The sequence below is a fragment of the Halichoeres trimaculatus genome, unplaced genomic scaffold (genome assembly GCF_033239565.1).
Source record: "Halichoeres trimaculatus isolate MK-OKI-2021-1 unplaced genomic scaffold, fHalTri1.1 fHalTri1_scaffold_20, whole genome shotgun sequence".
In the NCBI taxonomy this organism is placed as follows: Eukaryota; Metazoa; Chordata; class Actinopteri; order Labriformes; family Labridae; genus Halichoeres; species Halichoeres trimaculatus.
The window spans coordinates 10,363,790-10,426,393 of NW_027437198.1; the positions used below are offsets into that span (position 1 = coordinate 10,363,790).

A 62,604-nucleotide genomic window follows, 5' to 3' on the forward strand; every position below is an offset into this window, starting at 1 on the left:
GGTTAATATTTGGCATCTGCAGGTGATGTCCAGGCTCAGTCTACCTCACACACATGCAAACAGGCAGATCACATCAAACAAAGTGTCTGATCTGCAGTCAGTAAGAACAGGTGTGAGCAGTTAAATAAAACCATCCCACCTTTTGAGCCTCCTGGTTTGATCTGTCATTATTCTGAGGGATGATCTGAAACAGTCCAGGATCACAGCAAACCCTAAAAAGCCTCTCATCACTGACACCCCCGACTCGCTCTGACATGACGCCTGAGTGGGATGAAGTTGCTTCGTGTCACCGCCTCTTCCTCGGCTTCAGCACAAATCATTACTGAAGACGCTAAGGCCCCGAAGAGCAGAATAAAAGACATGAAGTATTTATTTATAACAAAACAGATCCCTGATGAGAAGGGAAGAGGAGAATAATGTGTGTCCAACAGAGCACAAAGAAAAAACACCCTCCCTCTTTCCCATCCATCACTCTCTGAAAAAAAAAAAATAATAATATCAACGGTGGTGTCACATCCATCACATCATTCCACCACATGGAAATTTGGTCATCATCACCCAACCCTAAACACAGCACCCTGTTAAATCCCGCCAGGAGTCACCAGAGCTGCCACAGCCTCCATCGACTGGATGCTAATCACAGCTCACACATTCCACAAACACCCCCGACCTGAGGTCAGGAAACCGCCTCGGTCCTGCACACAAATACACTCCAAACAAAGCCCACTGAGCTGGCTGGCCTTCCTCACAGACTGTGGGAGGGCTGAGGGAGGAAAGGAAGAGAGAGAGGAGGTTGGTTCCAACCAGGAAAGGAGACAGAATGAAGGCTCCAAAAGTTGTTCTAGGTGCTAACTCATCTTTTCAGTTTGGTTACTGTCACAACTCTTCTTTAGCTACAGAAATATGATATGTTTTCAGTGTATCTGAATTTGTGATGCGACTTTAGAGCTCCTGGAGCTTCTCTAAAGGAATGATGCAAACAGGAGATTAAGGACGGGTACCCAATTAGGTACTTTTATGGGTATTGGCCCTAATTCAGTCAAAAGTACTGGGTACTGATTAACGTAAAATCAAAAGGTACCATGTTTAGGTACCGAAATGCATCCTTGTGACTGAGACAGACTGGAAGAGAAGGTGATTTTCTATGCTGGACATGAACACAGCGTTGCAAGGTTATATATCAAAGACTAAATATGTTAAATTGGAAATTTTTGAGAATTTATTATGAAAAAAAAAGTATATTTTTTTACCACATAAACACAAAAAAGTATCATAAGTTTGTACCATTGGGTACCGTTACCGATTGCCAACTAACAGGCATAGGTACCGTATCATTTCAAATGTAAAAGGTACCCATCCCTACCCAGAGCGGCTGAACACTTCCCTTCAGGCTCCGCTCAGTCTGGCTAACCTCAGGTAAAGGTAAACTGTATGTAGCCTTGAGGAAAACACACCTGCTTCCAATCCACGTACAGTTCTCGCAGAAGACACAGTCATATCTTCACACTTTACATGCAAATATCAAGTATACATGAAACAGGACCGACCAGCTGACACTATGAGCTACGTCAGTAGACAGAGCCATAACCAGCGGCACCAAACAGCTCACTGATAGTCCACTGTGACGCTGTACAGTACCTTCATTCCTACAAAGCGATCCTCAGAGGTAAACTGGACTGCCGCGATGCTGGATAAGACAAACAAAAGCCCCGCGCAGTGGGAGAAACACGTCCTATTGTGTCTCTTGTTGTACTTGGCTGCTGGCGTGTGTGTGAAAAGAAGCAACAGATTGTGTGACAGACACCTGGATCACAGAAACATGTGATCAGAAAGGCTGGCACTAATCCTCAGGAGCTGCTCGCTAAGATCTACATTGTCCTCCAGCGGCAGGATGACTGACATTCAAGTTTTCTAAGACCATGCTGGTAGCTCAGGGTTTTTTTCATCAAACTAATTAAAAACAGTTTCTGACTGTCACAAACAGTAGTGAATACAAAAATCAGCCCAATTCAGGGCTGTGCATTGTTTTTGTTCACTCCACCCCCTCCTTTCAACAAACACAACAGAATCTAATTCACACAACGCACACATACAAACATCTCCCGTCCTTCCCATGGTGCATCCAGGCCCGGAGAAACTCGGCCCCCTGGGGACGGGCAGATTAACACATGACAGAGCTTGTTAACCCTGGACAAAGAGAGATGCTAATCTTGTACAGTCGGCCTTGACCGTCCTCAAACAGTAAACAGACACAGACACAGAGAGAAGCCCAAGAAAGACGAGAATGACCGATGGAGGGATTCGCAGCCGAAAACAAGGCGTCAGTTTGTCCCAGAAACTAGACAATACTGCAGGGAGGCACGGGCGAGAGGGTCCATCAGCCCTAAAACAATAAGAGCAGAGACAGCGCCCGACTGCAAACAAGGCCTCAACGCAAACACCCCGCTGCAGCCTGGCACAGTCCCTCTGCCTGTAGGGATGACCAGCAGAGCAGCGCAGAGCTCAACGGTGTGAATATTGATCATGCAGGAGGAAGTGGTGGAGACGACCTGCAGCTCCACAGATGGGAAGGACAGCCATGGACAGAGGAAGTGCATTAGTGAAAACCAGGTCCTCTGATGCTGTTAGTTCTCTCTCCTGAGAGATAAGACTGACAGAAGCGACAAGGTTTCAGAGCAGGACAATAAAAAGAAGAGGAGGCAGAAACAGGCAGACAAGAGCCGAGGCAGACCCAACAGAGTGGCTACACAGAAATTAAGGCTAATTTGTAACTGAAGAGCTGCTGGAACATCTCCATAATGGGCCGTCAGCCCACAAACAAGCTCCTCTGTGGGGGTAAATGAGATCAGGCCAGCCCGGGACCAGCTGGTGGCTCGGATCAATGACACCAGATAGGGCTCCTGCAGAGGCCGAGGAGGAAGGCAGAAACAAGGCATCTGGACTGGAGAAACACGCCCAGGAGGCTCCAGCATTCTCTCTCTTGAGCTGGAAGCAACGTACACATACAAAGTACAAGAGGAACGATTGTGACCGTTTGTAAGAGGATTATGTCGCCGCGTTTGAAGTGGAACGAGGCACGTTCCAGATGGAATCTGAGGCCTCACAGGACAGACAGGCGACAGGATGGATGGTTTTCCAGATCAGCAGCTTTCTGCAAACAAAACCACACAAAGTGACCGACAAACGTCACAACATCTGCCCACAAAGTGCAAGGACCGCATCCTCTGTGACCAGAAAAACACAGTCACCCAGAGTGTAAAACCTCCAGAGCCTCTTTGTGTCAGATTTAAACAAGAGGAAACTGATATTTGGCGACCACAGCTGCCTATAGTGAGGAGTATATCATTCTGTCAGCGCTGGGTTCAACACAAATTCCAGTCATTCCCCATGAGACGGTGGTGAGGGCTGCCTCTGACATCATCAACCTGAAGCCAGAGGAGCGAATGTCAATGCAAGGTGCAGAGATTTATAGCCAACTATGATCACATCACTTTTCAGAGCATTGAATATTTTGATCATTCTTCAGTTTGAAGAAAATCCTCAAACTGGAAGAAGCCCAGAGGAACCACAACAGCACATTGGTTTAAATGTAACCTTTAAAACCTCCAAAATGATGTTTTTTTGCATCTTTTGATATTCATTGGAGATGATTAAAAACCTGTGAAAATCAAAGCAGAGCAATTTTAGGTATAAAATCCTGCCCTCAGATGCTTCAGGCACATAAAGAGGAGCTTTTAGCTGAGCTGTTAGTAACATCAGCACAGCTTGTCTGGGGTAAGAAGTCATCCAATGATCATCTCATCGGAGCAGTTTCTCTGTTTTTGGACCGTTTTCTTCCATCTCCAAGGCTGCATCACACCAAACAGCCAGGCCACTCTTACACACTGTGCCACAGAGAAATTTGGTGTTGAAGCCTAGCAACACAGCTGTGAACCATATCCATTATCCATCCTCCCACCAAAGGAATTCAGAGCGTCCAAACACAGCAAATTACCGCAGCTGCTGGCAAATAGAGCCTCAAAACCACGCCGCCAGCTGCCAACTCCGTGCCCTGACAACTGTGACTGGGCGCACAGACGACAGCACAGTTTATCTCCGCTTTATCTTCTCTGTGGAGTCGAGGGCAGTTTCTTCAAGCCTCAATCACCCAGACAACAGAGGGACATAAAGTGACTGCTGTTGTTTCTGATAATCTGTAAACAAGAAGCCATTGTGTTGCTGTTGCTCAGGATTAGAACAAGGCTTGTGATGATGGTGGTAATTTTTTAAATAGCATCAAGACGTAGAAGGGTCAAAAGGTTTTAAGAGAAAAGAGCCGGAGGAGCAGAGTCACAGGCCTGCCCTTGTCACAACTGAGAAGCTCAAAGATGGAGGGGGTTTCATTCTGAGTCACACACACACCCAACACCAGTCCTAAGGCTGAGCACAGGCTGACACACAGGTCTATTAAAGCCACAATCAGCTCCTCTCTTCTGAGCGAGGCGGTCCACGGGCCAGCTGGAGGCAAAACAGGTTATGATGGATTAAATTCCCCTGAAACACAGGCTCATAGCAGACACTCTGAAATGTTCTTTAAAAATTCAATCATGGTTTCTTGAAGCAGAAAACACACACTATCATGACGAGAGTGCAGCTCCAATTAAACAAAGAACCCTTATCATCATTTTCAGATAATTGCATTTGGTGCTGACTCACTCTCATAGTCATCATCTACTCATCTGACAATCAATTAATGAATTCATCTCTGAGTCCATGAATGTCACAGAGTAATGAAGAGTGGTTCCAAGAATCCAGGCAGCCTCACTTAAAGAGAGTGATTGGGTGAAAACCTAAAGATATTCTATTTTCTTTGGTGGGAACAGAAAGGAAGGCTGAAAAACTCAGATTTTATAAGCTACAGACTAGGGATGCACAATATTGGATTTTTGCCGATATCCGATATGCCGATATAACAAAACCCCTTTTGGCTGATACCGATACCGATAATCACAAGTTTGTTTGTTTTTTTCACTGTAAAGAAAGCTAAGTCTATCCTGTACTGGAATTTATATGTTACTCTTATTGTGACTTTCTTATTTGTTTAAGAAACGCACATAAAACAAGACAAAAAACATTTGATTTTACCATAAATAAGAAATGTATTATTTTTTCAAACTCAAGACATTCAGTATTGAAATACAGAAAAATAATTTCTCAAGATCACATGAACTTTAAATGTACAATGCATTTTTAAACATAACCAAGTTGCATTTGATTATTTTAGAAGCTACTGTAACAACCTGGTGACAGACACAGAGCTCTGCAGTGCAAATTTTAGTGCTACATTTTATTAAGGAGCTTATTTTTCAGATGGAAAATGATGATAATCCTAACTGAATAGCACCGTATCGGCTGTGCATATCTGCAGAAATGTTCATATCTGCTGATACCGATAAACGTGTTTTTAAGCTTTTATCAGCCGATACCGATATTGTGCCGATAATATCGTGCATCTCTACTACAGACCTAAAAGTGATACTCAGGGATAGAACAAGTTGGGTCCTATCACAAGGTTTAGGGCAGAAATTACCCCTACAGCAGTCTTTTTGTGCAGCAGAAGCCCAGGGCACACGCACCAAACACCCCCTCTCTGCTCCTCTGCACTCAGACGGGGCCATATTTTATTTGACCAAAAACACAAATAAATGACTCCAACCAAAAAATTCTGATATCGGTCTGCATTCACGCTTTATTTAGAGAATTTTCAGTGCGTTACTTTCACACAAAAACTTCGCTAAATAAGGCTCTAGTTCCCATCGTGTCTCTTCGTCCTGGCAGACTACCTGTGTCTGTTTATAACTGGCACGCCGCGCGCAGACTGATACAGTAAGCGGCCAGCTGTGGCTCTGCAGCGGAGGTAGCGCCATTTTACGACACGATGGGAACCAGAGCCTTATTTAGCAGTGTTTTTGTGTGAAAGTAACACGCTGACAAATTCTCTAAATAAAGCGTGAATGCAGACCGATATCAGATATTTTTGGTGGGAGTCCATTTATTTGTGTTCTTGGTCAAGTAAAATATGGCCCCATCTGAGTGCAGAGGAAACTGGCAGAGGAGCAGGGAGGGGGTCTTTGCTGTGTGCACCCTGGGCTTCTGCTGCGCAAAAACACTGCTGTAGGGGTAATTTCTGCCCTAAACCTTGTGATAGGACCCAACTTGTTACATCCTGGAGTATCACTTTAAAGAGAGTGATTGGGTGAAAACCTAAAGATAATCTATTTTCTTTTGTGGGAAAAAAAAGTATGGCTGCAAAAACTGAGATGTTATGAGCCACAGACCTTAATATTTGGAATTAAAAGATTGCAACAACAATCCAGTTACGCCAAAACAAATTTTGCTGAATTCAACACGCGGTATCTTTAAATGAAAATGTACATGTTTCTATTTCTGGTCCTTTGGCTGAGTTATAAATATGTCAGACTCTAAGCATCATTATAAAAACGATACACTAATAAACAGATTACTGATCATTATGTCATCGTTTTTTCAGCTGCTCACTGCAGCATTAAAAGCTACATTTTTATGTGAATCAGCACCAGGAGAGTGGTATCAGACGCCGACACAGTGCTTTGTGTCACTCTAATGTGGCACACATTGTGCTAACTCACATCCTTGACTCTGGCTCACCCACCAGATCTGCTAGTTACAAGAGACATGGTGATCCACCCTTTTCAAAAGCCCACTAACAGAAACAAAGACTTAATGTATATCTGCAGTCCAGGCCTGGAGAGAAAGGACATGATCTGACCCAGTTTTTACACATCATTTTTCTCAATTAAAATAATCTGCTTCATTATTCAAGCGTGGTTCCTGACAAATCCCCTCCACACTCAAACTCCCCCCAGGCGGTAATCCACATCATCCAACCAATAATCTTTTTAGGGCCATCTTAAATAAGTTAATGAAAACAGATCTTGCTTTTTAATGGTAGCCAAATTTAATTTCATTTGATTGCATTAGACCGCCTCCATTTTCCTGCCTCATCCACCAACACTGTGAGTCAGCCATTCTCTCATCCATGCACACAGAGGAGGCGGACTGGCTGATGGCTGAGCCCACCTCTGACTTAAGGGTCCAGGAGAGTCTCAAAAGCCTCAAAAAGGCTCATATTGGTCACCCGGGGATGCCATTTTCTCAGAATAAAATCAATACCTCATGGTCGATGGTCACACATTATTGAGCGACACATGCCTGCTGTGGCCACAAAGACTGACATTTGTGCCACTATCTGAGACACCTCGGGGGAGGAGAAAGGAGAAGCAGTTGCCTTAGGATAAAGATTTTCAATGCTTGCATGTTTGCAGTTTATTAAATGCTCTTGGGCAGGCTTTGGGAGCTGGCAGTATTTCTCCTCTCCATTGTTCTACAGAGGGGAGTGTAATCTTTCTTGTTGCACTCACTCACCCACCAAACAGAGTCAGTGGAGGAGCAGCTACAGGCGCCTCTCACACCACAAAAGCTGGTCACTTTTGGGGGTAACATTAATCACCTCTGATTATATGCCAGCTTGTGCACAATCACCCCGAGAGATTTTTTCAGCTTCTTGCACAAGGATGCGGAGAAATTATAGCTTCAACATGCCACAAATGGCCCTCAGTTATTCACCATAGATGACGTGAAATCAGACTGGGCATCTGCACAATTATCAAGGCTTAATTTGCCGGTTCTTCCCCCCCTGAGGGGAGTGAAACATTTCTCAGCACTTGGCCCACTACAGAACAATGGAGGATGGAGAAGGAGGGGAGATAAGGAGGAAAAAAAGTTGAGGGAGGGAAAAAGGAGACACAAAATGCTCACACAAAGAGGTATCATGTTCTAGAAATGGAAAAAAGCAAAGATTTAAAGCAATTTGTGTAGTTTGTGAGAGCCTAACAGGTCTGTGGAGCACTTGAAGCTACCATGCTGCCTGCCACCGCCCCATCAGCCCCTTTTAACTGAGCCTGAAAAAGAGCCGTTTATGGACAAAAGCTTCAACAAAAACATTTTTAGCACTACAAACACACTCAATTACACAAAAAAAAAACATTGTATATTTTTTGTGTTACCAATAGGTAGCGTTAGTGTCAATGTAAGTACAACAGAGACCTAAAACCGTCTATAACGGTTATAACGTTTACTTTAAAAAGACGTTAATTAGCCTTACACACTGACGTTAGCATGCAAGCTAAAGCTAAAACAGTCTCACCCTTAGCAGTCAGTGCAGCGAGCAGAATCCTCTCCAGCTACGCCCTGTGTTAGCAGAACACTCCGACTGAATCCTCGAGTCAGGAGAAAGAAAGTGGAGTTAAAAATGAAGCCGGTAGAAAAAACGGGAAGAGGCGTGAGAGGGAGTACTGAGCGTTGCAAACCGAGCCGAGCCAACGGACAGGAAAGTTCTGAGTCCGGAGAGCCGTATTTCTCAAGTGATGCGCGTTCACTGAAAGGAAGAAAGGAGGAGAATGACGCTTCAGTCCACTCTCACACACACACTCACACACACATACACACACACGCACACGATAGTAGACCGGTGAACGGGATGGATGGACAGGCGGAGGAGAGGACAGGGCTGCTGCCTTCAGGTGCTGCTCAGAATGTCGGAACAATCAAAAGTGTAACAGTTTTGAAGACCAAATGGGTTCCCGTATTACGGTAGCCCTAAAAGGCAACTGCACAAACATTTCAAGAGGTTAATTAACGTTTACCAAACACCCCGGAAAATCTATCAAAAATGTACTAGGAAATACTAAATATTTAACGAGTAGCAAAGACAAACAAAATACAAACTTGTAAGTCAAAAAACATTTGAACATTTTCTTTTATTAGGATGTTAAGAGTATAAATGAAACAAAAACATTTTACAAAGTGTGAAAAAAATTCCAGTTATAAAACCATTTAATAATAAATCCATCACATTTCAAGAAACTAACAAAAAGTCCAGGAAAATGAAAGAATTGTAAATGTATAAAAAATTCCCAAACTTACATTTTGTCATTATATCTGGAAAAATTTCACAAAAGTTACACTAATATCTAAAATATGCATGTACACAAAATGTGTTAATAATACAGATATGACGCTGCTAAAAATGTTAGCTTATCTAAGTGAGATAATTAGCCAAAGTTCAAGTAGCTGGCAAAACAATGAAATGTTTGTGTCACAGATTCAAGCAAATAATTGATTTTCAGTAAGGTTACCAGCAGTTGAATACCTGATAAAAAATAAAATAACACAAAAAAAGTATCTTTTTTGGTTTGTAATAAATCAAAATATAAATATTTAATATTGTTAAGATCGTTCCATGATTATTACCGACCACAATGTGATTGTATACCTGTGCTTGATTCTGTTACCTCATCTACTGCCCTCACAAGCTACTTCACCTTAAAGTGACTTTTTTTTAAAAAAAGGAATATATCCTATAACATATCCAATAAAATAGTTTTCTTTTTTTGGATCTCAGAAGCATGAAAAGGATCTAAAGGTTGTTTTATTTAAATTAATAAAGAGGTAATTAAGCTCATAATGATAATAGATCATTGGGAATCCATCACAGAATGTTTCCAGCCATGCCTTGAGGTGCTGGCATCCAAATGAGATGCCAAAATGGTTAAACGAAATGATTAGTCACACCTGTTCAACAAGTTATGAGAGATGCTGCACCAGGGTATCCGCCCTGCATAGCTGTTCATGGGTGTAACAGCTTAATTAAATCAAAATAATCATCAACTATGGGATTAATGAAAGCAAAGCAAATTGTGTCAGTCCAGTGAAATGGACAAACACTTGCATCATTTGCATGTTGTTCATTAAGGTGGTGTCCCGCTGCCTTTCTCGACACCAGCAGCCTGTTGACTGGAGAGCAAACAAATGGAGGGTGAGACAGTTGTTTAGTGTGTGTGTGGTGTGGAAAAACCTGGCACATCTTCACACCACAAACAAGAAACTACTTGAAAAGAACACCGCGGCTTTGTCAAGTCATCAAAGTGATCTGTGTTTGTATTCGGCAAGGGATATTTAGGGTGTAGCTGTCCTCAATAACACTTTATTCTCCTTCCAGATCTTAACACACAGCCAGGCATAGAGTATCTCAGCCTGGTTTAAATGACATCATAGATTTACTAAATTTCTTGATCATTACATTCATTTACAGAAACAGGAAGTTACTGTGAGTCCCTGAAGGCAGCATTCCCCACCAGCGCGCCATGCTGAAATTGAAAGGGATGAACAGCGAATAGCAGGGGAACTCCGCTTTCTCTGAACGCAGCCAATCCCCTCCCAGGCTGGGGGATTATTCAAATCAAGGATGATGTCACCTCATGCAAGTCACCCTTCTCCCCTCGCCCAAGTTCCTCCCGGCTGTCTGTTGCCCTCCCTTTAGGCCCCTGCACCCCCTTTTCTCTCCTCTTCAAGCCCTTTTCTTCCTTTCTCCATGCCTCAATGCACACACTGACACTCTCTCTCATACACACACACACACACACACACACACACACACACACACACACACACACACACACAGACTTTAACGGTGCATTACTGCTGTCCCACATGCATCAAGTTGCCGGCATTGTCTGCCTCCAGTGTGACTGTTGCATCCAGAATTTCAAATCTCTAAACTCATTTCAGACCTGTTGATCGCAAAAATAATGTTATTGGTGTCAGTTGTAATGGGAACCCATTTATATCCCAAATTCAGAATAAATGCAACAATAATATTAGCATGGAACTGAAGGCCTTGCATATTCTGGATGTTTCTTTGTCTTAACACTCTAATACCCAGCCAACAGAAGACTGGAAAGATACGGTGGAGGGGGCTTATCATGTGCACCTGTCTGCAGGTTCCTTCTGTCACAGCCTGAGGGAATAGATCTGAATTTGGGAAGTTGACGTGGGTTTATTTGCCTCAAAACGATGAGAAGCAGCAGGTACAGTGTGCCTCCTCCTGTGCACTAAGTTGTGTGTTTTCTCTCAGTCTCAATCAGACATTGAGGGCGTTGTTTCTTTGCTCTCCAGCTTTTGTTTCTGTGTGTCGCTCCTCACCAGAACTCGGCTTTTCATCAGAGACAGTCTGGGTGGGCATGCCGCCTGTCTGTGTGTCTGTCTGTCTGCAGCCGCCTGCCCCTGTCTGCATGAGCCAGGCTTTTGTGTGCTGCTCAGTTGTGGACAGGCTTCTTTCATGTCCAACTCGTGGTTCGCCCCACTCTTCCCAAATGCTGCAGAGATGTGGAACATGAACAGATGGATAGTACGTATCGTATGTTTTTTGTGGTCTGTGGAGGTGATTGTGGATGTTTTTCTGGATAATGGTTGATGGATGTGCCCCTATCGTTTTGGCTTTACAAGAGTTCTTTGGAGAAAACTCAATGTTAGCAGCTCTTCAGATCATAATATATGTCCCCACATCATACCATGTTGTTTGGTATCTTATCCATCATATCAAACTGATTGTATTGTATGTAATTCCATCTTGTCTTATTGTACTATATTGTATTGTACTGTCCTGTATGGGGATGAGTACCTTTTACATTAGAAATGGTATGTTACTGATGCCCGGTACCTTGCAATTGGTACCGTTGCTCAATGGTCCCAATTGTCAGTATTCAAGTGATAGAAACTATCAATTTGTTTAGTAATAAAATATAAAGAATTTCCAATTTAACATAATTTTTCTTTATTATATAACCTTGCAATGCTGTGTTCATGTCCAGCTCTTCCACTTGGTCACAGTCACAAGGATGCATTTCGGTACCTAAACATGGTAACCTTTGATTTTACGTCAATTGGTCCCGGTACTTTTGACAGAATTTTGTCAGTACCCTTAAAAGTACCTGATTGGGTACCCATTCCTAGTGCTGTATTGTATGGTAACCTATAATAACATTTTAAAATGTAAAGTATCAAGTTGTCTCGCAATGTTTGACATGGTATTGTATCATATCAAGTCAAATTGTATCAAATTGCATCAAATCAAATCATATTGAATCATGTTGTAGGGAACTGGATCATGTCTTAACGAATCACAAATCGCACTGAATCATGTTGTATTGAATCGAGTCGTAGCAAATCATATCATTTAAAATTGTTTTATAGCAAATCAAATTGTGTCAATTTGTGTTGTATCAAATCAAATCATATTGAATCAAGTCGTAGCAAATTGATTTGTGTTGTATCGAATCATCATAGTGAATCAAACTGCATCGAATCTTTTTGAATCATGTCAAATTGAATTGAATCGCCTCGAATCATGTCCCAGCAAATCAAATGGTGTCGCATCAAATTGAATCTAACCCTGTCTTGTCAAATGGATTCGAACCATATCAAATCACGTCAAATTGAGTCGCAGCAAATCGAATCATATTGAATTATGTCAATTCAATTTGTGTCAGATTGGACTGAAGTGTATTGAATCATGTCCTTGCAAACCAAACTGTAGTGAATCAAATAGTAGTGAATCAAATCGTGTTGTAGCGAATCATATCTTATGGTGCCCCATTGGATCTTTTGGTAGCGTTTACTCTGTATGTGGTTTTTTCATATTATACATTATATTATGCCATATTAAGTTGTATTTCTGTTTACAAGGCAACCAGAAAAGTCTGAATAATTAAAGAAATACGCACAGACATAAGTGGATTATTTTAGATGTTTAACACACAGAGTATAAGGTATGAAGAAGTGATACCTTTCTGACCTTTATCTGAGGAATTCATCATGAGAGCGAGCAGGCTGCCTGCAGGTGTGTGCAAGTATGTGAAAGACATGGAGAGAGACCAGGAAGAGGGTGGGGACTGTTGTGGGGTCTGATGCCTGTTGGCTTGGTTGGGTTGGCATGGTCAGCCAGGCACAACAAAGAGAGGAAGGTGGTGTTTTTTTTTTTTCCTCACACAGGCGGTGCTGTGCGGCAGTGGAGACAGGAAGGGGCAGGGCTGTGTACCCTGTTCAACAGTTCCCTGTTATTTATCTCATTGTTTCCCCCGCTGGCCCTCAAGTCCAGCTGGAACACACACCACGAAAAAGGAATCAACAGTCTGCTACCTCTGACTGAGTCTTACACAACATTAATGTGGCAGTCATCAGCAGATACAGGCGTGTTCTGGCTGTTTCATGTATCCCACGCCTTCACATCCTTTTATTTTCCCAAATCAAACCCAGAACACATGAGAGGTGTATCACTCTGCACTCTCATAACACCAACATGATCATCTCTGAATGGGTGTGTGTGAGTGATAGCAGGCAGACACAGGTTAGACACGCTGCTGCACGGCGTGTATAATGTGCCAGAGCATAATATCATTAACACGCAGGATGCTAACTCCCCTAAAGGCAACATGTGAGGAAGTATGGCAGCAACATAAAGGAGTCCATAGAGTGAAGCCATTAGTGGATGTTGTCATATTTCATGTATGTCCCTCTGCAGGGAGCTACAGTATGCATGCACAGATCTTTACTATGATTTAAGTGCACTTGCAGACATGAAATTCTGAATCTGTTGAGTTTATTCTATCCTTTGAATCCTTCTTTTTGTAAATGTAGATAACCAAAGCTCTTTGTTCCTTTCTCCATGTGACTGTTTAATCAGCTTTAACCCTGAAACCTGAGGATGTCCAGAGCAAGCAGACTGATTGCAAGTGCTTCATCTTGGTCCTGCTAGCATCTCTGAGTAAATAATGCATGCATGTACTGAGGATATTGGACAGCTATACTGCCCCCCCCTGCTTTAAGAGGGGTGAGTTTGCACATGTCTGCCTTGATCTGTGTCTCTCCTTCGCTCTCATTTCTGTCCATTTGCATCCTCAGAGCTTCTTCTTTGGCTGACCCTGGCTCTAAGTCCACTTACCTTGTGCTCAGGAGTAGTTTGGGATAATGGCAGACTTGAAGGTTAAGTAGTTTACCTTCTCTCTCAGCGTTTTTGTATCTTTAATGAAGCCAACAAACCTTTTCCTGCGCTCAGTGTTTCACCCTGTCATCCTTAAAGTACCCGCGTTAAAGCGCTGTCATTAATTCTTTATGGGTCTAGGGTTGTATTGATTTCCTACAGCTGGTAAGTTTATGGCTGCAGATGGAGCCTGCTCTCTCCCCCTGCTGGCGTCAGACTGGCACAGCGGTCCTCAGCATCATGAGAAGTAAACCTTAAACAGGCCATTTGCATTAAAGACTGTAGAAATACAAATAGAGCACAAACAATAAACTCAGAATCCTTTTAGTTTTACTGCTTTCCTTACCTCAGCATTTATAAACTCTGTATTTACTGAGATCAAAAATGGTTGTTATTATTTAGGTATTTTGATGGAACAATTTGAGCTAACATTTTCCCTTATAAGGACATTTATCAACTAGTGATGTCACAGAATGAGCACATCTCATTGAATTCTTAGTGACATTTAGTTGGACATCCTTCAGTCTTTTAATCTTGTTCACATCCATCCATTTGCATCCACTTAGCCAAGATCTGGTTGCTTGTGGCCTGGAGGATCTGAGAGTAGCTACAAACATCGACAGTTTTAAACATAAACTTAAGACTTATCTCTTCAGTCTGGCTCTTATGTAGAGTTTTATAATTTCATAACTTTTATATGTTATTCAGTCTTTTATTGTCTCTTTTCTTTTATTTATTTTATTATCTTCACCAACCAGTGTTTTTGGTGCTTTCATACACTCACCGGCCACTTTATTAGGCACACCTGTTCAACTGCTCTTTAATGCAAATTTCTGATCAGTCAATCAAATGGCAGCAACTCAATGCATTTATTCATGTAGACATGGTCAAGACGATCTGCTGTAGTTCAACCCGAGCATCAGAATGGGGAAGAAAGATGATTTAAGAGACTTTGAACGTGGCATGGTTGTTGGTCCCAGACGGGCTGGTCTGAGTATTTCAGAAACTGCTGATCTACTGGGATTTTAACCCACAACCATCTCTAGGGTTTACAGAGAATGGTCCCAAAAAGAGAAAATATCCAGTGAGCAGCAGTTCTGTGGGCCAAAATGTCTTGTTGATGCCAGAGGTCAGAGGAGAATGGACAGACTGGTTGGAGCTGATAGAAAGACAACAGTAACTCAAATAACCACTGGTTACAACCGAGGTCTGCAGAAGAGCATCTCTGAACACACAACACGTCCAACCTTGAGGCAGATGGGCTACAGCAGCAGAAGACCACACCGGGTGACCCTCCTGTCAGCTAAGAACAGGAAACTGAGGCTACAATTCACACAGCAACACCAAAACTGGACAATAGAAGATTGGAGAAACGTTGCCTGGTCTGATCAGTCTGGATTTCTGCTCCACATTCAGATGGTAGGGTCAGAATTTGGCGTCAACAACATGAAAGCATGGATCCATCCTGCCTTGTATCAACGGTTCAGGCTGCTGCTGGTGGTGTAATGGTGTGGGATATTTTCTTGGCACACTTTGGGCCCCTTAGTACCAACTGAGCCAGGTTTAAAGTCCACAGCCTACCTGAGTATTATTGCTGACCATGTCCATCCCTTTATGAGCACAGTGTACCCATCTTCTGATGGCTACTTCCAGCAGGATAACGCTCCATGTCATAAAGCTGGAATCATCTCAGACTGGTTTCTTCAACATGACAATGAGTTCACTGTACTCAAATGGCCTCCACAGTCCCCCCCCAAGGTCAACCTAATTAAGTGGCTGGTGAGTGTATATTTCTTACAGGACCAGATTGATTTATTATACGACAAAGTCTCCACAACTGGCTGATGAAGTTTGGTGGTAAGAAGACAGCTCTGTGTTTTTTTCCGCTGAAAGTAATTTGTTGGATTTCTTTTTGCATTGATGGACACTAGAGCTTGATTGTACTCTTAAACCTTTTTCAAAGCATGTTTTTGCTATTCTATTTAAAGTTTTAAATGTATTTTAGGATTTTTCTTTCCTATTACTGTGAAGCACTTAATGCTCCATCCAAGAAAAAAAGAAAAAATATTGCCCCTTATTTAATTATTTTTATGTTGTTGGTGCACTGAGACGCCACAAAATTTCAAGCAGTGGAGACGACCCAACCAGGTAAATCAGGTAAATAACAGTTGATTGATTGGTGGTCACTAAAGCAGTGTAAAATTCAGTGATTAACACAATGTTCAGGAAGACAAATTACTTTCAGTCCCTTTTGTTTATTTTGCTGACATGAAGTTTCATTCAGAAAACAGCGACTTCAGGAAAAGAGTCTGTACAATTAAAGTTAAAAAAAAACAAAAAAAAACGTCAAATGCTTCATATACAGAAACTGTACCCTTACACCTCCCCCCTCCTAGAATGAGGTAAATAAAACAGATTATGAGTAAACACATGTAGTGAACCATACGTCTGTTAGCGTTAAATCAACAAGGCGTTAAAGAAGTCTCAGACACGTCAGGAGAACACACACACGAGTGTTTCAGTTACAGTACAGTGCTCTTTGTGCTCTACGGCTCCCTCGTGACCTTTCTTGTTCAAGTGAGGCTGTAAATCAGTCTCCAGAGTGCAAATAAGAATAAATAAACATTCAGTAAATACAACACGTTGTTAGAATATTTTGTAAACAATATCAGAAAGAAAGCTTGAATTTCAAAAATGCTATAAATCTGTACCCTTTAGCCCTGGAACATGAATTTGTGCAGTGAATTATTACTCTGGGTTGACCTTCAGTGAGTTTCTATAATGACGTCTTATAAAGAGTAAAATGGAACAGCTGGAGTGGAGAGATACCCGAGAATGATCAGATAAGAAAAAGTGATTTCCCTTTTGTTCCACCCATGTCAGCCCACTGAGTGTGTGCCAGTCTGACACATTAAAATACACACTGCCCTACAAAGACAAAAAACACTAACTACTCCATACCATAGATTATTATACACTTAATACAGAATGTGTGTGTTTTCTGAGATGAGAAAGCAGCATGTACAATTCTGAAAACAAGAGACCAGAAGTAAAATGAGTTTTACGTGGGATGTAAGAGCTTTGGCAATGAGTTTTAACCCTCTTCCCTTTGTAAAGTCTGGCTCACTACGCACGTCTTAAAACTGTGTTTGAATCTTTTTTTTTTTTCCTCAGAGTTCAGAGGTGCATTAGCCTGCACGGCTGCACGGTCACCTGGTTCCTTCCTGCAGGAACAGTTCATACATATTGATGACCGACTGGTTGGCTGCAGGGTTTCCTCAAGCAGCCGTCATCTTGCCTCAGAGGGCAAGAACAAAGAGAGGAGAGGAGCAAAGAATAAAAACGAGACGATAAAAAAAGAAGCTAATGCATACAGAAGCAGTTAATGACCGCTCTGATTTCAGCTCGCATGGCTGCGTTTGTCTGTTTTACCTCAGAGAACATTCATATATTTACATAATCAGGAGGTGCAAGCCGTGTGGACGAGAAAATGTGGATAAAAACCCTCTACATGGTGGATTGTTCAAGTAAAAATTTGCTTCAGTTTCCTTCAAGAAATGAGATGTTTACTGGCTTTACGAGCCGAGTCATCAAACAAGGAAGTGACGGTTTTTAAAGAGACACTGAATTATTCACACAGTGAAGCCAGAGCAGGTAATTGGGCTTATAACTGTGGAGAATTTCCTTCCTTCCTTCCTTCCTTCCATCCATCCATCCTTCCTTCCGCTCCAGCAGACATTTAAATGCAAAAAAAAGTCAAACACAAGGACAGAGCAGTCCGAGGGCGTTCAGTTCACTCTCGAGGCATTTAACGTCCCAGCGGGGATCCAGAGAAAAGGGAAGAAATTGCGCTGGCTGACACTGGAGTGGAAATAAAGTGGTTGCAAGGAAAAAACTCAATTTTCCTCCACACACACACTCAAACATTACTTTCTCCCTTTGTGCTTCCTCTTCTTCCTCTTTATCCTCCTCTTCCTCACCACTCACAGCAGCAGAGGAAGGAGCACGATGAGCCTTCAGGCCCTCTGAACTTGCCGGAGCTGGGTGTGTCCGTGCACTCTGCGATGAATGTGTGCAGATCACTGACACGCACCTGTTCCTGCGTGTGCGCCTGCAGAAAGACAACGTAAGGCAGATTTTCACACACGTGTTGTTGTACGAAGTTTGAACTAAAGGACTATTAAGAAATCAAGGAATGGAAACGTACCATGATGGTGTCGTAGGCCCCTGTGATGAGCGCGATGAAGAGCGACAGCACCATGTAGATGAAGAGGGAGATGAAGGTGTAAAGGTAGACCTGGCTGAAGATCCAAACCAGCGTGCCGCTCCGCTCCATCTCAGCAAACGTCACAAACATGTCGTCTCCGTTTATCAGAGAGAAAAGGCATTCGGACACCATGGAGAGGGAGCGGAACTGGAGGGAGAGGAGAGAGGAGAGGAAGGTGAAGGTGTCAGTTTTTTTCACTTACTTTTTAACACAGTTATTCAAGCCTGTTACTAAGCCAGCTGATACTATCTTGAAATAGAAAAGAGAATACTACACTGCTATGCCTCTTGATGTTAACATCTTTACAAGATAAAAGTTTCACATTTTATTGGGTGTATAAAATAAAAAAATATACAAAAATAAGATTTTGACAATGGCAAAATAAAACACTGGTAACAACACTCAAATGATCGTGCTCTGTGGCAGGGTAGAGCATCAAAAGCTGGTGATTTGGCTATCCAATGTCCTCTTTTATTGATATTGCATTTCCAAATTTTTCTTATATTCTTCATGATTGACAATGTTTTACACGTGTTTGGTAACCTACGAGGTAAAACAACCTTGATGTTCTGCCGCACTCATTTATTGAGCTGAACTGGAGAAAGCTACAATCCAATACACTAAACTTTCTGAGTTTTAGTCACATGACCACATGAAACAGGCATTAAAGGCATAAAATAAATCTGCAAATATTCTACAATATCTCTAAAACCAAAATAAATGTATTTCTCTTTGTACTTAAGCAAATAATGTACTTAAAAGTTTTCATGGTCAAATGTCACCGTCAGTGACCAGGGTTCAATTCCAGTCACTGCCCACTTGCATGTCACTCCCCACTCTCACCCTGTTTCCTACTCTATCCATTGTCCTCTATCTAATTAAAAGCATAAAACGCCCCCAAAATTAACTTAAAAATAATAATTATAAAAAAACAATGCCACTGTAGGTGACGTACAGTTGATCTTCCATGGTTCAACACAATTTGAATGTTATAAAGACTTCAATGCACCATTTATTAATTATTAACCGTCTTACACATATGGAATAACTTTTTTTTTATCTCAAATGTGCTCAGTAACTATGGTGATCAATACATTAATCTAGATCAGGGGTCTGTAACCTTAACTTTCATAAGAGGGGTTTTGCCTCAGCTCACCTGGACTGAAGTCATTCTAGAGCCACATAATACACTTTATCTTCATAGTAAAGACAAAAAAATATAAATAATTCTGTACATAGTAAAAATCTAGGTAACAAATGACCTAAGCAAGAAGTTTTTTTGTGTTTAGAAAATCAGACATGTTATGTCTTAGCTTTTTATTTTAAAAAATCATTTATTTTACAATTTGCAAAATTAAAAAAAAAAGAAATTAAAGAAAATGTGCCAAAAATTTGCAATATGTAAAAAAAAGAAATGAAGCAATTTGCAAAAATTTTGCAATTTAAAAAAAAAAGATATATTAAAAAATGTGCATTGTTTTTGAAAATTAAAAAAAAAAGGCCAGAATGTCATTAATTTGCAAAAAAAAGTGAATAAAAAAGCTAAATATTCAACTAATTTGAATAATTTGCGACTTTTTTTTTTTTTTAAATTTAATAATGTAAAAAAAATTCTAAACTTGCAAAAATTGAAAAGATTTGCAAAATCGTATTTTTTAAAGCTACATTGAGCTACTGCAAAGGAGTCAAAGAGCCGCATGAAGCTCCAGAGCCGCAGGTTTCAGACCCTGGATCTAGATACTAAAGGCTAATTGCTGTTAAGTTAATAAATTACTGTTGGTTGTTTACAGAAACAGTCCAGATGAAATAGATGTGTCATGTTGAGATAACTGTTAATCGCAATTATGGTAAAACAGTTTAAAAAAATATTTATTCTTAAAAAAAAAAGGAAAAAAAAATAAGATTTAAGTGGTTCTTAAACAATTTAAGCATTCATCAGTTGTTTTGTGCAACAAGTTTGGCTATTTTCAGATTCGAGTCAGATGTAGCTAAATCAAACACTTTGCAAACACAAAACTGCTCACCAAAGAATGTTTAATGTTTTATTTCATCCGTGTTTAACTTCCTCTTTCGGGGCACACACATTACCAGCATAAACAAAATATCCTGTCATAATTCATATTTAATGAATGTCAATTTTCTTCACTCATCCATAATTCATGGCTACAAAGATGATTCGCTGCAGGGCAGTTTATGATAATCAGGCTGATCTGACATGCACTCCAGGTCAGAGTGACTCAGGCCTGCACAGAGACCCTGCAGAGCGTGTGTGTGTGTGTGTGTGTGTGTGTGTGTGTGTGTGTGTGTGTGTGTGTGTGTGTGTGTGTGTACCTTGGTATGATAAGGCCCGAGCACAATCCATCCACAGAAGCAATATCCCAGATAAATAGCAGCTGCACACAAACAGAAGCGGATAACGTTCGGGAAAGCAGCTCTGAGGGTCACAATTAAGATCTGAGGGAGAAAAACAAAGACCAAAATCACTTTAAATGCAACTAAAAAAACAATCAAATCTCTTCAAAGACAAGGTTTCTGTGTTTTTCTCCTACGTTGTATTTCTGGAAGAAGCTGAGGTAGCGGATGACTCCCACCCACACCAGCAGGGTGGAGGTTCCCAGCAGGATGCCACAGATGTCGTACGATGATATGTTCTGAAACAGGAAAAATAAACATTCATCACCAGGAAGTGAAAAGAGCTCCACGTCATCCACAGGTGATTTTATTTCTTCTTACCTTGGACTCGATTCCGATCTTGATGAAACTCCCGATGATGGTGAACATGTCGCTGATGATGAGCAGGATGTACCAGCCGTTGATGAACTCCATCCGCTCGCCCCAGCTCACGCTGCGGCACAGTCTGTGTTTGAAAAACTGAACGTACTCCTGGGGAAAGAAGAGATGTTTCTACACGTTAGTTTAGTGCTTAACACATTATGCATAACCACCACTTCATTTTACTTAATTCTTTACTTAAAACATGCCAGGGTGCGCCCAAAAGCAAACCTGAGTGATGCCTGGGTGGGGACTAAAGCGTCCTTTTTTCCATCTATGAGCCACAGACCTCCAGAAAACATCATGAGTCACACACTTTGCTGGCTGACATGTTCCTGAGTCACCACATTAATAAGGTGTGGGCTTGTTTCCGTATTGTGCTCAAATATAAATCATGTTATTCTTTTTCTCCAGCACTGGAAAAGTGAAGTAACTCCTGGTGCATTTTTTTTAATTTTCCAGTTAAAGTGTCAGTGTGAAGTCACTCATCAGAAATATTATTTTTCTCTGATACTTCTCTACATGATTTACAAAATAATCCTTAAACAATTTCAGGCTGTTGTATTTAAAACTCTTAAACCTCAAATTGACAAAGTTTTAGGCAGAACTGCTGGAATCTGCCATTCATTTCAATGGGCAAAAAAAAAAGTTTAATATTGTAAAAAGTTTAATTGTAAGTATGAGTAATAGTGTAATTGATATGATAAGTATAAGTAAGATTTTTAGTTAGATGTGAATGTTTTGTTGAGCTGTCTCACCTGCTGCAGCAGGACGCCTCTGAGGATGGAGCGACCACACAGCAGCAGAGACAGCAGACACACGGTCGCCACCAGAACATCGAAGAACTCCCGCAAATAATTCTCCGCTGTTTGGGCAAAAGACACAAACAAAGAGGAAGACAAGTTGATATTTCTGAACATAAAGATGGATCACTCTTTCATTTTTCTTCTCATTATCAAACATCGCCTCACCGTGTCCTTTCACGTTGGGGTCTCGACATTCTTGAATGGACGCCTGGTTTTGCAGGCTGATCTTCACTTTCCCGCTGTGTGCTCTGTTGTCCATCAAGATCTGAGAGAAACAACAAACAGATAAACAAACATCCTGCTTATCTCTTATCCTCTCACATTGCTGATCTTTCATGGCCTGACAGGATTAACACAGATGTCTAACTGATCTGTAACGTGTCATGACACAGGATGTTCATTCTAATAGAAACAAGAGAGGAGACATCTCACTGTGATAGCAAAGGTGTAGCAGTCAGGAATCTCATTGTTTATTATGGTCTGGATGTTGATGGCTTTCAGCTGGAATTCAATTGTTACGTTGATCAACCTGTTAACAGAAAGATGGTTCAACAGAGTTAACTGATGCTGCAGAGAAACATCACTTTTATTCTGATTCTGATAGGATTACAAAAGTATCAGCTGACTTGTAAAACTTGAGAGTGAAGTTCTTGTAGTCACCGTTTCCTCCCGAGAAGCTGTAGTTCAGCGGATTCAGCCCACAACAATCTGGACACATCAGAAAACAGTGTTAGGGGAAGTAAGAAATAATCACATGAGAGCATTTTAAATGGGCACAAAAGCTTTTTCCACATCATGTGAAGCTCAAACCACACTCCCACTGCACACTTCCTCAAAACATTACAAGTAAAACTGCCCTTATGGTGATTTTACTGTCTCCCTTGGTTTTCATGCTTTGTAAAAAGTAATCTCGGCTAATTCAGGGTTACTTTGTTTGGATTTAATCCCTCAAAGCCTCAGAGGATATTTTACTTCAGCTGCTGAAAATAAAAGTTGAAAGCTGTCTGGAGAAAACACAGGAGTGCTAAAGCTGGTAACAAGAGGAGGAAGACTGTCTCACCAGTGATGACATGGGGGTCGATGTCGAAGGTGTCGTTGACGGGGTCGATGGTTCCCTTCCTGTAGTACCTCTGGCAGAGGGAGAGGGCGCTGTTGTTTGCACCCACACCCAACACGTAGGCGTAGCGACCCAGTGAGATTTGAGGCAGAGCCAAGTACTGATAGGAGGACAAAACAATTGAGTTTGTCAGATATTAATTATAAGTGGTTGAGAAAAGATGCACACAGCAAACCAACCTCTAAAAAAAACATACAAATCTACAGTCTACAGTTTCATTTAGCAGGCTGTTTGTCCAAAGTGATGTACAATAAAAGCAAGAATTTAGACAGAAGGAAAACCATTTTAGTGCGACAAAGTGCTACAGTTGCTGCCATTAAGTGCAGGATAAATTTTTACTTCTTTTTCTTTCAGTAATTAGTGCTGAAAATTCACTAAGCACTGGGTCTGAGACCTTCTGACTCATTCTACCCCTGAGGACAAAGAGGAAAAGGCTCAGATAAAGTGCCTAAGTGTTCCCTGAATAGATGAGTCTTCAGACATCTCTTAAAAGTAGAAAAAGACTCTGGGTAATTCATTCCACCATCTGGGAACAACAGAGGAGAAGAGTCTGGCTAGAGATTTGGAGCCGCACTCTAAATCTGAAGAAATACAGATAAGGTTATCATGAAGCTACCTGCTCGATGGCAAAGTAAATGTGGTTGTAGAGCTCCTCCTGCGTGTGGACAGCCTGAGGAATGTTGTCCTGGAAACCTTTCAGGAAAAGGTGTTTGAAAGCAGCCGTGTTTTCCTCTTTAAATGTCACCACCATCTGGTTACTGAGTCCAAACAACACCAGCTAAAGGACAGACACACAGGGACAAAACAGAGAGCGATCAGAGTCAGTATTAAACCTAATACAGTGAAAATACACACAGTATGAATCTGTTCCCACCTGCACAGTCACGATAATGATTTTGAGCAGCTGCAGGCCCAGTTTGAAAGGCTTGCGTCCCTTGGCGTGATATTTGTCACACGGACTCATGAAGAAATACTTAAGCTTTCTTCTCAGAGCCTCCTCTTCCTCTTCTTCCTCATGCTTGTAGGGCGGCTCGACCAGAACAGTTGGATGAGAGCTGCCATCTCCGAGGAGATCCTGGGACCCGTAGCTGCGCTCTGCAGAGAGGAGACGCTCCTTCTCTGGAAAGCAGAAAACTGTAGTTTTAAACAAGTAATAATCATAACGGCAATGATATCATGGCACAAGACAGCAAGTGAAACAAAAACATTGATGGCACTGAAACACTTATCATTACAGATCCCACCCCAAAAAGTTTCCTGAAACAGTGGCATGTACGGACTTTCTGAAGGGCAGGGGTTAAAAGGAAAAAGGCACACACAGACAGTTTTAACCACTGGAGAGGGCACTAAGCTTTGCAAGTTTAACATGTGTTTTTTAACGATTGAGCCAACAATGGTCCCCCTTCCCTTGTACACACCACTGCCCTGAAATATATGAAGGACTACTACTTTAACAGGGACTTTAAGAGGAGGAGATTAATTAACCAGGAACTAAAACTAGAGCTTCCTGCAGTCAAAAAGCACATTTATATAGTTATGATACAATTTCAAGGTTATTTACAGTTATACAGAAATACATCATATTGAAGTTAGTCAAGAATAGAAAAAGTTTGGTAAAGTTAAAGTGCAGAATAAATGACATTAGCGCCACCATGAGGAGAGAAGTGGTGATGTTGTACATGGTAAGTCAGATTGGAAGGGAAATCACAGAGTAATGTTAAAAGTACAGTTAAAAGACAGTAGGATTTATTTCAACTGGTAAAAATTTGTCTCACAAAAGCACAGGGCAAAATATGCAGACATGTAGGATATCAATTTGTCAACACACTGAAGTTCCTCAAAGAAACTTTAAAAACTGGTGAAAACTTGTCTACTTGAAGTATAACAATTAAAAGAATGCAGTATCTTTGTGAAAGAAAACAAATATATGTTATTTTTCCTCATCTGAGAGGAAGTGCTCAGTGCAAACTGTGTGGACTGTCCCTTTAAGCTGTGATTTACCTGTGCGTGCAGTTCTGTAATTGTATAAACTGTTAATAATAAGATTAGGTAATGCTCTAATGCTATCAATAGAAACATATCTATGAGCAAAACTGGACCCAGGATACAAAATCTCTGTAACGCTCGTTACATTTTTACAAGGTCTCGAAGGCTGAAAATCTAATCCCGGAAATTATCTTGAACGCGCCTTATTGCAAACATAAACACAAGTGTAGACGTGGATTAATTTAAAACGTGGTCAGAAAGCGAAACAAAGACAAACAGACGAAATGGAGCCATGCAGAGACAGAGAAACGTTGTTTTCATTCACAAACCTGTGGCGGTGTCCTGAATGTACCCTGAAGACGCCATGGTGAGGCGTTCACGTTCAAGCAGACTTGATAGAGAAGGACATTATATATGCCGACACCGAGCAGCGAATGAAGTCATCCTCCTGGTCTTGTTTTTATCACATTTAAAGGATGCTGGGTGTCGGTCTGTTTTGGATGACACCGAGGTAAACAGACTGCAGCTTCCTGGTGATCACATGACATCATCACGTGACTCTAGTGTCTTTGTTAGAGATGATCAAAAAAGATGTTCGGGTTGATTGGCGAGATTAAATCTGTATTAGCATATTAACAGAGCCATAAAGATGTTTGACTTTTTCAGCTTTTTATTGTAGATTAACAAACATACAGGAGCACAATGGTTTTTTATTTTTTTATGCTCTTTTATTCCAGATAGACAGACGAACGGCGCCATCAATACTCACATCACATAAAGTCAGAGCTGCAGGAAACCTGGGCCCAGGTGTTCACAGTTGGGTCAAATCTTAGAAAAAAAAAAGAGTCGATAAAGAAAGAAATGATTCTCAAATCAGATGAATAAAATGATCCTGATTTAGCTTTTAACCTTCAAGAGACAACAGTATCTAAGAGATCTGTTTTTACTTGATTTTGATATTAGTTATGACACAATCCTAAAAATCGGGGTGGATTCAGGAAGTGTAACACTCTTACTGACCAATCAACACAAAAATGAAATCATATAGAGTAGATTTTCTTATTTTTTACAGATTAAGTGTAAACACTTTAAATATCATGACATTAAATTTATGATAGGCCTTTGAACAAGGTTTTGTCGCCATTATTTAATCCACCTTAATGCTGACAACATCAAATAAAATGTGTTTGACTCTACAGATTGAAATAATTTTGTGTAAGATAATGTCCAACCACCTTTTCAACTCATTTCTTTACATAACTATCATTGTGTTTTAAGATATGTGATCTCATTAAGAACACTTTGGACTGATGGTGTAAGAACAACGATAGTATCAATAGTTTTTCTCACCATCAGGTGATCAAAGTCAATGCCACTCTGAAAAAATAACAGAGTCAAAATCACACAGATTCAACAAATAAACATCTATTTTCTGACATCCCTGCACTGAAACTTATACTTTCTAAATCTGTCTTGTGTTTCAGTTTTCTCATTGTGCTCTTTTTATTTTCTTTGTTTTTTTAATGTTTGAGTCATCCTGTTTCTTTGATGAGAATGTTTTGACACAAAATGCTAAACAAAGCAGATTTGAGAGCATTCTTCCCAGCTTTCCTCATTCAATAAGGTCACTAATTATAACAGAACATTATTTGACACCAGCTTCCCAAAAACATTTGTGTTTCACAAAAGTAAGCACCGTCAGGTAATAAATAAAAAGAACAATGTGGATCGATTTCATGATGTTAGCATAAGCTAGTAAAATGTCTGCAGTCAGTTGTTCTACATCATCATGGATATTTTTTAATAACATCAGTATCATAACAACAGTTAATCCTGATAACCAGGTTTTAGAAAAGAAAAAAAAAAGCTTCTGGTGATGTGTGTCAGATTTGAAATCACAGGTTTTTTACTTATTCCTTCAAACTCAATCATGAAGCACAATGACAGCACAATACATAAACTATCAGAGTTACACATCTTTTTACAGAGTGAACAAAGCAGCTGTGGATGGAGTGGAATGAAGAACCTCATGAGTCTGGATCTCCCTCTGTAAATGTAACACTCTGTAAAGTTCAGAGAAGCTCTGCGACTCTGTAAGTGTGGTCTAGGATGGTGCAGTCATCCCCCAAACATTGAGTCCTTCTGTGAGATCAGGAACAACACGCTCTCTCCTGCACCTTGAAAAGGTTTCCTCGTTCTGTACAGTTCAACAACCAACAGCAGCTCCATCAAGTCTCCCTTATCTTCCATCCAGAGCTTTGTCCCTGCTTATGACCGACTCGTTGAACTTGATCATCAGCGTGGTGCCTTTGTGCCAGTGAGCTGTCACTTTGGCAGGGAAGCCACTGTGCGTGAGGATGGCCTCTACTATGCCAGCGGTGAATGCAGCACAGTTCAGGCTGCTGTTCTCTTTGGGCACAGAGATGTACGCGTTGATGAGCGGCTCCTTCTCGATGATGTAATAGGTTTTGTCGTCGTCGTTGGCTTGCTCCAGTTTATCGGCCTCCTTCCCGAACAAAGACTTCCAGACATTTACCTGTAGGAAGGAAAAGTGTCGAGTTAAAATCTTTTAAACAGATAACTCTTTTCACAGAAGATGAAAATGTCCCGAAAGTGGCAGTATAAGCTGCATGTTTGAACACGAATGGACAATTTTTCACCACAACTTTCATCCAGAAGTTTTACTGCCAGTGAAACTTCTGCAAGAGTGTGAACTAATGTGAGAAACATCAGGAAATTTATGACTGAATAATATTAGCTAATACCGATGCATCTGAGCCGAGTGACTTCTGCAACATCTAAAGGATGTGAAATCACAAACTGGGACACCAATATTACACCACTGCAGGGTTCAGTGTCTGAGTACAACGATGTGGTGATGATGGAACTTTGCATAAGAAGTTTTCCAAAGCAGCATGACATCCAGGTAATTCTGGCATACTTCGATCTAGAAATCAACATCCTTGAAGCCTCCTTTGCAGCTGCCATTTGCATTTTCAAGGAAGTTTCCTAGCTGGTGATGTTACAATTTGAGCAAATCTTGAGTCAATCTCCCTTAATTTCAGAGAGACAAGTCGCTGAGAGCAGCCTTGAATCTCACTCAATCGTGTTTGCGTCACAGTTTACAAATTTTCTCATGTTTTGCTAATTGTAGTATTGCCTTTGTGTAATAGTACCTTGATGAAGAGGAGCATGTTGAGCACTTTGGTCTCCCTCTTCCCATTCTTCTCTCTCAAGACCAGCACATCCAGCATGCTGGCTCCGACACTCTGACCCATGTCCGCCAGGCGGGTTTGAAGCTCTGACACAGAGTACACCCGGCTCTGACAGTACTGCACCATTTCTGAGAACAGGAGAGCGAAGGCGCTGATGCTGACCTCTGTCTTTGGTCGGGTCAAAGGTCGCTCCAGGATGTTGGATTTCCCCCGTGTAAAACGTGTGTCCATTTTCTGTTAGAGTGAACACAAATCACAACTTCTGATGAACAGGCTGATCACTTGTAAGTTATTGAATACTTGTTAAATAGAAGCAGAGGATTTAGCACACGTCTTAAAAGCGGATATTTTCTTTTTTGTTGTTAAACATCCTTGACTGAAATTATTATGACTGTACACTAACAAGTATTACAAGTCAAGGACAAGTAACTAATTCAACCATTATTAGGGTTCAAGATAAGGGTGGCGGGCCTAATCAGTTACAGTCTAAAATAATGAAATGACACAAAAAATACAGATTAACTTAAATAATGAAGGTTTAAAAAATCTGAAACTATACTTTAGATAGTTCAAAGACTCTTAAGAATTATTTAGATGAGATTTGAGGATTTTAGGAACTGGGGTGTGGATCAAAAGTAGACAAAGTTGGTCTAGGAGTGAGAAAACGTTGTGAAATTGCCCTTACTTGAATTAACATAAACAGATTAACGGTTTCTCTGTTCTGACAGTGCACTTCAAAGAGTCATAAGCTTCTCTTAGATAATCTAGTCTAGATCTGAGAAATGTAGTGGATTTGGATGAGGAGCTGAAAAAACATGCTTACTTGACTGTATTTGACAATAACTGATCTAAACAACAACCATTTTTTACTCAGTTGGTTTGATTGTTTTGCCGACATTTATTGAGGAGATTTTTCTGAGATACCACAACAGAAATCCTCTTCGTTTTTACACAATGAGACAAACACAGAGTGTATGCTCAAACCACTAGTCAACTAATCAGCTGATTATCATTATTAGCTATTAGCTACTAGCCGCTAATGCTAGCTTGTAATTTCCGTTAGACCCGTAGACGAGCATAGTCATAGAGACACAAACGATATGAATGAAACAACATTTTATAAACATGACAAACATATTTCTATTAATAGATAATTCTTTAAAAGATTGTCGAACCTTATTTGAGATGAGCGACACTCCCTGTTTAGCTTCAACTGCTTCTTCATTCGCAGCTTGAAACCAGAGCTAAGCGCACAGCGCCACCTACTGCACCGGAGTACATCTCCAATATTACATTAGTGTTAACGTATATGTTCCCCCATTTTTATAATCTAAAACGAGCACATTCTTCTCATAACCATTTTCAACAACTTTTTATACACCTAATTTCTTTCTGTCTTCTTCCACATGAACACATGGACCCTGGGAAGTGGTTTTGGAGCATTAGGATCCAGGACTTTCTAGCAATGTCTCCTCTTTCTCTCAGACGGCTGAGCTCACGAGACGGCTTGTCGAACGTAACACATACTCCAATTCACTCCATGTTTTAAGCCACCTTTTGACAACAGTGTAACTGTTACTCTGTATTTTATATGGCAATAAATAAAGTTCAGAACATGCAAATAATGTTTTACCTCAGCTATTTATATTCTATTGTCGTATTTATTTGAATATAGCATTCATCAATAGGCTGGTGTACTGTTTTGTTTTGCACTACACTCTGAGCCTAGCATTTTCCAATCTGTAGGCTATGTATCTGTATCAGGAAAAATTGTAGAGCATATTATGAAGTTGTTTAGTTTAGTTATTTCTTGAGAAATAAAACACTGGAGGTGTTCAAACTGCTTTTACATTAAAATAATGAAGACAATGTTTTTCCACAATGCATGAATTCTTGTTACAAATCTGAAATGTGGAATTTAGATACGGCTATGGCTGCTCAGGAGGTCAACCATAATTCTTCAAACCTCCTCAAAATAACGAAAAGCTTAATGTAAACTTCAAGTCTAAATGCATCCAGACAGTATTTTAGTTTCAAGTAACTTAATGTTCAGATTCACCGTCTTTTCCATCATTCATGTCAACCACAATTTTGCCTATATTTGGTATATTTCCACTGCTGAACCCGCCTTGCATCTGAAGACCATATTTTTTTCAGTTACAGTAAGACCACACTGATATTTCTGACCTTTGTTATTTACATCTCTAACCCATCTGCTATGTACTTTCCACTTCAACCATCAACTTCCTGTTCTCACTGCTGCTGCAAACATTAAAGCTGTGAATATAAATCTCCACTGCATGTGGTACGTCCTCTCTGCTGCACTTTTATCAGTTGCAAATAAAACGAAAAGCGATAATACTATATAAAGCGAATGTGTCAACAGGGAGATGGTTTTCTTTCCGTGCACAGGACACATGTGATTCATGGTTGTGGAATTTCCTCAGTGTTGCACCCTGGATTTGTGTTCTCTGCACTTTAACGCCAACATGCTTATTGCCACACAGAGGAATGCCGATGATGTGAACAGCAGATTTTTATTCCTGCTTACACAAACCACATCAAGGACATGCATGATATGACCGAGATTTATTGCAGAACTTGAAAATTTCTCCCAAACTGCCCGATGATCTGTGTATTTATTACAAGAAGACCTTGAGCATTAGGACGAATAAGTCCAATATCACAGGTGTAAGTTTCCCACCAGCAGAGTGAAGCGAGGCGTGTCTACAGTATGTCCACAATGATTACACAACAAGAGAGTTCCTCTGCATGTGAACGTCTATAAAAGAGGGCGAGGAATCAAGGTGACACAGAGAGTCTGGAGCTGAAGGTTCAGGATGGAGAGAAACTGCTGGAAACAGATCCTGGTGCTGGTGCTGGTCTTCATCTGCACACATGCAGAAGGTAAAACAACATATTTTTAAGATTTGTAACACGCTTCAGAAGTAACTTATGCATTCCGAGTAACAGAAAGTGTTATGTAAGTTTACAATCAGGACTCAGTTATTGACAAATCTGGATCTATTCAAGACCATCAGACTAAATTTGATCCCTTGAAAACCTTTAATTTAATTTGTTAACAATATTTTAGAAGAATTTGGTTAACTTTGGTCCAAAAAACAGGTTTATCCTGATCCCAGCAGTGGACTGGATAAATGTGGGTCAAACAAAACCTAATTTTAATAGAAATGTTGCTGATTTTGACTTTTATTTGCGTATTTTGTTCCCGAATGTTGAACTATTTTGTCACGGTGAATTAGTAGTCTAAGAAGCTGTTATATGTATTAAACCTTAACTACTCAGTTAAGGCAGCTTTTGAGACCTTTCAGTCTGTGTGGTTTTTGTTGCTCCCAGTGGACAAAACTTGTACAAAGACGTCTCGTTTAGGGAACTGGTGTTTTGATTTCGTAATCTTTGATCAAACCCTTTAAAACACTGAAACAAAACTGAGCTGGAACGCTGAAAGTGGATTAATATTCTGATCGTTTTGACTCAGATTAAGCTGTGGTCAAATAATTCACCTACATATTTTGTCCTGTGTGATAAAGTCTGATTGTTTGACTTTAAGCATCATGTTTTCTCTCCTCATCTGCAGCTTCCTTTTCCCGCCACATGGAGGATTTCATCCGAGCGGTGAAGCAGCTGGAGGACGAGGGCTCTGAGCCGGTTTCTGTGTTGAGGACTTTGCGAAGGGCTTCTGGCCTTAATGATGCTTTCATTCAGCACTACCTGGGTGATGCAGATTCTGGTGGTCCTGAAATTACCCCTGACCTCTCAGTGTACATCAGCCGGGCTGTGCGTCACTCAGTCACCACAGGAGCTGCAGAGGAAGGCGTGGTCCTGACTCCTGACGGCACCACTGTGGCTCTCACACCGCTCCTCCTGGGGATAGAAGCTGGTTTACTGTCCAGGTCTAAAGGGTCTGTGCGGGGTCTGTACCAGCTCACCCTGGCTAAAGACCTGGACTTGTCTTCCATGCATGGGTCTCCTGAAAACCAGCTCCTGGGCCCTGACGGCTGCTGGGACAACATCACCCACCCTCAGGTCTTCACTCTCTCGGACACCCCAGCTCTGCTCACCACAGCGCAGATAAACGGAGGCATGGATGGAGCGGTTCTGGGGATGGAGGTCTCTGACACATCCAGACGTCCCATGAAGCTCAGCGACCTGCTGATGGAGTACTACTGCCGCCATCTGGAAGCAGGAGGATTGGACGTGGCCTCGCGCCTCATCAGCCGGCGCCGCAGGGACAACTTCAGAGAGCTGGTGGGGGCTCTTGTGCTGAGCAGGCAGGTGGTGAGAGCGGTGGAGCTGCAGAGGAGGCTGAAGGGCCTCTCAAAGATGGAGGGCAACAAGAAGAGGCAGCTGTGGGCAGTGGTGAGAGAAGGAGTGAAGGAGTTTTTCCACAAGTACATGGGTGAGCATGAAAAGAGAGGATTTACAAACACCAACTGTCCTTCACTTCATGAAAACTAACCCCAAGTTATTTATCTGTTTTAGCCTGCCCTCCCATCATCCCTCGCTGCATGTGGCAAGCAAAGCCATACAAAGGAACCCCCACCAACCTCTCCCTGCCTCTCTCCTACTTATTCATCCACCACACCTTCATACCTGGACAGCCCTGTCTCACCTTCGAGCAGTGCTCTGAGGACATGCGCTCCATGCAGCGCTTTCACCAGGACGACAGAGGCTGGGACGACATCGGCTACAGGTAAAAACAACCAAATGAACCAAATCACAGCAAAGATGAAGGAGGATGGATGAAGGTGGAGAAACAGGACAAGGGATGCTGGTGAACTTAAGTCTCTCTGTGCTTCTTTAGCTTCGTTGCAGGCTCTGATGGTTACATCTACGAGGGCCGAGGTTGGCACTGGCAGGGAGCCCACACCCTTGGGCACAACTCGATTGGTTACGGCATATCCTTCATTGGAGACTACACCTCCAGTCTGCCTTCCCAGCACTCCATGGGGCTTGTGAGAGATCAGCTGGCATCCTGTGCAGTCAGTGGGGGGCGACTGAAAACCGATTTCACCCTGCAGGGACACAGACAGGTGGTGAGCACATCCTGTCCTGGAGACGCTCTCTACAGTGAGATCAGGAGCTGGGAGCACTACCGGGAATGTAAGCAGGATTGTTGACACATGATGCTCAGATCTGTCACTTTTTATTTACATAAATGATTTAAATACTTTAGCCAAGACTTCAGGAGTGTTTTTCTTATTTCTCACTTGATTTTCTTCCAGGAGGTGAAGACGCTACAATCATCTGCCTGTCAAGAGGAAGAGCGCTGGATGACCCGAAACTCAATAAATGTTTTTTTTTTTTGCTCTAATGTCCTGACTGCTGCTGTTTTCTCCTATCTTGAGTGATTAGTTTGAAATTAGTGCAAAGAAAAGGTTAAGTTTGGTAAAGTGCATTTAAATTTAACTGTGTAAACTTTTTAAATCTGAAGTATTTTTGAATTTAGCAGTACGGTATCTCGAAAGTATGGAAGGAGGCTAGTGAAAGTTACATTGATAAGTTCATATATGATGAATAAATAAATTATTTTATGAAAATAAAATAAAACATAATGAATATTTATATTTTTTAAGTTAAAAATCTTCAAACTTTCCTGAAGTTTCCAATCAAATTCTGCGATCTTAACATGAAATCCCCCAATTTTTTAACCAGACACTCAGTATACCTCTGCCTGCTTAAGAAAATTAAATGTTGAATATCCAATAATCATTTTCAAGTTAATCACCAAGACTGCACTCTATGTGAAATTATTCAAATTAAAATGAAACAGGTGTTTGCATTTTGATTTCCAGGAAACGGTTCGCTAACTACTAATCAAATGAAATTGCAGACGTGAACAATGAAAAAGCAATAAAGAAATTACATTTTAATTTCAAGAATAAAGGCACAATATTTGAGTCAAAGTAAAAATTAAATGTAAAATATACAATTATTATTTTTATTTTCATCTTTAAGACACCGCTTTATGTGTTTGCATTTTGATTTCCACAAATGGTCCTTGGCCTGAATACGCTTCCATACTAACTTACCTTACAAGTTAAATGAGTAAATCAAGCCCCTTTCTCTTTTTCTTTTTCTTTCAGCATGGCATCTACTGATGTATTTATTCAGATTGACAGAAAAAATATCTTGTTGTCTTGTGAAACTACAGCTTTGTTTTCTAGAGATGATGACAAAAATGTTATGAGAAAAAACTGAATGAATGTATTACCTCAAGGCTAGGAGCCACTAAAATTGTAGCTCATGTTTTATTGTTCGGAGTTGCTAATATGATCTTGCTCAAGGCTTGACATTAACACCGGCCAACCGGCCAAATGTCAGTGGATTTAGGCAGTGGCTGGTCACACCGCCGCTCCCACTGGCCTCTTTGGCGGGTTGAATTTTATCTCAAACATGGAGCAGAGAGACAAGCAAAAAGATGACTGATGATGAAAGCTCTGAGGAAATTTAATTTACCTCTCTTCTTTGTCATTCTCATGAATAAAGAAATGATTTTCTGATCACAAACATTAATAAATATTTAAGCAGACAGTGTCTCTTGCTGAGTTTTTATCAGTTCAATTAATCCCCTTTACCATTTTATTATAAGCAATGACAAACTACTATTTTAATTACTATGTCTTAATAGACTGAATATTTTCATATGAAAGGAGCACAATGTTACACACAACTTTATCAGAGCTGAATACCTGATTAAGGACCTGTGGATTTTAACATTGATGTAGTCTTGTTTTGAGTGTGCATAGGGGTCATTTACATTTAAAGAGGTTGTAAATCTAGTTTAAGTAAACTTTAGCATGTCATCATCCACCTTAATCATATTGAACATAATTATCCAACAACAAATTGTGGCCAGTGAAAATTCTGAGTGGCTAGTAACTCAGGGATACCACTAGCCACAGTGGCTGGTGAGTAAAAAAGTTAATGTCAAGCCCTGATCTTGCTTATTCAGGACATAGATGAATTGGGGGAACATCGTTAATTGATGAATAGTTGATCTCATAAAATGGGCAGAGATATGAAGGCAACAGTCACCTTTTCTTTGGAGTAGATTATAAAAGGGTGAGCTGAGTTGACATTTTCTTGTGGACTGCTGCTTTCGTCAGATCACTGTTTAATATACAAAAATATATATTTTTTACGTTACCATCAGCTAGTCATCAGTTTACTACCATTTTTTACATCAAAAATAAAACTTTTTAAAAAAAATGTTAGTGATTTTTTTTTTTTACTAGGCCCAACCCCAGCCTCTCAGCTTCTAAGTAAAATGCATTAGATCGAAACCTCTTAGGGCTTCTGTAGATAATCCTAAAAATGCCATTGTTTTCCTCGAACTTGTGGTATTTAACTAAAAATTATGACTCTTAATTACTTTATAAAATTAATTTTAACCTGCACAACCCATAAAGTAACTGTTTTCTTTAGCTATTATCTTGTTTTGTTTAGAACTTTCAACAGAGGAGTATCTGTAACACACACCTTCACCGTCCGCCGGTAGATGGCGCCAAATGAGCAGGTAACAGTGTTTACAGAGGTCCAGCTATCAGGGATTCTTTTTCTCCTCAATATCGATTAATTAGCACAGCTGTCCTTCATTAATACTGTAAATTAATAGAGTCGACACATTTTGAAGCTAAAAACGTTTTAACCTTTTTGTAATTAACGCGTCAGCCTGAAAAATAAGGTTGGGTGAAAGTAAATAGTCTCATATTATATTTAATACTTATTGTCAACAATTAAAAAAATGGGTTTTGAATTATGAGTTAGCATTCTGACATGCTAACACCATTTAGTCTCGTATTTATCACACAGAGAAGTGTTTCCATTATTAAACAGCGTATGGAGACGTAGACTTTGACGTAATTCTGCGTAACCTGAGGGTAACACAAATGAAATCAAAGCAGTCTTAAAAGTTGAACTTATCCAACTTGTCCGCGGTGTTTTACTCCAAACTCTTCTCCTCGCCCTCCCCGCTGACGTTACGTACGCAGCCGTGGCGTGCCTGCAAGCCAAATAACATGGAGTCCTCTGCCTGGCATCTTCCAGGGATCCATGCAGAAATCCCGAGCAGCGATTAAAAAGAGCAACTTTGTCCACAGGAGCGGTCAAAGCCTCCGGAGGGCATCGTGTCGGGGCGTAGAAGCTTCAGCTCCGTCCCCAAACTATGACGAACGGTGCTTGAACAGCCTGCTTCCTCTGCGAGCCGCAAACCAGGCCGATTTCTGTGAGTATTTGCACTTAAAAAGCTGCAGTTTATGGGCGGTGTGGGTTTAAAATGCACCGTGCGTGGATGCATTGTTCTAACAGTCACCTGACACAGACCGGATCGATAGGAGACTTGTCCACGGGAGACAGAGACGCAGACCCGGGGGATACCTTGACGTGCCCGGGTATTTGCTGCTTTTTAGAGGGGCAGCAGGAGAGGACATGGGCCTGAATATAAAGGCCACTTATTTATGTAACCATTTGAGCGCACAGTTTCATTCTTTAAGACCAGACATCAGGAGAAAATAGGTCAGGCAGTCCGACAACTACAGCTGGAAAAGATACTGAGGACATTCAGATTCTGCAGATTTGGCACTTTAATACTGCTGATATGCTTTAAGATTCCTCTTCCTACAATCTGCTGCCTGCTCAAAATATTTTTCATGAAGGGGAGCGCAGTGGGAAGCAGCTTTGTTGAGTATTTTAAACTTTTCAGGTGCTAGAAACTTTATTTTATCTCTTGTGTGTGTGTGTGTTTGTGTTTCTTGGTTGCAGGAAAAAGAGGAGAAAGCACAATGTAGGCCGGCTGGTCACCAGTGGGACTCCATACTGTTCTCTGGGGGAGAATGGAGCCAGAAGGGCGACCCCTGACCCCAGGGACCAGCTATGGGCCCCCACCCTTCGACTCAGCACAAAACCCTGACACCTTCCTCAGCTGCACCTTACAGGTGAGAAAACTCACAGAGTTGCTTTTTCAGTTTGATCAAATTGAATTTTCACTATATAATACTCAGATAAGGTGTGGTATTATTGAAAGAGACTGCCGTGGTCAAAAACAAAGAGAAGTTTGAGATAACCTGATCTTGGACATCGTATCATTCTACAATATATAGTATCCACGGTCCCCCTCGGCCACTGCAGCGTCAGAGACCTAAATGACCAGTGTATAGTCATTTTGTTACTTTACTAAATACAACACTGGTCTCATCTTACTGTCTCACCCTAGCAGGACAGGAATATTATGTCAGGTATGCTGTGATATGTTTCAGTTTTTGAAGAAAACACTGAATCTTTTCATGCTACAAAGTATCTGGTAATCCATTATTGCACAGAAACGCTGTGGTTTCCTCAAGCCGAGACAAATGGACTGATGCGTCAGTATGGGACTACTGGCCTTTAGATTATCATGGTTTCAGGGTGAAATCTCAAGAAGAAGCATTGATTAGAGTGATGTGCTGTGTGGAATTATAAAACAGTCTGCTATCAATCGTTTACCAACGTAACAGGACATAAACCATGAGAGGTAATAACCATCACTGCTTACAGTTACACACCCAAGTCCATCTGAAATATTATGTGCTTTTGGAGATACATTTTTCCAACGGACAGTGACGATAAGAATCTGTTATGCTTTGCTCCGCATTAGGATTTAGCTCACCCTGTCAGGATTTTGAGTTGCATAAGCACCTGTTCACTCCACATTATACCTTCAGGAACAACTTCTTTCTGCAGAAACCTTAAAAAAACCTGACTTATAAGTGCCTGAAGGTTAATTTGGTGATGATATTTTAAAAGTGTTATGTCGTCCCTTTTATCTCCTTCAGACCTCATGTTCTCAAGACGTGAGTGATGGCCTGATGTCTCCCAAATGCTCGTGGACCCCGGCTGCAGATGAGAGTCCCAAGCAGACTGAAAGCGCAGACGCAGGGAGGAGCGCACAGAGGAGATTCAGGTCCTCAGCCTTTCCCTCCTCCCTCAGCTGGGACTCTGACTCTGAAAAGGAAACACTCGATGGTAACACACGGCTTATCGGAAACCTGTTGCACATTTCTTTCGGGAACACTATGTACCGAGTATCAGCTACTTATCCTTGTTGTCCTCTTATTGTTCTTCATGTGATTCAGTCTGCATGTAGTCTGACTGTATTTTTCACTGTTAACCTTTAAACTGTGCAGTGACGTTGTTGTGGTTGTGTGTTTTGTGTGCTGCTGTGTGTGTCAGAGGAGGAGCTACAGCACTTTTCTAACCCTCATGGTCTAGCTGCTCACAGCCCAGGATCCCCTTCTTCTGGACTCAGGTGAGGAGGAGGAGGAGGAGGATGCTCAGGAGGAAGCTGGTTAGAGGTGTAGCTCCAGAGACTGTGTAGAAAGATGGACGACATCCAGACAGCTCCTCTTTGAGGACAAAAGTGAAGCCAAAGTAATGCTGCTATCATCTTTTACTGCAGCCAGATGTTCTGTCTTCACTTTTAGGGAGCTGTTGTGTCATCCATCTTGTTTAAAGAGACGTCAATTGGATGTTTTGTAAATTGCCATCATTAAATATAATCAGGGCTGTAAGCAGGAAATTAGAAATCCAGGGGGTCAAACGTTGTACACTTTTAACTATAATATCTGGAGGAGACTCCTTCATTGGTAGTTTGACCCTGAGAATAAAAGAAACAGCTCTCATTTTATCTGAAGAGGAAATATTTCTGCTGCTCTGTGTGTACAGAAGTCATGACGTGTTTAACTTTCTTATCCCATCCAGACTTGATAGTGAAGAAGACCAAGAGCCTGATAAATGGCAGCTCTTGCACAGCAAGACTGACTCACCCGCCCCTGTAGAGGGGCACCACCACAACAACAATGAGAGCACAAAGACAGACGAGCCAAATACATCTCAGCCTGGTCCAACAGACTGTAAGAGCCATAAGGAAGAAACAAAATCTGCCCGTATCGGCCCGTGTATTTTTAGGCTCCTTTCATTGATGATTCTTCTGTTTCCTCCTCACAGTGTCAGACAGCAAAGTCTGGAATGTAACTGAAGGAGCAGAGCTGTTTCTGTCCAAAGTTAAACCAAAGGAAGGTTGCCAAACAGACAAGGAGGAGGAGGAGGAGGAGGAGGCGGTGGCAGACAATAGGGAGGATGAGAAGAGGCCCAAAGGGAAAGAAACCAAGGAGCCTGAGAGAGATGTGTACAGCTTCCCTGGAGACTCAGACCCAGAGAGTCCCCCTCCTGCTCCCTGGGCTCACTGCACATTCATCCAGCGGTGCAGGAAGAAGAGGGCGCTGCTCAGACCCTTCTCCGGTCTCGGCACCTTGAAGCGCACTTCACATGCGAGTGGCAAGCGAGCAAGAGTGAGTTCACTGAAATCAAAACCTGCTGATCCAGCACCGCTGGACGGAGGCGGAGGGGTGTACGACTTCGAGGAGGTCGACTTTGAAGCGGCAGACGAACCGATAAAGTTCAGAGACAGAGGAGCCAAAAGAGACGAGGAGGAGAGGAGTGAAGTGCCGGGTAAAGAAATCTTCACCTGTGTGGAATGTAGCATTTACTTCAAAAAGCAGGAGCACCTGCAGGAGCACATAGTCGAGCACTGTGAGAGCGGGGCAGACGGAGGCCGGCGTTTGGGGAAAGCTGGACGTTATCAGTGCATAGAGTGTGGATGGAATCTGCCGGATCGTCTCGCTCTGACCGACCACCACAGACGCCACGAAGAGTCCCGCCTGAAGATCCTCGAGGAGATCAAGAAACTGAATGAGAACAAGACAGAAGAGAATCAGACACTCGACACCAACGTGGGGAAGTTTTTGAGCTCAGACATGAAGCAAGATGCAGGCAAAGTGTCAGACCCAGAAATAGTCTCGTCTCCTCCTCTTTCCCCAGCCCCGCTTTCAACACCTGGGGCAGATCCAGCTGTTCTGAACTCTGATGCAACTCCTCCAAATTCAGTGAAGCCTCCAGCTCAGGCCGGCGCTGTTTCTGCACATCGCCGTCGCTTCGTCTGCACCAAGTGTAACTTCAGCACAAGAACGCCGCAGGCTCTGGCCAATCACACAAAGACGCATAACAAAAAGAAACCTCCACAGTCCAACCCCCCACCCTCAGGCTCTCCATCCTGCTCCAGATCTGATCCTCTGTCCTGTGGTCACTGTGCCTTCAAGACCTCAAGTCAAACCTTAATGAGGGAACATCAGAAACTGGTTCACCAGGGACAGATCTCCAAACACAGCGTTGTGGACTCTGACCCCTTCTCTGGATCTGTATCTCTGAATGATGCAACTAAAGGACTCGCGGCCTTAGAGGACTGTCCAACATCAGATGGAGATTCTGCTCGATCCGGGAGTCAGGTGGTCTTCAGGTGTGGGAGGAACAGGAGATTCAGCAGGAGAGGAAAGACTTGGACCAATCAGGTCAAGTTTCACCCTGGGCCGGGGGATGACAAAGAGCATCCTGGGAGTGAGGAAGAGCAGGAGGAAGATCAAAACGCTGAGAGTTCTCAACAAGAAGTTGACTCACCTGTGGAGGTGAAACCATCCAACAGAGCAGCATCACACACAGGTAAGACCAAAGTCAGAAACAGAGTTTTCGCACTAAAGTTTGCAATGTTGACTGATGTAAACACAGAATGCAGATGTTTTTAAGGCGCAGACATACTGTTGATGTCTCTGTGTTCACTCTTCTGTCTTTCTAGATGAGCGTACAGCACAGCACAGCCCCACGCCACCGCTCCCCCCTGAGAGAAGCGCGAAGGACCAAGACGAGCCGGACCCAGAGAAAGACAGAAAGGTTTTCTTTTTAAGGAAAAGCAGCCGGATTACCACCGCTTTAGCGGAGATTGATAGTGACGACGACGACGATGACGAATACGACATTGATGAGGAGCATGTGCAGCGGTTACTGTCAGAGGGTGTCTTGGATGAAGAGGACGAGGAGACTGAAGAGAACACAGACGAGCTTAAGAGCGTAGAGAGGAAATGCCCCTACTGCCCCGATCGATTCCACAACGGCATCGGGCTCGCCAATCACGTGAGAGGCCACCTGAACCGAGTGGGCGTCAGCTACAACGTGCGTCACTTCATTTCTCCTGAGGAAGTCAATGCAATCGAGAAGAAGTTCTCCTATCAGAAGAAGAAGAAAAAAGGTCAGCGGCTTATTGATAGTATGTATTTTTTCAGGCTGTTCTTTACTCACTTAATGAACTGCGTTCTGATTTATTGAGCCCCATTTTCTCTTAGTCTAATGTGCACACCTGATCAAACTCTGAAGACCAGCTAAAAACACTGCACAAGTTTACACTTTTCACTGTTGGATCTTAAACATGTTTTAAGTAGAGTTTCAAAATGCAAAAAGAAAAAAATGGGAGTGAGACAAAAAAATAGTAAGCAATTCAGTGCAAAACAACGCTTAAAGTGAAATGGTCTGTTCATCAGTTGATCAAAAGTTTAAGACCAAAGCTAAAAAAACTGAAAGCCCCCTGAACTACAAACAAAAGTTTAAAAAAGGACTCAGTGATAGGGAACTCCACCATTCTTCACTTCAAACATTAGTTTCAGCATGCTTAGAGGGAACGTTGCTCCCAGTGGTGAAGATGTCTTCATGGAGGATCATCCACTGTCTGGACCTGATGTCCATTTCTGTAAACTTCCCTCTCCATCCATCCCCAAATGTTCTCAGAGTGATTTAGATCAGGGGAACATCAGAATGATCCAAACAGTGAGCTGATTCCTCTGTACGAAGTCCTTTGTCTGTTGGGCTTTGTGAACTGCAGTGTTGTCCTGTTGGAAAAACCCAGTCATCACCACACAGACCAGGGCCCTCAGTCATGAAGGAGGCCCCCTACAACATCTCTACACAGCCAGCTGCTGTTTTAGGCCCACGAACCACCTGAAGCTCCATCATTCCATTGAAGGAAAAAGCACCAGATCATGATGACCCCTCCACTGTGCCAAAAAGGAAACATCTCCAGCAAGATCTCCTCGTCATGCCAGTGACGTTGGAAGCCATCAGGACCATCAAGGCTAAATTTTTTCTCCTTGTAGAATAAAACTTTTGGTGTCCCATGTTTGGTCTCTCTTTAAAAGTCCAAACAGGACATTTTGTGATGTTGAAGGCCTTTGAAGACACTTTTTGTTCTTTGAGCTCACCTCTCTCAGAGGCCGTCTGGTGGTTATGGGGCTGCTGTCGGCACCAGTAACGACTTTAACTTGGATCGTTCTTGTCTTAGCCATAGACTGTGTAAAACATGTACGTAGCTTCCACGACGTCACCTGTCTGTTCTTGAAACAGTAAAATGAAACCAATTTGCGGACGCAGCCACATTTGCTATGATGCTGGCTGTGAGTTTTTCTTCGAGCAGCTACAGGGTGCCACCGGTCACGTGACCTGAGCTGTGCCTCTGATTGGAAAATCAAACCATCCTAATAACTTGTAAACCGCAGAGATAAAAAACACAGTACAGTGTGTGCTGATAGTGAAATCAGCGTTTTAGACCCAAGCCGTTTTTTGAACCAGGCTGTAAATATGTTTTTAATGCCGTAAAAGTCTGTTTTTATGGCTGGATGTGTACATGACTTCTGGTCTTTCTGCAACCAGCCTCAAGCAGATCCTCAGTGAACAACAACTTTTAGCACTTCTGCGTAGGCTTCATTTTCACTGACTGGATGTTGCCCCTTGGTTTTAGCTTAGCGCTGGTGATATCTTTTTGGATCTACCACCTAACTTTTTTGTTCCATAACCCCCAAGACAGATTGTGAGAGGCCTTGCTCATGCAACGCAACAATCCGACTATGTTCAACGAGAGAAAAATTAAGTCTTTGCCACCACGAGGTCATGACTGAGTGAATTCCTGACGTAAAAGCAGATTTTGTCTTTTACAGGCTGTTGTCTCAAGCTTCTGATCAGCTGATGAAAATACTATTTCACTTAAACTTTTGAAGATCCAACAGTGCAAAATATAAATCTATTCCATTTTTTAACTGGTCTTAAAGTTTGATCAGTGTGATGACCATAAAGAGGCTGATAACAACAAACTGGGAATATGTTATTCTGTGAGGAAAAGTAGAAGAACATCAGTAAAGATAGAAGAAACTGCTGCAATTTATTCTGCCAAGAACTAAACTCAAAGGTGAATTTCTGTCTACCTGATCCAGTTTGTAGCTCTAGAATAATATATTACACATCATCACACTAGTATTTCCTGTCCTCTCCACAGTTGCCAACTTTGACCCGGACACGTTCAGCGTCATGCACTGTGAGTTCTGTAGCGCTGGCTTCGACACCCGGGCCGGCCTGTCCAGCCACGCCCGGGCCCACCTCCGAGACTTTGGCATCACCAACTGGGACGTCACCATCTCACCCATTCACATCTTAAGGGAGTTGTTCTCCAGCAGGCCAGACCTCGTAATCCCCACTGCTCCCCCTAAGGAGGAGGAGGAGGAAGAGGAGGAGGAGGAGGGGGAGACTGAAGAAGACAGGGAGGGAATCATTGAGGTAAAACTCGAGGGGGAGACAAGTGAAAGGATGCTGAGTGCTGCTGTGACTGATGCACTTCCTCCAGCATCTCCTCAACAGTGCAAGAAGGAGGACGGTGGAGAGGAAAGTGAGGGTAAGTTTTCAAGGATCTCTTGTGGGAGTATTTAAGCTTGCTGGTGTGTTTGATAGTTATTTCCTGGTGTGTTTGATAGTTATTTCCTGATGATCTTGGTCAGTGTGTGGACTTTGAGCTCAGTGGATTACATGTGGAGGGATGAAAGAACAGAGTTAAAGCTGGAAGCAGCTGGAGTTCAGATGCTGCTGTTGTTTGGATGAGTTTGTCAGTGTGCTTTTTGAGCTCTGTGTGAAGTGACTGATTTAGGATTGTGAGTGTGTTTAGTAAACGAGAGGGGGGGAGACAGAAAGAGAAATAGCCAGAGTCCCTCATGCCCATGGTTGATGTGGCACTCGGTGCATGTATCCCAACCTCCGCCTCCACTCGATTGGTCACGCCTTAGCTTAGCGGTGCATATGGGGGCAAAATGGCTGCTTCCACCTCCCCGTAGACCCAAACAATAGCGGAAAACTGTCTGGCCTCAGCTGCCCGGAGTCCGATGCACTGCGGTTGCGGACCGGTGAGTACCGCGCGCTGTAATTCCTGAGCACCGCGTGCCCTCGGATCACACGGCGGCGGCTCGTTACGCGTCTCGCACCGCATCTTCCGTCACATTGAATCCAGACTACAGCCATTAAAAAAACTCTTTTTAATATGTTAAAGAAAATCAATGTCGCGCACAGCCTCGCAGGTAGCCCATGTCATGCATGTCAAAAAGCTCGTAAAGCTGCTCCCTGCGTGTGTTTCTTCTCTTTCCGTGTGCCACGCGTGGATCAATAGTGATGATTAGTCCGCTGGTGTGATTTTGTAGTTTCCTTAATGTCTGCGAGGGTTTTGTTGTGCCCGTCTGGGATGACGTCCAGTATTTTCAGTGCTGCAGGATCTCTAAAATTACCTACAGTTGCCCAATCCTCGCCATTTTACTTTGCTTTGATTTTTGATAGAGGACACGCTGTGCTTTCAAGTGCACACATTTCTGCGTGTTTTAGGACAAAAGTGGCACCAAAATCCTCAGGAGAAGACGTTAACTCTGCACACTGAGAGCAGTGATAGTCTGTAATCTTATTACAACTTATCCGGATCACCGAAGTGATCGAAGTATCACTTTTACTTGGAAGTGTCGGGTCGGTCAGGGTTACTCCTCCTGAATGTGGAGCCATAAAGTCAAGTTAACGCTTTCTGCTTTGCTCCTTTTTTTCTGCATCAAAGTGTGATAATGATTTGGTATTGTCTTCTTTATAATAGATGGTGTTATAACGCTGCGCTTCGGGGTGTCACATCGCCGCTCTTTTACAGTCAAGAGATGAACTGACAAGCGCAGAGCCGCCCACCAGACAAAAAGCATTGTCTGTCTCCACGTCTCTTTGATTTACCGATTTGTCGCAGAAAATGGCACTTTTGTCCCAGGAATGCCTGACTGCGGGGAACAGAGAGAGACTGCCATGTTTGTTTCATACTGTACTGCAATTATTACTTTTCCTGACAGGGAATCATTCCTGAAAAATCTGCATTTTCCTCCACTGGAGGTTTTAGAGCAGAGACTGATATATTTTAGCAGAGCTCTAAAACACTGTGTGTGTTTTCTGGTCTCAGCTGCATCTTTTATTTCATTTCCAATACACTCAAGAAGAATACATTTGCATGCTTTAAGCTCGCCTTTTTTTAAAGCACAGAATGAAAATCAGATTTGCAAAAGAGGATTTATTGCCACAGTCGCTCTGATTGACGTTTTAATTAACACCCTCGTATGGATACTGTCTGCAATGTTTTAGGTGAAGAGGAGGAAACAAATGAGGAAGAAGATGAGGAGCGGGATGGTCTGAGCCAGGGGACAGCAGGGCTGTACAGCGTGGACACAGACAGCCCCTCTCCTGGGGAGGATGCAGACACCAAGGGTGAGAGACAGAGATGTAGGGGAGGCTGACCCCCGAGTGTTGACAAGGGATTGGATTTGCTGTAGCAGAGCCTTATCATAGCTGTCGACCAGAGGGTGGTGATGAGGCGCGCAGACACACATCAGAGAGGGTTGGTCCCCGGGGAAAGGTAGACAAATGTGTTTAGGAGTTAATGAGAGCTTGCTGTAACAGCAGGGGAGCTCCAGACTGGGTGAAGACAGGAGGGTAAGTGAGGTGAAATGTCCTCTGGGGGTGTCTGCAGCCTCCTGCTGGTGCTCCAAAAACTTTGTGAAAAGTCTGAAATGGAGAGAAAAAGAAATATTGAAGGAGAACTTCATTATTGTTCACTGTGGATTCAACAACAGGCTTGCTAAAAGTATTGAGCACACCTTCAGTTGATCCGCTTTTGGTTCTGGGGAGCATCCTACACTCTGAAAAACTACACTTCAACCTTTAAGAACACCAAACTTGCTGGTCTACCTCTTCTTTGATTATTTTTTGACAACAGCCGTGACATTACTCCCTTCAAAACCTTTAAACTACATCCTCAGAGACAGTTATTGTACGTGTGAAACACGTTAAAGCTAATCAACCAGTGGAGCGGTAGACCAGCAACTCCAGTGTGCTGGTCATTGCAGGTGCTGGAGTTACTTGATAGTGAGTATAGTCTTTGTTTTTGGGGTCTGGTGCTTTTTTCTTTTTTCGTACTTCTAAACAAAGAAGTGATTTAACTCTTCAGAAAACATAACTTGCTGGTCTACCCCTTCTATCACCATTTTAATTTGTGTTATTGTTTAATTTAGGTGTTTTTTTTAGTGCTCAGCAGGGATCGAAAACCATAACAGAAACAAACAAAAGACTGTCTGCTACTATTTGCTGTTAGCTGCTGGTTTGTACAATATTTGGTTTCCTGACAGTGTTCAAAAATTATGATGACCCAGTACATATTTCATATTCTGGATCTTGGTATCCAGAATATTGCCAAGATCTGGATCGTACTTTTACATCTGTCAGAAATTATGGTGACCTTGTCTTGTATTGTTTTGCAAAGCAATCCGACTATTTATAGTGGAGTTTCATACACATATGGTGAAAAGCCCCGTCTCACAATGATAAAGAATCCTTTTAAAAAGTCCTACATCCAGACGGTGATCCAGATCACCTCAAAATTGTAATCACTTCTTCCTTATCCCATTTTTTAAACATTTCCTGAAAATTTCATCAACATCCGTTTGGTACTTTTTGAGTTTTTTTGTTCACAGACAAACTCTCCCAAAAAATAGCCTCCTTGGCGGAGGTAAAAATAAATTAACAAGGCCTTGGTAGATCAGTTACTCCTGCTAGGTGAAGTCTCAAGTTTGATGGCTTTCATAGAGCTAAAAAAATGAAAAAAAAAAAACAGATTCTTGTAGAAAAAGTATGGAAAAAAGAGAAAGTCTTTCCTATAAGCCACAAGCTTACCAACGAACTGAATGTTTCATGTTAATTTTTCCTCAAGTTCTGCATTCGACAGTTAAATGCACCAAGACTCCTATAGAAACTACTAAAAGAGAACAATCTGAAACTTTCAGGGTGTTTTTGATGTTAACGGGTACAACCTGCCACTTTGGGATTCAAATCAATAACTGAAGAGTAACGAGGGTTTGTTTAAAACTGTTATACACATTTTGGGGTTATTATCTGATGCAAGGATAACAATTTAAATTTGTGCAGTGATAAGCTGAGAGTAGCAGATTGCACAGCTCTGAGCATTATAATTATTCTTCAAGCAAAATTTGAAGGATATAGATTTTTTTCTTTCTTGAGATTTCTTTAGAGGTAAACCAGGTTTACCAGGTTTACCTCTAAATGGGTGCAGTTCCTCAGAAATTTAATGTATTTAACCATAATTTGAAATTTTAAAATTTCAATGAGTGTAAAGCATATATTTTGTACAGAAAATGACTTACTGAGTGTTGAACAATCTATAAAAAAGGGTCAAGATGATTTTTCTATTGATCCACATCAGCACTTGTCAAAAATAAAGCATCCACAGGCAGAAACTCCTTTGTCCTGTGAGGTAGAATTACTTTGAATGACTGTTAGAAAAAAACCCTCATATTTCTTTATGAGTAAGTTTCGACAGTGTTCTTTTGTAATGTCAAATATTTTGAACTTTTTTTTGTCTCTTTGAAAAAAATAACTTTTGTTGAACTCCCTTGATTGGACATGTTTCCTCCCAACAAATATCATTCAGACCTAAGATTGGTAAAACAGAGCTAAAAAAAAATCAGAATTGCCCTTTAACACCCAGGTATCATACAGGCCACATGGTCATTTTTCTTTATTTGGGCCTTAAAAAAAAGTCAGAAATCACGCTCAGAAAGCTCATCTCCTCTTCTTCCAAAAACTTTTTAAATTTTTTTTTTCTCTTGCCCAAATAGTTGAAGACTTACGGTAATGAAAACAGCTTCCTTCAGTTGTTGCCTTTGATCTGAACCCAGTGGGTTTTTAAGAGTTAAACTAACATGAATCTTTACTTTGACGTGATCAGATGCTCTTTGTCCTCCACAGTCCATAAACTGAAGTGTGAGCTGTGTGGCGCTCGCTTTGAAACCAAGAGGGGACTGTCCATCCACGCCCGCTACCACCTGCGCCAGCTGGGCATCGGTGTGTCAGAGCACAGTGGAGCAGCCATCACGCTCCTCCACCAGATCGCCAAGGAGCGAAACCTCAGCAGCTCCCGTCTCCCAGAGCCCAAGAACTCCTCCCCGCCTGCTCCCCAGAAAGATGAGGCGGTAGACGACATGGACTTGGACGAGAAACCCATCCCCCTTTCCATCCTGGCCAAAGCAGCGAAATCAGTGCCACCTTCCTCCTCCTCCTCCACGCCATCTCCTGGAGCCTCTCCTCACTCTGGATCCCCTCCCTCGGTGGTGAGGAAAGCCCCCATTTCCTCTCTGCTGCCGGTGTCTTCCCCCTTGCGCTCTCTGGAGCACAAGGGCGGGGGAATGAAAAGTTTGACCTCTAACCTCTCTTCCTCCATCGCTACATCCAAACCCCTGTGGGCGCCACAAGACGATGACGCTCCCCTCAACCTCAGTAAGTCTCTGATTAAGGTTTAAAACTTCTTCATGTTTCTTTGAGTCTCACTTTGTTTATCCTTCTTCTACATGCAGCTCTGGAGGTCGATCCCAACAAGGACATCGTGTGTCAGCTGTGTGGCGCCTGGTTTGAGACCCGTAAAGGTTTATCCAGCCACGCCCGGGCCCACCTGCGGCACTTCGGGGTGGAGTACTCTGAATCAAAGGGCTCTCCCATCGACCTCCTGAACCAGCTCATGGACAGCGAAGACTTCAAGCACAAAGCCGGGTCTCTGCAGCTCAATGACCACACAGAACCACGCGGCCTCACCTCCACCCTCTCCTCCCCAAAGCAGTCGCCCCTGCTGAACCTCTCCTCCTCTTCCTCCTCTTCGTCTCTCCTCTACAAGGTGACCACAGCCGGCGGAGGGTCCACATCCAAAGCTACCTCTTCCTCCGCCTCGTCTTTACTCGGCCCGCCTGCCAAGCGGCTCAAATCTTCTTCCATGAGGGTCTTCCGCCTGAGCAGTGGGGAGCTCATGGCTCTTCCTCACAGTGAGTCGGTGGTTTGTGTCACGTCATAAATCTGTGTTTGACATAATCTGACATGTTTCAGGCTCTCAGTAGGATTTAGAATCTCGATCTGAACCAACCATCTCATGAACAGAAATAAATAAACAAACGTCTTTAGGCTGAAGCCCACTGCTCAGTTTATCCACATTTAAGAAAAATATCTAAGATCTGAGAAAATGTTTCAGTCTGAATGTTAGAAAACTTTTTACAAATATGCTGGTTTCTTTCAAACAAACTCAGTTTCTTGCATCTCTCAGATATTTCATTTACACTCACCGGCCACTTTATTAGGTCCACCTTGCTAGTACCGGGCTGGACCCTGTTTGACTTCAGAACTGCCTTAATCCTTGGTGGCATAGATTCAACAAGGTACTGGAAACATTCCTCAGAAAGTTTGGTCCATATTGACATGATAGCATCACACAGTTGCTGCAGATTTGTCGGCTGAACATCCATGATGAGAATCTCCCGTTCCACCACATCCCAAAGGTGCTCTATTGGATTGAGATCTGGGGACTGTGGAGGACATTTGAGTACAGTGAACTCATTGTCATGTTGAAGAAACCAGTCTGAGATGATTCCAGCTTTATGACATGGAGCGTTATCCTGCTGGAAGTAGCCATCAGAAGATGGGTACACTGTGCTCATAAAGGGATGGACATGGTCAGCAACAATACTCAGGTAGGCTGTGGACTTTAAACCATGCTCAGTTGGTACTAAGGGGCCCAAAGTGAGCCAAGAAAACATCCCCCACACCATTACACCACCAGCAGCAGCCTGAACCGTTGATACAAGGCAGGATGGATCCATGCTTTCATGTTGTTGAGGCCAAATTCTGACCCTACCATCTGAATGTGGAGCAGAAATCCAGACTCATCAGACCAGACAACGTTTTTCCAATCTTCTATTGTCCAGTTTTGGTGAGCCTGTGTGAATTGTAGCCTCAGTTTCCTGTTCTTAGCTGACAGGAGGGTCACCCAGTGTGGTCTTCTGCTGCTGTAGTCCATCTGCCTCAAGGTTGGACGTGTTGTGTGTTCAGAGATGCTCTTCTGCAGACCTCGGTTGTAACCAGTGGTAATTTGAGTTACTGTTGCCTTTCTATCAGCTTCAACCAGTCTGTCCATTCTCCTCTGACCTCTGGCATCAACAAGACATTTTGTCCCACAGAACTGCTGCTCACTGGATATTTTCCTCATTCTCTATAAACCCTAGAGATGGTTGGGGGTTAAAATCCCAGTAGATCAGCAGTTTCTGAAACACTCAGACCAGCCCGTCTGGCGCCAACAACCATGCCACGTTCAAAGTCTCTTAAATCACCTTTCTTCCCCATTCTGATGCTTGGTTTGACCATGTCTACATGCCTAAATGCATTGAGTAGCTGCCATGTGATTGGCTGATTAGAAATTTGCTTTAACGAGCAGTTGGACAGGTGTGCCTAATAAAGTGGCCAGTGAGTGTATATTTGTGTTGTTTTGGTTAAATTTAGGCTTGAGTTTGATGTTGTCAAAAGAATTACAGCGGCACCTTGACTTGAGTTGAGAGTTAATATTTGGGTGACGAGCCAGCTTCAGACACCACCACTGGCACTCCAGTGAACGTCACAACAACCACTCAGCATCCTGTGTCTCACTTTTTCACTTTAAGCGATTAGCTTGTAGCAGACGTATCAATGTTGTGCTTGTAGTTATTTTGCAAAACGTTCAGATTTTATTCAAAAGAAACAGAAAGTGAGAAAAGTGTTGCGAAATAACAAAAATTAGCCGATAAGATTGAGTTATTTAGTTTAGTCTTTCTACCTCTGCCATCTCAGTCAGCATTTCAGAGTCTGATCTTAAAGGTAGATGCTGTATGTTATACCTAATAAAACTAGTTTAATGCAGCGCATTCCATTGTAGTGTGTTTGTATACAATATTCCTTATTTGTAAGGACATTTTCCTTCTTTAAAAACATGTAACAGAAAAATTCTCTGGTTTTGGGGGGTCTTATACAGACTAATGGCATTTGGATTTATTTTAATGGGGAAATTTAATTTGATATACAAGTTATTTCAGTTACGAGCTCTGCCATGGAAAGAATTAAACTCACAAGTCAAGGCGTTACTGTTATAATTTGTATGCTACAAGTTTTATTCAGAGGTGTGTCTGTGAGCTCCCTGCCTTTCCATTGTGCCTATGTGAAATGCAAAAGCCAAGGCAGGGAGAGCATCAGCAAAGACCAGAAGGGTATAGAACAAAGTGAGCATCAAACTGTAAAAACTGTAATCCAAAAATTTTTTTGTCTTGTTTTTGATAACAATGTGTCTTAGCAGACTTCATACGAGCCACATTCAACAGAAAAATCCAAAAAAATAGGGATGGATGCCGAATTAGGTACTTTTATAGGTACTGACAGAATTCCAACTGTAGTACTGAGTCCTGATTTACATAAGATCAAGTGGTACCATGTTTAGGTACCTAACACATCCTTGTGACTGTGAGAAAGTGGAAGAGTAGGTGATTTTCCATGCTGGACATAAAAACAGCATTGCAAGATTAGATATTAAATAAACATGTTAAATTGAAAAACTTAGAGATTTTATTAGTGAACAAATTAATATTTATTACCACATAAACACGCACAAAAGTACCAAAAATTATTACCATTAAGTACCGTTTGCCAGACACCGGGGTACCGGTACCGTATTGTTTCAGATAAGAAAGGTACCCATCCCTTCCAGAAAATATCTTATTCTTATTAAAAGAAAAAAAAACTATCCCTGAGTTGCTTGTGAAGAGTAGAAACATCAAGTTTTTGACGTCATTTTAAGAAACTTGATGAGTGTTTTTTTTCTTGTCATTGTGCATAATTCAATAACTTTGTTGTGTGTAGCTATGATTATATCCTCTGTTTTTGATACACTTGGAAGTTGAGCACAGAGGGATCTTGTAACACACACTTCTTCTCTGTCATATTAACCTGACTTTGTTACCTCTCAGGTGAACCACCAAAGGAGATCGGCTGTGAGTTTTGTGGAGAATACTTTGAGAACCGTAAAGGTCTCTCCAGCCACGCCCGCTCCCACCTCCGTCAGATGGGCATAACCGAGTGGTCAGTCAACGGCTCGCCCATCGACACGCTGAGGGAGATCATCACCCGACGAGGCCTGCCCTGTGCTCTTCCTCTGAAACCTCTAAAAACTCCTCCTTCCTCCTCCCCTGGACCTCCTCGCTCCCCTCTGTCTGCCTCCTCCTCCCCGTCCTCCCTAGTCAGTCGTCTGCCTTTCGCCTTTGCCCGCCCCTCCAGCCCTCAGCCTGTCGTGTCCAAATCCAGCCCAGCTCCACCCACATCATCCAGCGGGCTGATCCTGAAGCTGAAGCCGGAGCCGGTGCAGGTGGAGGTCACTGCTCCTGGAGGATCAGCTGGACTCTCTGCTGACGCTCACACCTGGAGCAACTCTGACAGCGTGTTCCCCCTCAACCTGGGTAACCTGAGCCTGATGCTTTGTGTATTTATGTACAAAACAAATGTGTGCATCTCACCATGTGTGTGTAATCATGTGTGTTTCATCTACAGCCATGACGAACGAAGTGGAGCCCACACGAGACATCCGCTGTGAGTTCTGTGGAGAATACTTTGAGAACCGTAAAGGTCTCTCCAGCCACGCTCGCTCCCACCTCCGTCAGATGGGCATCACCGAGTGGTCAGTCAACGGCTCGCCCATTGACACCCTGAGAGAGGTCATGCACAAAAGAGGGACCGGCTCCTCCTCCGTCTCAGACCAGGGGGTGAAGAAAGAATCCAACCTGAGAGCTGGGAGTCCTCGGTGGGAGAGCGCAGGAGGTTACGAGGGTCTCAGCGTTTCAGGCTTCCAGTCCTCCAAGTACCGTAAATCCCCCCTCAGTCTGCTGCAGTCAGGATCCAGACTACACAAGCAGGGCGTGGGGTCTGTGAGCTCGTCTGCTACGCTGTCAGGAGGGAAGTTCTTCAGGATGTCCCCGCTGGGAAAACGACCTCTGTCTGAGGAGAGCCAATCAGCAGAGACGAGCCACTCACCGCCGCATCAGCTGAAGACTTTCTCACCTGTGCCGCACGACTTTTCCTACAAGAGGAAACCCTCCCCGGATAAACATGGACACCAGGGTGAGGAGGCATGCTCGATTTTATGATACTTTTTGTTCTTTATTGGTGCAAAAAAAAAAGAGAAAAACATCTGCAAAGCTTTGCCGTAGCAGGAATCAGGGTCTAAACTTAGTTCCTGGGTTGTTAATCACCCCTTGGAAAGTTCTTGCTTTCAAAAGATAAGGAACTTTAGGGACCGGGGTGCCTTGATTCGACCTCTGACCCTGGTTTCCTGTTTTTATGACCCCTGTCCTCGTTTTCAGATCCCAGCTGTGAGCTCTGCGGCTTCTACTTCGAGAACCGCAAAGCTCTGGCCAGCCACGCGCGAGCCCACCTGAGGCAGTTCGGTGTGACAGAGTGGTGTGTGAATGGCTCCCCCATCGAGACGCTCAGCGCCTGGATGCGCAGCCGGCCGCAAAAGGTGTTGGAGATGCATCGCAGCTACATGCAGGGCAGCCGCTCCACCCTGAAGAAGGTGAGAAGCTGGTAATCCGGTCGGAGCGGAGAGCCTCGGGTCAGAGCGGGTGCTGTTATTAAACGGCTTTATCTCTGCTCTCTGACACTTGGGCTCAGTCTTTTGTTGCCTGTGTGGAGTTTCCTCAGAGCGAAGGAGTCCTTACACAGTGTGCTCACTTTCCTCCCCGTGTCTTTGAACAGGCGTCATGCTCACAGATCTAACACGCCTCAGCTGGCGGCTCGACAGACATTTTGTGTCTTGGAAAGCTTGAGATGTGTTGTCTAACAGCTTTGAGCATTACAGTAGATTCTGTGTCTTTACACCCTGAAAAAATGGCTGTGGGGACAGATGCCAGAACTACTCAGCTATTGACTTGATAGTTTCCATAGTAACCAGGGTGCCTGGCAGCTTATGTTTCATCCAAAGATAAATTACGGCGAGCTGTTGATAGAGGAAAACGTACGTTTTTCTCTTTTTTCCTTTTCTCCCTCCTGAATTACTTTCTGGTGCATTTGCGTCACTGTCACACCTTTTCCCTGCGCAGAGATGTGACACACATACAGAGCAGATTTTTTAACGTCCTTGTAATCATATTGTCAAGGTTTTTTTTTTTTTAGTACTGGAGAAATGAAACCTGCTGAGCTGCGTGTATTGTTCTGTGAGCTCTGCAGCAAAGGACTGAGCATTGACTGGGAGCAGGGTTGGACAAAGACTTTCTGTATCAACAAACGATTCATCAGAAAATGGATCAGACGATTTTCTTCACTGATTCTCATGAAGTCGCTTCCACACAAAAACCTAATTTTTCCATGTGTCTTTTATTGAGACTCAAGCTGCTGGAAAACTCACTAAATTTTGCACATAAATCAGATGTGCATGTGTTTTTATATTTTAAAGGTCTTGTAAAAAAAATGCAACAACAATAGCACCTCCCCAGAGGTTTAAACAACCCTCCCCAGAGAGCTTTGTGTGATAAAACACTCACACATTTACCTGACATCAACACCTACAATAACTCCTCTTACAGCTCAATGATCAGCAGTGAACTCTGATCATTTCCTCTCCTCCCATCACAGAAGGCCTCCTCTTCCTCCTCTTCCTGGTCATCGTCCCTGGCTGTCGGCCTGGTGCGTCCGCTGAGCCGTGAGGTCAGCCACGGCTCCTCCAAGACCACCGAGGGAGACGCTGGCAACAACCTGCAGGGAGATCCCTTCAGGTCTGGATGCAGCAGTCCCAGTCCCTCACGGCTGGCTGGTGGCCTCCCGCTGCAGGCGCAGGTGGCACGCAGCGAGCTCAACGTCCGCCTGCCCAGAGGTACCGCGGCATATGTTCTCACATTTATGCAATCAGTTATTTTTCCTCTTGTGTCTGCTCGTTTTGACCTGACTAATATCACATCTTTAGAGAAACTTAGTAAAGATTATCTGTAAAGACTAAAACTGCATAAATAAATTAATTTATAAGAGTATAATTATTGCAGCTGTTTTAAACATTTGCAGAGTCTCCACTTCCACTGACCCTGCTTTTCTCCCCCCCGTAAGGTTTTGAGCGTCGGCCGTTGAAGCACCCGTCTCTCTCTGAAGGAACAGAGAGGGACAGCGGCCCGCCAAAGCCCCCTCGCACAAGTACCGTCCCCGCCCTGGTGCCCAAACCACCCTCCTACCCGCTGGTCAAACTGGTGGGCAAGTTCTACACCCTGAAGTGCCGGTGAGTCAATGTGAGGGCGCTGGTGATGATCCTCTGACACAGGAGTGGTAACAGAACCCATCTTGATGTATTTTAGTAGTTGTTAAATCCCCGAGCAGCCGCCTCCTCCCCCGCCTCCTGCTGAGCTTTACTCCACTTTTAGTTGCTCCTGCTCTAAATCGAGAGCGGTGAATCATTTGGGGATTTCCTGGTTACATGAACGAGGGCTTGAATTCAGAAATACGTGCAACTTCTTACAGATGGTCTGCTGAGTTTAGCACCATCAGTTTGTGTGAGCTCTGCGTGATTCCTCAGGATTTTTTCCAGATAAAAACTCTGAATGTGTGTGTCTCAGGTTCTGTGAGGTGGAGTTTCACGGCCCGCTGTCGGTGCAGGAGGACTGGATCAGACACCTCCAGCAGCACATCCTCAAGATGAACTACAACAAACCTGCTGCTCCAAAGGAAACCTCCGCTGGACCCCCCACCCCTGCTGAAGACCAGGCCCAGGTCCAGGCCTCCACCTCTACCTCCAGTACCACTTCCACCACACCTGCCCTCACCTCCACCTCCATCCCGACCCGCAGCACTGCGCCCAACAGCAGCTCCCCGACGCCTCTCTCTGAGTCCGCTCCGCCTCTCACTGCCACAAAGATTGTAAAGGTCTCGGAGAAGCGGTCCACGCCGTCTCCGACTCCCATCCCCCTCTCTGCTCAGACGATGTGAGCTCAAAGTCCTCCCTGAAGTCACATGACTCCTTTAGTTCATCTCTGCCTTCGCGCTTTCCTTTTCGTCCATCTGTTATTTTCCTTCGGCCTTCACAAAGTGTAGTCGAGGAGGAGTGTTTGTCCTCCAAAGAGCCCTCTGAGCACCTTTGAAGCAGCTTTCTAGACTGTTACTAAGTCCTGTTACCATGGGAACGGAGCTCTCCTGGCGTACCTGTGCAGATGGGACGAAGGATTGTGCAAAGTGTCCAAGGTTATGAGACAAAAAGAACCAATGATATGTGCTTTTGCCTTGTTTATATTGAATGTCCGGTGGTGATGGGATCAGATCAGCGGCTGATTTGAGCGATAATGTAGCCCTTTATCAAACCTCAGCCTCGTGTCCCTTTTTCACCCTTTCCCTAAAATAGTCCAAATAAAGATGGACGACATGGGGGCTAAAAAGTTAAGCCAAAACATCTGGAGCTCCCCTAAAGGCGGGTGACAGTATAGCTGTCAAAGGCTTAATTTTGGCTTTACTTTAGCGTATGTCGTCCATCTTTATTTAGTCAAATCTTAGCCCCTTCTAATCAGTTTGTTTCTCAGTCCTGTGAGCTTCTCTTAAAGGTCCCGACTGAGATGAAACATTTATATTCCCGCTGGTGTTGAGACTTTAAAACGTGGCGTTAAAAAAAGGCACTTTTAATGTGACGCTGTCACTGAGCACTTATCCAAGCGTCCATGAAGATGGGCCGAATCAGACAAAGCCTAATTGATAAATGAAAGGAGCAAGAAGAGGAAGCACACTCAAAAAGGGAGTTATCTTTTTGAATGAATAGTGACCCAAAAATCTCCATTTGGTTTGAATGTAGCTCAAAGCACCTGACGAAACCTTAACCTTATATTTGCACATTCATACACAATCAAACAGAAAAGCCCCGCGTACAGTGAAACAGAAAAAAACAACCTCTATGATGTCAGTGCTGTCGTTTCAGCAGATAGGGCTCTGAGGGCCGAGTGCACCAGCTGGGCGTTGGCGCGTGCTTTTTTAAAACCACCTACGACTTACTACTGAAGAATGAAGAGTGTGAAGCGTTGCCAACTTTTAGTTTTGGATAGCTAACAAAAACAGCTCTGGTGGACTCAACTTATGGTTTTAAAAAAAGTCAATGACTACTTTATAGAAATGAGCAGTTACCTGTGAGAGGGTTTCACCTCTTACAACTAGTGACAAGATTCTCTGGTGTATTTTTTCACGTTACTTCACTGTAAACGCAACAACAGATTGTTGGGAATATGCCAGATGTGTCCCTTGTCCAGCTCCACTCTGTTGCGTTTTGACTACTTACTCTCGCTTCTGTCAACTCATCACTGGCTGTGTGTTCAGTCCAGCACGTTGCAGGACTTCCAGACAGCTTGACTCACAGACTGAGGAGTTCCTGTGACTCCATCTCCTGGTTCATGTTGGGCTGTAAAACCTCAAACCTGTTGACTCCTGGCCTGACTTTGCTCATTATTTTGATTTGTTTTTGTTAAGATAAATACGATCTGGATTTGACCATAGATTGTGTCATATGGAGTCTTTGACGTCACCTGTTTGTTCCTGGTACAGAGTAACGATAGTGCGGCTCCAAGCACGCCAAACCTATAATGGGCAGTGTTTTCCTGACGTAAAACTCGTGCCAGCCAATCAGAATGAGCCCCCGTCAATCAGCTGTGACATTTGGGAACCGAAAACCATGAAACCTGAGTTTTCCAAAATCTTCACTTTGGCCGGAGTTTCAGAAAATATCGTTTTTAGTGACATACAGCCACAATTTCGTGTGGATGACAGGCGTATATGTATAGAAATATATGCGGTTTCCCAAATACCCGGCTGCGTTTGGACATGGCCCGAGTCTCCTCACTAACAGCTACAGGTTGTCAGACCTGTCAGTCACGTGAGCTGCTCCTCTGATTGGACAAACTCGGGATCTTAAAACCTCTAAACTCCTGAGTTAGTAAGAGACTGTATTTTTTTCTGTGTGGTGTTTCGGTTTCTGGTCTGCAGCGAGCTTCACATGGACATTGGATGAACAGGAGCTTTAAGTACTTCCACATAGGCTTCATTTTTTTAACTGGATGTTGCTCCTTGGATCTGCCCTGAATTGACGCATCACAGATCCAGCATATAGGAAAGAATAGTACAGTTACATATCTGCTGCAACCTGCCGGAGCAGGGACGCAGTTGGACAGGAACCTGGAGCTGAGCGGAGTTGACATGTTGACTTGAATAGAAACCTATCTGATCCTGATGGAGCGGAGCTGAACTGGAGAAACATCTGGTGTATTTTGTCTGTTAGCATTGTAGTATTGAAGTGTTGTAGTTGCACTGCTTACTCATTGTGCTAGGTGGTAACCTAAAACTGCTCGACACTCAAGATTAGCAGAAAAAGTACAACATTGGCAGCACGCACTCACGGGAAAAAGCATACAAAGAATTCTCCTGAACCAGTATGACATTTTTCGGGGTATTTTGCAGATTTTGTCCTTATTCACATTCTACATTTTAGCCAAATCAGTACATACTGCTGGTGTTGTAGGCGGTTTCAAAAGTAGTTTGTTTACACAGAAACATTTACAATCAAACAGTAACTTGTGTCGCATTTGTCTCACTGACTGAGTTGTGACCGATCACAGTGTGCTCACATCTTAAAGCCTTTCACTTAACGTGTTGTTAACAAGAAATGTCGCCGTCTCTTAGATTTCTTACATTCTTTGACTTTTTACTTTTACTTTTCTTTTTACTCTTTGGGCTGTCTACCTACGCCTACTCTATTGTTGCTTCACGCTACGTAAAGTTAGACCCATGTGTACGTGCAGCTGATGCACTCGGCCCCTCGCTGTGTCAGAGCTCATCCACCCTCCTTTCTGTTTCAGCGAATCAAGGCCAAAACAACCTTCAGACTTCCACATTTCAAGTTTTGTGTTGCCATTTCCTTCCTGCCTTTTTCAACCTGATCTTATTTATTTATTATTATGCATCTGAATGTGGTAAGCTAGTTCATTTTAAAGCTAAAGTAGAATGTTTGATGATCTGTCAAAGGTGCACTCTTACTACGGTGCATTGTGTGTGAGTGTATGAGTGTGTGTGTGTCTTTTAGTGTGTATGTTTGTGTACATAAATAGATGATGTGCATTTGTTTCCCATTTTTAGAGAAAGACAGAAGTCAAACTGCTCTGTAGACGACTCATCAGCTGTAAGTGAGTCTGTCTGCGCGTAGTCTGATCAGGACTTGAATGCATCCGTGGCTGTGTGAGGATGTGCCAAAGAGTCTGTTTACTTCCTTGTCTTGCCTCTGTAAAAGCTGTTTACATTGGACCTGATGGCAGTGGGGAAACTCTGCACAGATATCCCGACTTTCCACACTGAACAATAGACGGAGCATCGCACTGCAGTGTTTGAGAGACTCGAGCTACTGGAGCGGCTTCCTGGGACTCATGTTGTTACTGTAGGTTTAGATTATTCCAATTAAACAGGATCACAAACTGTCAGTCCCAACGAGGAAACCCCTCGGATCCTGGGCTTCAGACTGTCTTCGTATCAAACCACTGAAGCGCTCACTGAAGGGTCCACGTAGGCTGACGACTTTTAAAGTTTTGCTCCAGTGTTCGAACCAACAGTACCCAAACCCTTCTACGGAGTATAGCTACATACTATATAACTACATGTACTTAAAGAGACTGTTGATGCTAGTAGAGCTATCAGCAGTTCTATTAGCAAAGGTAGTTCAAAATAAGTGATCTTAATTCCTCTATTGTGATTTGATTTATGTATTTTTTATTGCTCTGTGCATTTCTGTATTTGCAGTCCTGCAAGGTGAATCTTAGAGTATTTTTTATTTTTATCCGTTAGTCTCTCCAAGCTGAAACTTTGGTGCTGGTGAGAGTTGCAGGTGAGGAAAAACATTTTAATGTGATTGTCACGTCCTGGTTTCAAAGGACTCTAAAAAGCGAGCCTTAAAGGAGAGCTCTGTGCACACTGAGGTCTGATCCTCTCCGGGGTTAAAAGACGCCGCAGCCTCTGACTGCATTACGCTGCGAATCAGACACTCGGCGCATTAGAGCTCCTTTTAAGATTACCTGAGAAAGCCTCAGCTGGTGTAACTGGCTGACGTGTGTGTGTGTGTGGGTGTGTGTGTGTGTGTGTGTGAGAGTGAGTGTGTTTAAAAAGAATACAAGACAATAAAGGATAAGAAGAAAAAGATACAGGCGAGAGAAGAAGTGTACTGTACACAAAGGGTTAAGTTTTAAGTGAATCAACTTCAGAACAAACAATAAATGTGATTTCAATTTCACATGTTAATACTCGTCCATTTTTTAAAACAAACATGGAGTGTGAGGGCATCTCAGAGCTGCTGATGTCTACCAGGTGAACCATAAGACAGAGTGAAAACAGAAATAATGCTCTGAGTTGTGTTTGTCTCATTTCTGTTTGAAGGTGTCGACATTAAAGCTCAGAGAACTGCATAAGGACAGAAATACTCCTGCATCACCTCCTCCTAAATCACTCTAATGTGAGTGATCACAGGCAGCCGGGCGTGTCCAGACGTGGCACAGAAGTAGCTGAGTCTGAGTATACACACACTCTGATTGCTTGTACCCTCTCTGCCTTCACAATCTGTCATGTCAGTATCATAAACCTGAGGTAATCAACACACAACTCTTTCATTTCTAAAAAAAAAGTGGTGAAAATTTTTGACCTCACTTCTACAAGATCATAAAATATGTCTGTCCAAAGTCCTGGCTTAAGACTAAGTTACATTAAAGGTTTGATATTATGTAAAAAAAATCACTTAAGTCTTTTAGTGAAATTTGTGGGTCTTTGGCTTTCCTCCCAGCCCACGAAATGTGATATTTAGTGTCAAACCTGTATTTAGTAGTGCTTGTGAATGTAAAATCCTGACCTAAAATGAGCTATTTGGATTTTGGGGATTTGCTGACGTCAGCGATTCCCTTTTTGACCAATCAGGAGCAAGTCTGACCTGATTGGTCCTAACCCCCCTCCCCACCCACTCCCCTCCCCACTGCTGGCGAGAAATCTCTCCAGCAGCGGGGAGGAGAATGCCAAAGTTAAAGGGCCATCACTACTTTGTTTTTTGCTGTAAACAGCGACATAGTTCCATGCACAAGCTTCCCATTTTGGAAGAAGACAAGACTGAGTGGCTAGAGTTCATTTATCAAGGAGATGTGCCAGCTACACTCAGTAAAACTGTGCATGTGTGTGCTAGTCACTTCACGGCCGACTGCTTTTCCAACTTTGGACAGTACAACAGAGGGCTAGCCAATAGACTGGTCCTGAATCCAGGCACATTGCCAATCATTCACCAACAAACCTCAGACCCTGGAAATGTGAGTATTTTAAATGCTGTGTGCTGTGGAGCAGATGTTAGAGCTTTTCCTCAGTGTCCCCCCTGTCTCTGTGTTAGCTTCAGGATGCTAACAGTAGCTGTGGTTAGCCTGTTGTTTTAGCCTGTAATGTTACGGTAAACGAGCTTCGCTGTTTTCTAAACAATGTGCAGTCAGTTTGTAAGTAGTTCAGTAGCTGTTGTTATTTTGCGCAGATGGCAACCCGGTGCTCTAAGACATGTCTGTAATGTGTAACGTTAGTGAATCCTGGTTAGATATGTCCTGCTAGTCATCTACCAAGCAGAGCTAACGTAACCTCTCTCTTCATTTTATTGATAGACTCTCAAGTTTGAACAGACCACTGCAGAATAACTGCTGACTGTGGGTTGGAATGAAAATTAGCACAAACAGTTTAGCCCCTGTGTTATAGAGTGATACAGCCCAAGCTAAAGGCTAGTTAGCCTTTAGTTCTCCTGCGTATCTTTCCTCTGCTTTTCTGTCCTTTTTCTGACTGACAGTTAGGCTCCTATGTCCACCTTTACTACAAAATTAATCACAGAAATTGTTTCTAGCAGAGAAAAACACATTTATCACTACGAAACTTCATCAGCCAGAGTGGTGTTGTCATAGAGATCTAAACGTGCTGTAAATTAATTTCAGTCCTGCTCAACCCGATCAGGAAGCTAAGAAGTAGCAATTCAAAATAACCTGTAACCAGCAGTATCGGCGCTGAAAATCTAATTTTAAAGTGTGGATTACCATCAGGCATATATCTAGAAAGGAGACTTTTTCAAGATCACTCTTTCAGCCCCTTTTACATGCATTCAGCTAACGCCACAACCAAAAGGCTTGTTTTATAATGATATGTAACAACTAACTAATCTGTATACACGAGTTGTTTTAAAATCTACATTTTGTGTCAACCTGTCGATACATTTCCAGACAATGAGCAGGATAATATATGTTGAACAGGTGAACCTCTGCTTCATGTTGGAATCCTGCTCACTCTGAATGGGAGTCTCATTTGCATAACCTCCTGTTCACTATGCATTATTGCTTACATAGGAAAGTTTAAAGGAGGATGTCCTCCAGACAGATTTA

At 42.7% G+C, this 62,604-nt stretch overlaps 5 protein-coding genes across 6 annotated transcripts in view; 2 read left to right on the forward strand and 3 right to left on the reverse strand.

The window, feature by feature from the left end:
* prr36b (proline rich 36b) overlaps nt 1-8,553 on the reverse strand; it is a 31,972-nt gene extending 23,419 nt beyond the window's left edge. Inside the window, exon 1 of the mRNA XM_074696571.1 lies at nt 8,225-8,553. The gene's annotated coding sequence lies outside the window, so the exon portion shown is untranslated. The remainder of the gene's footprint in view (nt 1-8,224) is intronic.
* Nucleotides 8,554-16,147: 7,594 nt separating this feature from the next.
* mcoln1b (mucolipin TRP cation channel 1b) lies at nt 16,148-25,383 on the reverse strand. Its single transcript, XM_074697218.1, has 13 exons — nt 25,175-25,383; nt 23,734-23,978; nt 23,476-23,637; nt 22,803-22,959; nt 22,369-22,450; nt 22,175-22,271; nt 21,908-22,007; nt 21,695-21,801; nt 20,898-21,047; nt 20,714-20,815; nt 20,496-20,618; nt 18,105-18,311; nt 16,148-18,008 (listed from the first exon to the last, which is right to left on the reverse strand). Exons 1-13 carry the CDS (start codon nt 25,209-25,211, stop codon nt 17,874-17,876), a joined length of 1,704 nt encoding a protein of 567 aa, XP_074553319.1. The 5' UTR covers nt 25,212-25,383; the 3' UTR covers nt 16,148-17,873.
* A 1,249-nt stretch (nt 25,384-26,632) lies between these two features.
* Nucleotides 26,633-29,341, reverse strand: LOC141809538 (trafficking protein particle complex subunit 5-like). Its single transcript, XM_074696614.1, has 3 exons — nt 29,236-29,341; nt 28,022-28,294; nt 26,633-27,381 (listed from the first exon to the last, which is right to left on the reverse strand). Exons 2-3 carry the CDS (start codon nt 28,289-28,291, stop codon nt 27,085-27,087), a joined length of 567 nt encoding a protein of 188 aa, XP_074552715.1. The 5' UTR covers nt 28,292-28,294; nt 29,236-29,341; the 3' UTR covers nt 26,633-27,084.
* A 2,334-nt stretch (nt 29,342-31,675) lies between these two features.
* LOC141808982 (N-acetylmuramoyl-L-alanine amidase-like) lies at nt 31,676-33,474 on the forward strand. Its single transcript, XM_074695763.1, has 4 exons — nt 31,676-32,480; nt 32,564-32,774; nt 32,886-33,184; nt 33,307-33,474. Coding segments are annotated over exons 1-4 (1,317 nt in total). The 3' UTR covers nt 33,309-33,474.
* A 2,631-nt stretch (nt 33,475-36,105) lies between these two features.
* Nucleotides 36,106-60,486, forward strand: LOC141808981 (protein Wiz-like). Of its 2 annotated transcripts, none has more exons than XM_074695760.1 (17): nt 36,106-36,308; nt 36,845-37,017; nt 37,894-38,083; nt 38,291-38,366; nt 38,819-38,970; nt 39,065-40,612; nt 40,746-41,213; nt 43,266-43,658; nt 45,413-45,535; nt 48,089-48,616; nt 48,694-49,152; nt 52,147-52,632; nt 52,724-53,290; nt 53,533-53,744; nt 54,803-55,040; nt 55,268-55,433; nt 55,768-60,486. In XM_074695760.1, the coding sequence occupies exons 2-17, from the start codon at nt 36,916-36,918 to the stop codon at nt 56,135-56,137; spliced, it is 6,078 nt and encodes a 2,025-aa protein (XP_074551861.1). In that variant the 5' UTR covers nt 36,106-36,308; nt 36,845-36,915; the 3' UTR covers nt 56,138-60,486. The 2 variants fall into 2 exon arrangements, with proteins under 2 accessions (XP_074551861.1, XP_074551863.1); XM_074695762.1 differs by having other exon boundaries at nt 40,746-41,195; nt 55,768-60,485.
* The last annotated feature ends 2,118 nt before the right edge of the window (nt 60,487-62,604 follow it).

Coding starts and splice junctions, on each gene's coding strand:
- mcoln1b (XM_074697218.1), bottom strand. CDS start 25,211: ATGGCGTCTTCAGGGTACATTCAGGACACCGCCACAG. Junction 23,979..25,174: donor CATTCAGGACACCGCCACAG/GTTTGTGAATGA, acceptor TCTGCTTTCCAG/AGAAGGAGCGTCTCCTCTCT. Junction 22,960..23,475: donor TTTACTTTGCCATCGAGCAG/GTAGCTTCATGA, acceptor TCCTCCTATCAG/TACTTGGCTCTGCCTCAAAT.
- LOC141809538 (XM_074696614.1), bottom strand. CDS start 28,291: ATGGACACACGTTTTACACGGGGGAAATCCAACATCCTGGAGCGACCT. Junction 27,382..28,021: donor ACATGCTCCTCTTCATCAAG/GTACTATTACAC, acceptor TCCTTCCTACAG/GTAAATGTCTGGAAGTCTTT.
- LOC141808982 (XM_074695763.1), top strand. CDS start 31,676: ATGGAGGATTTCATCCGAGCGGTGAAGCAGCTGGAGGACGAGGGCTCT. Junction 32,481..32,563: donor GTTTTTCCACAAGTACATGG/GTGAGCATGAAA, acceptor TATCTGTTTTAG/CCTGCCCTCCCATCATCCCT. Junction 32,775..32,885: donor TGGGACGACATCGGCTACAG/GTAAAAACAACC, acceptor GTGCTTCTTTAG/CTTCGTTGCAGGCTCTGATG.
- LOC141808981 (XM_074695760.1), top strand. CDS start 36,916: ATGGAGCCAGAAGGGCGACCCCTGACCCCAGGGACCAGCTATGGGCCC. Junction 38,367..38,818: donor TCCCCTTCTTCTGGACTCAG/GTGAGGAGGAGG, acceptor TATCCCATCCAG/ACTTGATAGTGAAGAAGACC. Junction 55,041..55,267: donor CAACGTCCGCCTGCCCAGAG/GTACCGCGGCAT, acceptor CCCCCCCGTAAG/GTTTTGAGCGTCGGCCGTTG.